We start from the raw sequence: 68071 nt of genomic DNA, 5'->3' as shown, positions 1-68071 counted from the left end.
TAGACTTATACATTAATGATTATGAATTTTGTTTATTTTGAACTCCCTTAAAAATACTATTCATGAGAGTTTGTATGGTTTTAAAAATTCAAATGATCATATACCCATCCTCAAAGCATAGAGGATGCGACTACGAGCGTTTGCATATTTTTTTCATATTTTTCGCACATGTAAATTAATTATTATATTTTTTTTTAATGTGTTAGGTATTTTTAAATTACTTGATATTTTTATTTTTAATGTGTTTTATGATTTTTAATCTCAATTTTTGCTTGTAATATCCTATAAAAATAAATAAATAAAACTTAAATTTTAAAATTTATATAGAATAATAATATAATAATAATTAATAAACAATATATAGATATTCATTATATCTATTGTATTTTATAGTACGTTTTTTTTAGTAGTTTAAAAAATTAAAATCATCAAAATAACTTTTTTCTGATCAGTCGAAACAGGTTACCTGCATGTCATTCTCGTGTAAACCTGTTAAGGACCCGTTATTAACGGGTTATTATCGTGTGACTCGATAATGACCCGAGTAATTATCGTGTTGATCTGAAACCTATTATTTTTGTGTCGAGCTAACGGATCGTGTAAGAAATTGTCAGATCTATGTACAGTTGAAGAAAGACAATAAATTAATATGATAAAATAGTAGACCATGCCCTTGCTAGCAGCTGAAATATTGCGCTGCAACTATAAGTCTATATTCCACGAAGAATAAAGATATTTACCTTAGATTTTCTTTCGCTAACCTGGATTGTGTACATTCCATTTCTAGCTCCTCTAGATCCTCGTATCCAAACGCCATCATTCATTGAGGTTGTTGGGATCTTATATTCTCATTGGCCCCTAATGCGTTAAGCTTTGTTCTTCTTGTCTCTTTGGTGTCTTGTTAGCTTTCGACAAGTACAGATCAACATTGTCTTAATTAGATATTGCGGTACGTAGCTAGGATTATGCAATTTTAATTTTACTCATTAAAATTCAATGTTCTCTTACCATCATATTACGATGAGTGAGAAACTATTGAGAATCACTCGATGATTCAAAGAGTCAACATATTTTATCCGTCTGAAAATTGAAAAACTAATTTCAAGATGTACAATTATTTTGGACCCAATCCCCTGCCTCCCCCGTCGCCTCTCACTTGTCACCAGTGATGGGGTAGAGGAGATGTTTGTTTGAGTAGTTTCTAGTTTGCCTTTAATTTTGGGTAAAATAGAGAATTAACGTTGTATTTTTGTTAATAGCAAGAACATTTATGTTAGGTGAAAATATAGAAAGCACCCAAAAGAATTTACCTTTTTTTTTTTTGACAAATGATAATGTGGAGCCAAAAATAATCGAGAAAATATGGAGGTGACATGTGGATTCTTAGTTAAAAAGATAAAATTACCCTCGAGGTAAACCGAAACTCCTACGCACAAGCAGCGGACAATCACGACTCAATCAAGGTCAAACGTGATCAAAATAGGTATTTATTCAAAACCTATTTCATCCATCCTCATCAAATCCTCCACACAAGGTAATCTTCAATTATTCATTCAAAATAGGATTAATTACCTAAATTAATTGATTAATTTCCTAATTAGTGATTAATTTTCTAATTGATTGCAAGATATTATTTTGACATAATACCTTGCAATTACACCCAAAAACCACCATAAGTGGCCGGACCCCTTTTCTCCATAATAGGGGCTGGCCATACTCCTATAAATAGCTCTCATTTCTCCCAAAAACCTAATTCCAACTCTCTTGCAAAAATTCTCCAAATTCTCTAAACATTTTTCCCTCAAATTCTAACTTTGCCATCGGAGGTTCATCGGTCAAAGCCCCCCCCCCCCCAAAAAAAAAAAATCATCGTTTGGGAGCGTGAGGCTCTTGGCCTTGACCTAAGATGTTAATTGTTTTGCAGGTGCATTTTCATCCAAGAAGAAGAAGGCAGAAATTTGCATCCACAAATTGGTGCTTTCATTGAGAGTTTGAGTCATACGCTCATAGAAAACTCTCGCATTCAAGATTTCTCATTTTATTGTTCATTTGTAGATTTTTTGTACGTTCTTATTCTTAAATAAAAATTCTTCGATAAAACATAAAAGAAAAGTACAATGGCAAGAGATTCTAAAACCTCGATGAACGGAAATTCCAACATTCAAGAATTAGGATCACGGTGATCCATAAGCCTCAACACGATGATAAGTGGAGTGGCAGCACCCCCACGGGGCACCACCATAGCAACCACCACGGCAGCCACCCTCGGTAAAGCCCACGACGCCACGACCGCTGCCCAAGCCGTGCCATTCAAGCCCACACGGGCCCAAGCCCAACGCAAGCACAATGTGTTGCTGACCCAAGCCCAAGCCCAACACCCACGTATGCCACACACCAAGCAACCCACTCCTATGGCCCGCCCGTTCCCATAGCCCTGCTTGCTCTCGTGACCTTTCAAGCAATTCCCATCGGTCCAAGACTGGTTCAATCATCCTAACTTCAGATTTCTAGACCGACAATTAACAGGGGCATTTTCACCATATTTCTCCGAGGATTTGACATTTCCCAACTCAAATCTCGCACCCGGAGTCTACCACACTTCCATTGCTCAAGGAGACGCATTCTTCCAACTATTCCAACGTAAATGGAGAACAATATTTGTCTCGACAAGCCCTAGAGTTGACGAGTACCCTCGCACAGCAGACGACCTCGATGAATCAGCTTTTGCAGAGCACTGAAATGCAATGTGTCGCATACGAGGTGTCCTGAAGTAGGATAAGGGCAAATGAAGAACCTCTCCAGCAACGTCCCGGCAAACAGCTACTTGACCAGCCACGAACCGAGCGTTCGGGGAGTGTACACTCCCGACTGGGCCCCCGAGATAGCGTATACTCCCGTCTTAGCGAGCGGAGGAACGTGCATTCTCGACTAGGCCTACGGATGAGCATACATTCACGGTTGGGGCCACACTTTAATAGTCAACATGAGTGACCTCCAGGCGAAGTGTTTATTCGTGGTTAAGCCCGTAAGAAGTATCCTCCAATTCACATCAAAGTAGGCAGCACGAAGGATGGAAAGAAGCAGTCACTCAGTCTGGCTCAAGTTCAACCAGCAGCCTGCGAAAAATTCCCTCACCTACAAAGAATGAACCACATGCACCGCAACTGCGAAATAGACGAGTCGAGGCACGTAAAAGAGAAGCCTAGACTAGCAGGTCAAGACCGAGAGCAGCCGACAGCTCCACTACGCCAACAAAGGCAGATTCAGGAAGAGGTAGAGAGATTCTTAAACGAGCTGTAACATCCCACATCGCCCAGGGGAGTGATCCTTATATGTATATTCCTATCCCTACCTAGCACGAGGCCTTTTGGGAGTTCACTGGCTTCGGGTTCCGTAGGAACTCCGAAGTTAAGCGAGAAGGGGGCTAGAGCAATCCCATGATGGGTGACCTACTGGGAAGTTGCTCGTGAGTTCCCAAAAACAAAACCGTGAGGGAATAGTAAGCCCAAAGCGGACAATATCGTGCTATGGTGGTGGAGCGGGCCCGGGAAGTGATTACCCCCGGGCCGGGATGTGACACGAGCGATTGCATGATTTCCAACGTAACGAAATCGCGGATGACGCGCTACGACGAGACATAATCAACATGAGTAGGTCACCCTTCATGGACAAGATCGAGCAGGCAGAGTCTACATGCAAGTTTAACATGCCACATTTCACATCTTTCAAATGAGACGGAGATCCGAAGAGGCATTTGAAGCACTATCGAAGCGCGATGGTCCTTTATCAGAACAACAATGCTCTTATGTGCAAGATATCCTCCACCATTTTACAAGGTGAGGCGTAAGATTAGTTCCACACCCTACTGCCACGATCCATCCAGAGTTTTGATGATCTTTCCTTGGTTTTCACCAAAGAATATTCATCCTACCGCTCGATCAAGAAGAAGCCTGACCACTTGTTCAATGTGAAGAATAACCCAAAAGAGTTGCTTCACGACTACGTAAAGAGGTTCAAAGCAGAAAAAGCAAAGATAGTCGGATGCGACGACTTGATAGCAAGTACAACCTTTCAACAAGGACTCCCAGCAGACCACCCACTGTTTAGGGAATTGATCATGAAAGAAGATCTAACTCTAGCAGACTCTTTCGCTCTGGCAGAAAAGCATGCTCTCTGGGATGAAGCTCGGTAGAAGGCCAAGCGTAGGGACCGGCCCGCAACCAAAGAAGGCCCAACGACCAAAAACTACTCTAAGTTCTCAATCCCGATCCACCAAATCCTTCGTGACATCAAGAACGAGCCATGGTTCAAGCTTCCGAAACAATCAAAGGAAGATACTTCTAAGTTGGATCACACCAAGTACTGCGTGTTCCACTGAGGTCCCGGTCACACAACCGACTACTACTACACTTGGAAGAACTACCTAAAAAAGCTCGTGAAAAAAGGCAAAGTCAATAAATATTTGGACAAGCCGGCTGTGCAGCCTAGAAGGAATGTAGATGCCAACTAAAAACCACCCAACAAGACAATTCGAATCAATGGCATCTTCGCTCAATCTAAGCACTTGAGGACCACCAATAATTCAAATAAGAGGAAGATCCAACAAGCTCTACTAGTCTCGCAAGTCTAAGCAGTCGACATCCAATCTGGGCCCATCATTGGCTTCACCAAGCAAGATGTCAACGCATTAGTAGTATCCGTCTAACTTGCCCATGCCATAGTCGATAGAATGATGGTGCACAATGGAAATGCAGTTAACCTACTTCAGCTCGCAGTAATTCAGAAGATGGGTTTGGAAAGCACAATCATATACTGAGTCGAGGTACTCACCAGATTCAACGGACATACCTCGACTGTCATTGGCTACATCACATTTGACGTGAAAGCACCGCTAGTTGTCTCAAAGCAGAAGTTCACAATAGTAAGCGTCCCGTCTCCTTACAATGGGATTCTAGGGCGAACTTGGCTAATAAAGTTGGATGCCGTCATTTCTATCAAGTATCAAAAAATTTGATTCCGCATCCCAGGAGGAGAAATCAGAGAAATCAAGTCTGACCAGGCCACATCTCGACTATGCACTGTGCAAGTATTGAAAGAATTAAAAAAGAATGCATTTACCCCCCCCCCATAGAGGCTACAGAGGTCCAAATGGACAATGAAGCTACCAAATAGCAATTACAGCAACCAGATCAAAAATATGGTGTCCAAACCAACGCGCCAAAAAATGAGATAGGATGGAAACCTAAAGAGGACGTCGAACACATCATTCTTGATCCCCAACTTGTTAGAAAATACTGCTAGTATCGGCTTACGTCTAAGCTCGAAAGAAAATGAAAAACTCATGGTTTTCCTTATGGAAAACCATGACATCTTCGCGTGGTCACTTTCTGACATACCCGACATCAACCCTAAGATAGCTTGCCACAAGTTGCACATTGACCCCATTGCCAAACTGGTGATCCAAAAAAGAAGGTATTTTGCACCCAAATGAGTGATGATTATCAAAGCAAAAATTAACAAGCTGTTAGAGGCCAGATTCATAGAAGAGGTAGCACACTCAGCATGGCTTGCCAACATCGTGCTAGTAAAGAAGAAAGAGAATAACAAATGAAGGGTTTACGTGGACTACACCGACCTCAACAAAGCATGCCCAAGTGATCCTTATCCACTTCCCTGAATCAATCTATTAGTATATTCAACTTCTGGGAACCAGCTGCTCAGTTTCTTGGACACGAACTCTAGCTACAACCAAATAGCCATATACAAGCCCGACAAGGAGAAAATCACGTTTATGATCGAGCAAGGCACCTACTACTACAAGGTCATGCCCTTTGGCCTCAAGCCACTTTCCAAAGATTAGTAAACATGATATTCAAGAAACAAGTTGGAGTAACCATGAAGGTCTATGTCAACGACTTCATGGTGAAGGGCAAGCAGCGATCAGATCATATCAGCAACTTGGCAAAAACTTTTGACATCCTTAGAAAGTACAAGATGAAGCTCAATCCTGCCAAATGCACATTTGAAGCTCAATCAGTCCACCGATCAATGCAAACCCTTTTTCAAGGTCATCAAGAGGGCACAACAAGACAAATGGGATGATGAGTCTGAAAAGGTTTTCCATGACCTGAAGAAATATCTTACATCACCTCTATTACTATCCAAGCCTGAAGCAGCAAAAGACTTATACATCTATTTCTACCCTCGTACAAGAAGAGTTTGGGGCCCAACTGCTGCTATTCTACACTTCTAAAGCTCTTCTCGATTTGAAAACTAGATACCCGAAGATCAAAAAATTAATTTTGGCACTATTGTTGCGGCTCGGAAGCTCAAACCATACTTTTAAGCTTGTACAGTCATCATCATGACTCAGTATCTTTTACGATCAATCCTATATGGCCCAGAAGCTTCTCAACGATTGATGAAATTGACGTTGGAACTTGGCCAATACGGTTTAGTTTTCCAACCCCGCACGGTGATAAAGGCCCCAAGCCTTGGCAGACTTCATAGTGGAATTCACGCCTAGCCTAGACGACGCAACAAAACGACCCAATGAAGCCCCGGAGGCAGCTGAGCACGCCCTCATCGTGCCTACTTTACCTGATGGGGACTTCTGGTATTTGTATGTCAACGGCGCATCCAACTACAAAGGCTTGGGAGCAGGCGTGGTCCTTGTCACCCAAGACAGTTTGATGTTCGAGCAGGAGATCACTCTAGGCTTCAAAGCATCCAACAACGAAGCGGAGTACGAGGCCCTACTAGCAGGCCTCCGAATGGCAAAAGACTTGGCGGTGAAAAAGCTCAGAATTCATTCCGATTCCCAGCTAATCACAAGCAGACTACTGGGGAGTACACAGCAAAACATCCAAGGATGGAGCAATACCTAGAGAAGGTACGCAAGCAACTTAAGGCATTTCAGACTAACACTCTCACTCAAGTTCCGCAGTGAAAAAATGACCAAATTGAAAATTTTCGTCCCTTTGACTAAGAACTGATTTAATTTGTTTCCTTGTTGTTGCTTTTTGTTTTCTTAATTAGTTTTTTTTACCCTAAAAATAAAATAAAAAATAAAAACCCAAAAAAAAAAAAAAAAAAAAAAGAGAAAATTTTGAAAATGTGAAAATCCAAAAAAATAGTCTTGTTTTATTTATTGTTTTGAATTAGATTTTTGTTAATTTCCCGACCCAATGATATAACTGGATTGAATTTGAACCATGGTGATCAAGAACTTAGTAAGCATGTGTTGTGTGAAATTCCTTATTCTCTTGTTAGCCTTGTACATGTTTAATCATCTTTGAAAAACCAAAAGCACATAGCCTAGTTGATGTGAAACTAAAGCATGATTTAAAGCTTCATATGTGAACATAGTGACCATATACAACCTACGTGAGTTTTTGAGCCTATTGAAAGTGTGTGCATTTTTCATACACTCATATTCTTTCATGTGTGATGAACTTATGTGACTTACATATCTAGAACTTGTGTAACGATCATTCGAAATGTTTGTCATTGATTGCATGAACTTGAAAAGGATAGAGGCATTAGGTTTATCACCATGGCCCAAATAAGCATGTTTCCTAAAGAAAAATGATATCATTAGATTGTCAATTTGAGCCGTATATGTTGACCCTTTTATTTCTTATCACCAGATATGTCTGCCCTTATACCTTAAACATTTTTCCTTACCCTTTCCAAGCTAGCTAGTGAGCAATGTGAGATTGTCTTATGAGAAATGTTTGTGAAGTACTTTGAAGGAGTTTGCCAAAAGAATAAGTGTGGGGGTATTTCATGTTTGTATTTAGTTATGTGCAAAATTGGTTCAAAAAAAAAAAATAAAGAAAGAAAAAAAAAATTGTATACAAAGCAAATAAAAAGTTAAGGGGTGTGATTGGAGGTATTAGTAGAGTGGTTGGAAAGCTTGAGTTCTTATAAATCTCAACAGGAGAATTGCTTGCAATGTAGCTTGGAACTTGTGTTTACCTATCCTTTCATTTCTATAACCCTCTCCCTAAGCCTCATTACAACCAACAAAAGTCCTCTTGATTTTAGTTTTGCAATTATGATTGTGGAGATGAGATCTTTATGCAAGCTTATGGTAGATCCTTCACATTTGATTCTTTGAGCGAAACACGTTAAACTAAACATATTTTTTTGGATTTTCACATTTTCAAAATTTTCTCTCTTTTTTTTTTTTTTTTGGGTTTTTATTTTTTATTTTATTTTATTTTATTTTTAGGGTAAAAAAAACTAATTAAGAAAACAAAAAGCAACAAGAAGGAAACAAATTAAATAAGTTCTTAGTCAAAGGGACGAAAATTTTCAATTTGGTCATTTTTTCAATCTTTACCCCCAAACTTAAACTGGACATTGTCCCCAATGTCATAAAACACAATAATGCATAAAATAAAAATAAAATAAAATAGTAAGAACAAAATAAAGCATTTGGACTGAAAACTTCCCCAATTTGCAATAAAATCAAGTGATGACCCCCAAACTTCAATTCTGCAATCAACTCCAATGGTAGACATAACCAAAGATTCCTACAAAGAAAAGAAATAATTCATCTTAGCACGCAAGAAAACTCAGAAAAAAAAACAAACGAAAAATTGAAAATGACATAAAAAGACAATGAATAGAAATATTGGGTTGCCTCCCAATAAGCGTTTGCTTTTACGTCCGCAGCCGGACGGTACTAAGAGTAATCATTCAAGGGAAGCTGGTTCTTGGAGGGGTATAATCTCCACATCATGCTCCGCAAAAGACTCGTAATATGGTTTGAGTCTATGTCCATTCACTTTGAACACGTTTCTGGTCTTTGCACTTTGGATTTCCACTGCACCATGAGGAAAAATATTAGTTATAACAAACGGACCAACCCATCGAGAACGAAGCTTACCTGAAAATAACCGAAGGCGAGAATTAAATAGAAGAACTTTCTGTCCAATGGCAAAGCTCTTCCTTGATCTCATCTTGTCATGAAATGCCTTTGATTTCTCCTTGTATATTCGACTAGACTCGTATGCATCATTCCGGATTTCATCTAACTCATTCAATTGAAGCTTCCTCTGTTGTCCAGCAACACTCATGTCCATGTTGTAGGCTTTGATCTCCCAATAAGCTTTGTGTTCTAATTCTACTAGAAGACGGCATGGTTTCCCATAAACTAATCGAAATGGGGACATTCCAATAGGAGTCTTATAAGCAGTCCTATAAGCCCACAATGCATCGTTCAAGCGCATGCTCCAATCCTTCCTACTAGGACTCACAGTTTTCTCCAAAATTTGTTTCACCTCACGGTTTGATACTTCTGCTTGACTACTAGTTTGCGGATGATAAGGTGTAGACACCTTATGTGTGACATTGTACTTACTAAGCAACGCTTCAAATGTTCTATTGCAAAAGTGACTCCCTCCATCGCTAATGATTGCTCTAGGTGTCCCAAATCTTGCAAAGATGTTAGTCTTAATAAAATCTGAAACAATTTTTGAATCATTAGTTTTGGTGGCTTTCGCTTCCACCCATTTAGAAACATAATCCACAGCCAATAAAATGTAAAGAAAAACCATTTGAAGATGGAAAAGGTCCCATGAAATCAATGCCCCACACATCAAAGATCTCAACAATCAAAATAGAGGTTTGTGGCATTTGATTTCTTGGGCCCAAGTTACCTGTTCGTTGACAACGATCACATGTTGCACAAAACTCGTACGCATCCTTAAACAAACTAGGCCAATAAAAACCACTCTCTAACACCTTAAGGGTTGTCCTCTTTGCTCCAAAATGGCCGCCACATGCATAAGAATGACAAAAGTTAGAATAGATTTAAACTCAGATTCAGGAACACACCTTCTAATCAATTGATCAGGACAATATTTCCACAAATAAGGATCATCCCACTCGTAGTATTTGGCGGTTTTGACAAGCTTATCTTTCTGAGCACGTGTAAAATCATCCGGAATCTTTTTGGTGACCTTGTAATTGATAATATCTGCATACTAAGGTCAGTAACCTTTAATGAAAACAATTGCTCATCCCGAAAACTCTCACGTAAAGGGATGAAACCTTCCTCTATGTTTGAGTGCACAAGTCTGCTAAGATGATTTGCTACAACATTCTCACTCCCTTTCTTATCCTTGATCTCCAAGTCAAACTCTTGAAGCAGAAGTATCCATCGAATGAGTCGCGGTTTTGCATCTTTTTTTGTGAGTAAATACTTCAAAGCTGCATGGTCAGAAAACACAATAACTTTAGTTCCAATCAGATAAGATCTAAATTTTTCTAAAGCAAATACAACAGCTAGAAGCTCCTTCTCTGTTGTTGAATAATTCAACTGTGCATTATTGAGTGTTTGTGATGCATAATAGATGGCATGTGGCACTTTGTTGACACGCTGTCCTATAACTGCACCGACAGCATAATCAGAAGCATCGCACATTAACTCAAAAGGTAAACTCCAATCTGGTGGCATGATCACAGGAGCCGTGGATAACAACTCCTTAAGTTTGTTGAATGCTACCATACACTCTTCATTCATATCAAATGTTGCATCCTTTTGAAGCAAACGACACAAGGGTCTAGAAATTATTGAGAAGTCCTTCATAAACCTACGATAGGAACCTGCATGTCCAAGAAAAGAACGAACCTCCCTGACAGTAGTAGGGAGAGGTAAAGAACTAACAAGTTCTACTTTAGATTTATCAACTTCAATTCCATTTTCAGATATGATATGCCCTAAAACTAATCCATGAGAAACCATGAAATGACATTTTTCCCAATTTAAGACCAGATTAGTTTCTTGACAACGTTTTAAAACTAGGGACAGATTATGTAGACATGTATCAAAAGAATCACCATAAACTGAAAAATCATCCATGAACACTTCAATTATTTTCTCAATCATATTAGAAAAGATACTTACCATACACCTTTGAAATGTGGCGGGGGCGTTGCAAAGTCCAAACAGCATCCTCCGGTATGCAAATGTGCCAAATGGACATGTGAAAGTCGTCTTTTCTTGATCCTCCGGCGCAACTGCAATTTGATTATATCCAGAATAGCCATCAAGAAAGTAATAATGAGAATGACCAGCTAACCTTTCTAACATTTGATCAATGAATGGAACTGGAAAGTGATCCTTGCATGTGGTGCTATTTATCTTCCGATAGTCTGTACAGACTCTCCAACTATTTTGTACATGTGTAGGCACTAGCTCACTAGCTTCATTCTTAACAAATGTGACTCCAGATCACTTCGGAACTACTTGAACAGGGCTCACCCACTTGCTGTCCGAGATAGGATATATGATGCCAACATCAAGAAGCTTGATAACCTCTTTCTTGACGACCTCCATCATGAGTGGGTTCAAACAGTGTTGAGCTTCCCTTGTAGGTTTTGCACCTTCCTCCAGCAAAATCCTATGCATACATGTAGCTGGATTTATACCTTTGATATCTGCAATGCTCCAAGCTATGGCAGTTTTGTGATCCTTCAGTACCCGAATCAGTTTCTCCCCTTCTTCTGTTGTGAGTTGTGATGATATAATGACCGGTAATGTTTCATCCTCTCCCAAAAATGCATACTTCAAATGTTCAGGAATCGGTTTAAGCTCCAATTTGGGTGCCTGAATCACAGAAGAATTTTTTCGTTAGAAGTAGGAAGAGAAATAAAATAGGAAGAAAACTTACCACGAATTGGTGAAAAAGACTCAAGGGCTGCCACTGTCTGGATTAATTCTTCTTCAATGTGCTCAGAATAATTAAGTTTTCCATGTGTAATGCTATGCACTAATGCCTTCTCTAAATTGTCTTGTCCTATAGCATCCTTGGCTGCTCAAAAACTTCTTTTCCACTCCTTAAAGTCACAACATTCATCTGCTCTGCATTTGGATTCACCACGGTTTGGCTAGGCAACCTTCCTGGTTGGTGTTGTTGCCCCATCAAACTCGCTAACTGACTCATTTGGCGCTCAAGGTTTTCAATTGCTTTGTCTGTTTTCTGTTGATGAGATTGAGTAGAGTTAGCTAAATAAGCAATTAAATCCTCAAGAGACTTACTTGGAGCTTGTTGTTGTTGAGGCTGAAATGGTGTCTGCAGTCTTGCTTGAAAGAAGCCAGGTAGACGGTTATAGTTGTTGGGAACAGATTGTTATCCGTTGTCTTGATTGTTCCACTTTAAGTGTGGATAATCGCGCCACCCTGCGTTATAGTTGTTGGAGTATGGATCATACTTTTGTCTTTGTTGCCCCTGAAACCCTCCTAACGCATTAGCTTGCTCAAGACCACCTTGATCCATTAACGAAGAGCACATATTTGTGGCATGTCCCATTATTGAACATACACAGCACACATGTTTTGGAGCCACCATAACCTGTTGCACAAGATTAGTCAAGTTAGCTAATTGTAATTCAATACTAGAGTTACCACTTACCTCGTTAACTTTCTTAAGAGGTAGCTCATCTCTCCCTCCAAATTGTCGTGTGTTGCCAGCAATGTTCTTTAATAATGCCTTAGCATTTGTTGGTGTCTTGTCCATGAATGCTCTTCCACTTGCTGCATCAAGCATTACACGATCAGTACCACACAATCCTTCATAAAAATATTGTATTAAAAGATGCTATGAAATTTGATGATTAGGACAAGATGCAACCAAATGTGTGAATCGCTCATAGTAATCTCCAAAGGGCTCTCCATGTTGTTGTTGTATTGCACATATGTCTTTCCTTATGCTTGCAGCTTTTGTGGCCGGAAAATATTGCTCCAAGAATGCTTGCTTCACCTGGTTCCATGTGTTTATTGATCCTGGAGGTAAATTATAAAGCCACCCCTTTGCCTTAGCTTCTAATGTAAATGGGAATGCCCTCAACTTGACTTGCTCCTCATCTACATTGGCTGGTCTCATTCCCGAGCATACCACATGAAACTCCATAAGATGCTTGTTGGCATCCTCTGTTGAGAAGCCATGGAACTTAGGCAAGTAGTGAATCATGCTGGACTTATGCTCAAATCCTCCTTCTGCATTTGGATATGTGATGCACAATGGTTGTTGATCCGTATTTGGCGTTGCCAACTCCCTCAAAGTACGGTTATCAGCCATGCCTTCTTGTGGTTCTTCCTCCTCTTCCAAACTCAAATGTGGTGGAGAAGATGGTGGTAAAGACACCGATGCACGCTTCTGCTTGATTGTTCCTCGAAGCTTTCGAAGTGTTCGTTCAACCTCAGGATCGTAGGAAGCTAGATCAATGCTCTTGGACCTTCGAGTATGCATATACTACAAAGAGTACCTGAAATAAAAACAAAAACACTAATTAGACAAGAAAAGAAAACAATAAAAAATAAGTAATTAGAAATAACAATCCCTAGCGACACGGTGCCAAAAATTTGATAGGATTAAAAGCACACCACAAAGAAGCACACAAATGTCCTATTGATTTTCCTTATTAACACTAAGATTTTTCAATTGTAGCATATGAAAATAAGGGTCTTTCCCGCAGAAGATTGTTTTATCTAACTACTTAAAATGTCACAAAAACTGGGCTGCTGTCACTACTAACCAGCCACCGAAAAATAATTATTAGACCGACTTACACTTATCTAAAGTCTACGAAATTTTATATGCAGATACTAGACACATAGAGCTACACTCACACAATTTTTTTGGATTTTTGGAGTTGATTTGATATTTAAATTAAATCGAACAAAAACAAAACAGAGACAGATTTTTGAGTAGTTCACAAATTAAGAAAAATGAGTTAGGGGAATTGCTATCCACCACCAAATAATCATGCAAACATGTTATGTTTCATTCAAATTCCTTCAATTTTTGGATGAAGACGCTCAAGTTGGCTCAATGTTAGAACCCAACCTATTACTCTTTCTTATGTAATATGTTAAGAGAATGGCGTTTTCAACTTAACTTAGTCCCTAACATGCAATCTAGAATGGTGTGTTCATAGATTTAACAAGTAGAAATCATTAAGAACGAAAAGAGTTTGAGTCATCACAAGGCATCGTAAGTACTGGCGTTGTCTTACTTATCCTAGAAATTGGTTCACATGTTAGTCGCAATTAACAAGTACTACTCTAGAACATATGTAGGTCCTCATTCGACAAGGGCAGACACACACATATTCATAGCATTAGAATCCTAGATATGCTTACTAAGTATGCATCCATAGAAAACACAAAAAGAATTCATCAATGAGACAAGTAGTGAACCAATTTTCATCTATTCGTAAAAGTAATTCAAACGAAATGTCATAACAAATTTGCAATCATATTCGGGGCTTCAAAACAGCCCCTAACTACTAAAAATTAATTACACATAATTCTCAAATTAAACCAAAAGAAAGACATGAGTTTGAGAAGATAAAACCGAGAGAAGAGAATGCCAAGATTTCCTCCTTCCTTTCCTTCCTTCCCCAACGCAGCAGCCTTGCCTTTTTCCCTTTCTTTGCTTCTTTTTTTTCTATCTTTTTTTTTCACACTTTTTCTCCCTTTTTGTTGCTGCAACTTGTAGGTCATTTCTTCTTTTCTGCTGCCACAATTTTTTCTCCATAACTCACCCCACTAACAGCCATTTAGTGATGACAATAAGTGGGAGGAAATGCTAAAACAATTGTAACTCTTTGGGCAGCCTTTATGCCCATTACTCTCACTTAATTTTTCATTTCCTCTGATATTTGAATAGGTGTTAGCTGGCTTGTTCTTGGCTGCATCAGTTTTGGCTGTTAGTTTTATGGGATTTATTGCTTTCAATGTTTTCTTATCAGTTACAAACTGCTCAGCCTCCTGGGAACCTTTCAGTGTTAGAATGACCATACCTTTTTCTAGAAAAATGATATTATCAATCCGCAAAATGCTCCAGAAAATAGACATCCGTAGCTTTCCAAGAATATAAGGCTCATTCTCTAATTCATTCTGAGCTGTCCGCAACTTGCTTCCAAAGTCAGCTGACCTGCACAGGCAGTTTTGACGAATTTATTACTTAAAATTCCACTTGTGTTATTTTTCTTTTCTTTACTTGACAAATCCTACAAAACACAAAAACGAAGTAAATAACTCAAAAATATAAGGAACTAACTAAGAAAAGACAAGTGAATTTGATATAAAATATATATAAATATAAGCTTATCACGCAGGCAAACAACGCCCATACAGACGCTCTAGTCGGCGTAGGCTCCACCATCGGCCACCAACTCAAACGCTCTATTCCGGTGAAGTTTCTATACAAGCCAAGCATTGAGACGGAGCTAGCAGCCGAAATGTCATAGGTTAGTATAACTCCCAACTGGCAAAGTTCTATTATAGACTACTTGGTCAATGGTACACTCCCTATGGAAAGGTTGGAGTCTAGAAAGCTCCAAATAAAGGCAGCACACTACTACATGTGGAATGGCATTCTCGTCCGAAGATCCTACACCGGACCACATCTCCGCTGTCTAACGCCTCCCGACGACCTAAAGATTCTAAGCTCAATCCACAAAGGCGTTTGTGGAAATCACTTCAGAGGCCGATCTTTAGAGCGGAAGGATCTTAATGCAGGCTACTACTGGCCTACCATGTATCAAGATGCTAAGGAATTAGTGCAAAAGTGTGACCGCTTCCAACGCTACAAGTCGGAACCAGCCCTGTCTGTCAACGAACTGCACCCATAAACGAGTCTTTGGTCATTCATGCAATGGCCAATTGACTTGGTATGGCCAATACCGCCTGTTACCGGGGGCAGATGCATGATGATCGTGGCAACCAATTACTTCACTAAATTGGTAGAAGCAGAGCCCATGACAACCACGAGTCAGACGAATATATAGCGCTTCATATAAAGGAACAACATTTGTTGATTTAGCATCCTTCCATTCATCGTCACCGACAACGGCCCGTAATTCGTGGGCAAAGATTTGGTGAAGTTTTTCCAAAAGTATGGCATCAAGCAACATATGTCCACGTTGAGATAACCTCAAGGCAATGGGCAGGCCGAAGCATCCAAGAAGACGATCCTCGATTGCCTCAAGAAATCCCTCACCGACAAGAAGGGAAAATGGCCAAACGAACTCCCCGGATGTCTATGGGCATATCGCACCACCAAAAGACAAGCAACCGGTGAGACTTCTCTTTCTTTGGCATTTGGCTCAAAAGCAATCATTCATCCCAATATCATCATGCCAAGTATCAGCACTCTACTGCCAAGCATTAAGCAAAATAGAAAAAAGATGGCCACAAGCTTAAATCTGGCAGAGGAGAAGCGTGAACAGACCATCACCCACATCGCAGCCTACCAGCAACAGCTCATCTCCAGCTACAACAAAAAGGCCAAGATCCGGTAGTTCCAACCCAGAGATCTAGTCCTAAGAAAAGCCTTCATCACTGCCCGTACGGAATGCTCCAAAAAGATGGATCCCATATGGGAGGGTCCGTGCAAGATCAACAGAGTAGGCGGCAAGGGTAATTACACCCTCGCCACCATGAATGACAAAGGGATCAAAAAGCAGTGGAACGCCTACAATCTAAGGAAGTACCATGTGTGACCTCCCACTACATCCAAGCCCAAAGAACTCAAGCAGCTTAACAGGCACCACCTCGCGAGCCAAGGATTATCCAGTTGTTATGCAGTCTCTGCTGCCCTAGTATAACTAGATGCAGGATGGCTTGCACCAGGATTCCTAGAAGTAGCCACAGTGGTCTTTTTCAAGTCTTAGCTAACTGAAGGATTTTGGGTCCCTTGGCCTAATTCGGGGGGAACCGGGCCCTGGAGACGGAAGGGGCACATTACGCAGTACACCCTATAAACGGATGCCCTGGAACCCTAAAGCTGTTTCCAAATGCACTAAGGTAACCTACGATTTCTGAAAGACTGCCTACGGCTTGCCCTTCGAGCAATAAGCCGCGTTAAACTTATACAACTGCACATTTCCGTGAGAGGTTAAACAAGTTAACACCCATATACGAAGCTTCATCCACTGCCGACATGTTACACAGTCAATGGGCCTCATTTCTGCCAAAGTGCAGACGACCTACACCAAGTCCTAAAGTGTTATGATACTTGCTACATTATCTACAGAATTGGAGAAAGCCAAGGTTAACAGCCTAATGGTCACATAAACTAGTCTGCTTCTGTAAGTAAGGCGTCCGGCTGCCGACCCTATTGCTAACAACTTTGTGAAGTTCTACACCAACACCTACGGCTGCATAGGCTATGCATGCATGTCTGCTTATAAAAAAGTAACACACTTGCCACTGGTCTATAAAGTCTAAAGGTTAGGGCACGAACAAAAGAATCGAAGATGGAGAAAAGCGAAGGAAACAAGTTTATTAAATTTTCTAGCAAAATTGATAAACGACTAGTAAAGACCGAAGGAGTTCAAGAAAAGCAAAAAAGCAACAAGGAAAATAAAGAAAATCCTAAAGACTACTCTTCAATAGCTTGAACACTCCACGGCTACTGGATGGCCACACCTTTAGCAGCCGCAGCACCCTTGGCAATGACATCATCAGGCGTTTCACCCTCGATTGCTCCAACTTAAACATTAGCCTCTCCAACCACTTCACCGATAAAAGCCTCAAAAGTAAAGGCAAGCAAGTTTTCAAGAGAAATAGATAAGGGCTTGAAGTCTTTACCAATAAAGTCAAAGTCAGATGGTCTCCCAAATAGATGGTCTACATAACCTAGCTTGTAGAAATCAACTTGACTCTAAGTAAGCAAAGCCTCGAACCCAGGCTTCTCGCTCTTCAACTGCCCATTCTCCTTGAGCCGACCAGCACGGACACACTGCAACTCTTTAACTTCCTTCTTCTGATTGTCGTTGATCTTCAAGGCACCTTAGTTCCAACACTTGAGGCTCAAGCCTATCAATGACCTTCTTGAAGTGGATCACTTGGTTTTAAGCAGCGATCAGTTCTTCATTCTTTGCGTAAGTAGAAACTCAAAGATGGCACGTCCAAGATCTTGAATCTGAGGTATGTAACACCCAATCTCCTTCTCTACACTTTCATACTTTACTTTGATCGCGTCAAGCCTAGTCTTCAAATCCACGATCTCTTGGTGAGCAGTCTCAAGCTGCTGAGAAGTGGGGGCAGAGATATTAGACCCCTTCAAAGCAGCAAGCTCAGATTCTAACTTCTTGACTTTCTCGGTCGAAGAGTAAGTTTCGGCTGCCACAGTTCTTGCCACCTCCTTGGCAGCCTTGGTATCCTCTTGATCAAGGAACATAGACTCGGCTACTAGAATCACCGTTTTCTACATCATAGCCAACAGAGCAGTCCTCATATACTCGGTCGCATGCTTCGCAAAGGAACTTGGGCCAACAACCCTTTTGACGTCATCAACAAATTTGGCACACATTAATGTCCTCAATCAAATCTGGTCTTAAGAGCGCACAAATCTCAACAGGTTCCCCGGAAACAGATTTGATGGATTTCTCTCCAAGCCCCATTACACGACTCATGACTGCTACCATCCTTGACATGCTTCACATACACTCTCGACTAAATAGCGTACCTATATGCCTCAAGGAAGTCTCTAAACAAGTCATCGGATCTAATTTTGAAGTGAGCAGCCTTGAAGTAGCCAACCTTGCTTAAAGACCCGCCTTGACGATATAATGGTGGCACACCATCATCATTCTTGTGGCTCGAGGAAAGACATGCTTGAAGAAATTCTACCAAGACACAAAGAAAATTTGTTAGACGGCTGCTTGCAAAAAACAAAAAAAAAAAATTGGGAATACAGCGCAACAGGCCCCATGGCCTAATTAGTGCCCTCGGCCTTTCTCTCTTCTCCCTCAGGCACAGGCCCGAGCCCAACCAAAAAAAAAAAAAAAAAAAAAAAGAACAAATTTGGAAGTCTTCGATCCAATCAAGCGGGCTAAGCCTAGCGGCCTGCTACTCTCTTTCTCTCCTCTCATGCACGGGCCCGAGCCGAGCAAAAAAAAAAAAAAAAGCATCAGGCCTCATGGCCCAAAAGACAACAGCCATGGAGAACCCAGCCTGCGCTGGCCCCATCTTTCCATATGACCTATACACAAAGGCCCAGACCATGGCGCCCCAGCACCCAAGCCTGCCAACCGCATGTCGAACCAAGGCCCGTGCCACCAACCCTCGGCCTAAGCCGAGCCACCATAGTACCAAGGCCACCCTACAACAACAACTGTACCGTGGCTCTTCAACCACTTTCTCACAGATCCTTGACCCCCGTTGAGCCAAATTTCAAGCCCCGAGGCTCCCAGAAATTAAGAAGACAAGGAAAATTAATTTTTCTTACCTTGGAGCGGCAAGAAGACAAAGGAAACAATGAAAGACAGTCCTTTGCACGGTCAAGTGTAAAAGATTGCTATGGGAGGGGGAACAAATATCTTCTAGCCTTATCTCTCTTGTAAGGTAGAATGAATTTCTCTCCAAAGTTGATTTAATAATCTACTTAAGGTAGACTTAAATAGCCTATGGGAGAAATTTATTTCTCTTTCCTAGAATGATCTAATTTCCTATTAAAAAGGGAATCGACATCAAAATAGGAAACAATCCTATGTTTCCTAAAGCAAGAAGATCTTTACACTTGCTGCCCTTTCCTACGAGCAACCCAATAGGTGTGGGGGTATTTGTGGAGCCAAAAATAATCGAGAAAAATATGGAGGCGACACGTGGATTCTTGGATGAAAAAGACAAAATTACCCTTGAGGTACAGCGGAACTCCTACACGCAATCAGAGGACAATCACGACTCAATCAAGGTCAAAAGTGATCAAAATAGATATTTATTCAAAATCTATTTCATCCATCCTCATCAAATCGTCCCCACAAGGTAACCTTCAATTATTCATTCAAAATAGGATTAATTACCTAAATTAATTAATTAATTATCTAAATAATTTCCTAATTGATTGGAAGATATTATTTTGACATAATATCTTGCAATTACACCCAAAAACCACCATAAGTGGCCGGACCCCTTTTCTCCATATAGGGGCTGGCCACACCCCTATAAATAGCTCCCATTTCTCCCAAAAACCTAATTCCAACTCTCTTGCAAAAATTCTCTAAATTCTCTAAATACTTTTCCCTCGAATTCTAACTTTGGCATCGGAGGTTTTGACCCCCTCCCCCCCCCCCCAAAAATCATCATGGGCGCGTGAGGCTCTTGGCTTTGACCTAAGGTGTAAGAAGGCGAAAATTTGCATTCACATATAACATTGTGGGTTAAATTTTTAGTTGTTAGAGAACAAAGAATCAGTGGAGACTGAACCCGCAACATGGTAAATAGGCATCAATGCTTTCCATGACCGGGGTAAAGCGTCATCAACACCCAAAAGAATTTACTTACTGTGCTGTTACTGACACTGCAAACTTTTCCTACATTTATACAATTATGAACGTGTAAAAAGGCTTTTTGGGAGTACCAATAATATCTTCATTTACTTATTCGCTTATTACATAATGTTGGTTCAGTTGTACAGATTAACAATATGCTAATTGGCAACTAACTGAAAAAGAACAACTACCTACATATCAACTACCCCCAACTCCCTGTCTTATTATTCAACTATTAATTTAGTTGTGATTACTAAAATTGGCATGCTACTAGGTAGCAAAAGAGCATGAGGATAGATTAGGGTACAAAAATTAACATAAACATATCTTTTGGCCTCCAAAGGAGAAGATATATAATGTTGGGGATTTTGAGATTTTCTGCTCGCTCCATATTATATTTGTCTGTATGAGGAACTCCTAAACTTTTCCAGGAGTTCACTATATATGTATGATCCAGAAGCAAGCTTGCTACATTTACATGACAGAAATTTGACATGTATATAATAAAGGATACCAAGCCACTTGTTAGTGAATTTATTCCCATGGTTTTTGCTTAAGGTTCTAAAAGACATTAGGCGCTAGTCGAGCGACAGGTTGAGGCCTAGCGGCTAGGCGGATTTAAGTAAATCTATTGTATTTCGTGTAATTAAGTGTCTGTTTATACTTAAAATATATATAATTTCATCATAAACTAGAAAATAGAATGACATATATATTATGAAGTATTGGAACATAATGAAAACATGAGGAGCAAACATATAATGTGTGTTTATTTAAGTGTTCAATAAGTCTCTTACAATTTATTGGAAACAATAAAATGCAAAAGGAAAGTTATAAATTTTCTATCTAAGTGAGTTGCAACCTAGGCAGGTGTCTAGGCGGGTCTGGGCGGGCTAGTTGGGTGTCTAGACGGTCTAGGCGGGCGCCTTAGTAGGTCTAGGCACCCCTTCTTAATTTTCAAACGCCTAGGCATTAATCAGGACGATGGCCAGCCGCCTAGCCGATTAATATTCTAGTCTATTTTGATTTAGTGATTGAGTTAGCAGCATATATAAATACAAGCAACAATATTCTGAATAAATAAACATTCTCAAATCATTATTAATGCATACAATTATATGCTGTAGAATGTAATTCTAACATGAGAACTTGACAAAATATATTACTATGAATTGTTCCATTCTAATATCATTGAGGTCTTTTGTGATAACACCCAACAATTGTTGAGTTGTGCAATTAATTAGTTAGGTTATGACAATTAATATCGGTGAGATTAATGATGTACCGTTGGTCCGACTCTGAAATCTTGACATTATTCAATATATCTATTAACTATCATAGAAAAATATGTATCAAGACTAATTCAGATTGAATACCAATTTTCACAATGTTTGAAGGAAAAATACCAAATTTAAGGAAAATCACAAATTGTGGTCAAATACACTTATAATTAAGGATATTAACGCTTACACTTTTTGTCCCCATTGCACCCACATGTCACCGATGCCAATGCTAGAGTTTGTAGTTGGGAGCGTCGGAAATTTCAAGTCATTGGTCAACAATGACTTAAAAAAACAATATCTGTAATTTTTTTTTATCTTAAATTAAGTTTTGATGTGTGAGTTTATTATATTGGGTAAATTACAAAAAATTACCTTAATTATTGGTGTTACGACACTTTCATACCTTATCTTTTAAAATTGACAATTTCATACCTCATCTTACGAATTTGTGTCAATGTCAGACCTCCGTCAGTTTTCTATTAAGTTTGACCGTTAAGTTGTGAGCTAGCAGGTGTGGGAACCACATCCTTACCCAACTAAATTAAAAAATTAATTAAATACTAATAAATATATTTCAACAAAAAACTAATAAATATAGAAAATCATTTTTAAAAATTATTAAGAAAATGTGGGACCCACCCCCATCCCCTACCTTTTCCCGTCCCACCTTTGTACCTTTGAAGATCTTCGACCCAAACAGAGGCCCAAGACTCCCCTCCTCCGACACCCCATCTAAACCCCCACCCACTCCTCTTCCGATCCCTGCCAATCCCAAGACTCCGACCACCACCGCTCCCCGCCATCCTCAATCGCATCCCACCTCTGATGCTGACGTCATCCACATCCTCAACTATTCCAGCTGGTTCTCACCTAACCACATCCACCACTACGAGGTCCGATTCCTCCCCGAGTTCTTTGATTCTCAATCCCCTTCGAAAAACCCTAGCCTCTACAAGCACTACCGCAACACTATCGTCGCCAAATCTAGGGCCATCAACCCTTCTTGGAAGCACACCTTCATGGAGGCCCGCAAGTCTCTAGTTGGCGACATCGGCTCCGTTCAGAGGGTTTTTTATTTCCTCAAGACGTGGGGTTTGATCAATTACATTCATTCCCCGCTCAACAAACCCCTCAAAGTGGGAGGACAACAGCAAGGCCACCGGTGCTTCTTCTAATGAAGGCGATGAATCCCTCGCCTACGGTGCCAAGGAAAGCCCCAAGAAGATGACCTGCAATAACTGCAAGTCTGTTTGCAGCATTGCCTCAACTATGGAGATTTGAAATTGCCCCAAGAAGAGGACCTAAAATTGAGGTTTTCGGTTTAAAATTGGCATGGAGATTTGAAATTTAGGGTTAAGGCTTGGGGGGATTGGGGTTTTCTGTTTGAAATTGGGGAATTAGGGTTTGGGTTTGGGTCGAAGAAGGGAAAGGGTTCTGAAACAGAAAGAGGGACAAAGGTAGGGGACGGGATGAGTGCGAGTGGGGAAAGGGATGGAGGAGGGAGACCGCATCCCAGAGAGAGGAGAGAAAGAAGAGAGAGAGAGGGTGGTGGAGGAAGGTTGGGGGGATGGGGAAGGGTTTGGTGGCTATCGAAAAGAAGAAGAAAAAGGGTTGGTGCGAGTGGATGAAAGGGAAGGCCGGATCCCTTAGGCCATTTTTTATTTCTTTTTTAGTTTTTAAATTTTTGAATATTTAATTATTAAAAATATATTGTATTATTTTTTAATCCAGTTGGATTAGTGAGTGGATCCTGTCTTTGGCCACGTCAGCATTTAATAGAAAAACTAACGGAGGTCTGACATTGGCATAAATTCGTAAGATGAGGTATAACATTGTCAATTTTAAAAGATGAGGTATCAAAGTGTCGTGACACCAATAGTTAAGGTAGTTTTTTGTCATTTGCCCTATTTTTTTTTTTTTTTTTACATGTATACACAATAAGATTAGACAACTTATGAAAAATTCATCACTTAACATGTTTTTTTTAAGGAAACTGTTAGACAATGACATTGAGCCTTAAAAATTTAATTGGTCGGTCGCCACAAAAGTTAAAGGTTTTAAAGATGTCTATGTAGAAGGTGACCCCAAGCTTATTATTGATTATGTTTTGAACAAGCGCATAACACATTGGCGCTTGAAGACTATTATTGAGGACATCAGGTGGCTTGAACGATATTTTTCTTCTATAACTTGGGCTCATATCTTTCGAGAGGCAAATTTTCATATTGATGTCATTTGTAGTGTTGGGCACTCCATTCAGAATACCGATATTTGGGATAGGTCTTTACCTACTAGTTCTAAAAATGCTTTACTCTTTAATTGTACTGTAAATGGTTGTACTCGTAATTTCCCTCATTGAATAAATTTTTCTTAAAAAAAAAAAAAAAAAAACCTTGCGTCACTTATAGCGAAACTTTCTTAAAGTCCAATACCCAATAAACAAAACAGAAAGAAAAGAAAAAGAAACTCTATGCCACATTAATAATACAATGAATGTTAAGATCCGAAGAATCCTTTTTTTTTGTCACTACTTGTTCCAGCTCTCATCGTGGGAGGCTTGTTATTCTCTTATTATTATTCAATGAGAATATTTGTGTACGTACTAGTGAATACTTATCTTTTGTTTTCACCTATTGAGAATTAACTCATAATTAACTCGTGTTTTATTTGTTTAAAAATAATGAATATATCATTAATTTTTCTTGGGCTTTAAAAAATAGAAAAATTTAATAAAACACTTCTGGTATTATTTACTTTTAATGAAAAATCATATTTATGCATTTCTCTGGTACTATTTACTATACCTTTAAAGAGAATCTTTCATTAAAAGAGAAGTTTTTTTTAACTTTTTATTAATTTTTCTTAAAAAATAAGGAACACACTAACATTTTTTTATTCGCTCAAATCAGGAAGTGATTACGTAAAATACTCACCAATCAGTGCCTATGTCTTATCCTGTTCTGCGGAAAGCTCCTCATAGATCTTCAAAGATCCAAGGCTGTGGTGACCAAATCTAAGCAGTGGAGACCGAATCTTCAAAGATCCAAAGCGATGGAGACCGGATCTTCAAAGATCCAAAGCGGTACTGATTGCAACCATGCGAAATACATATCAGAGCCACCGCATAATTTGATGTCCGTCTCTTGAGGCGAAGATGAAACCTACTGAGTATCAGTTTAAAATGTAGCAATCCCTCTAGCCATGAAGCTCCATACACATCAAGTTCAACCCAAAAGAACTTCCATATCTTGTGATTTCTGACTATTCTAGGGTCATTCAATTGCCATTTCATTTTTAGTTTTTAGTTTTTTTTTTAAAAAAATGAAAACTTAAAGACAAATTTTGATTTTGATTTTCAGTTTTCAACTTTCAATTTTTTTTTTTAAACTAAAACGGAGAATGAAATGGGTATCAAACAACGCTAGATTAGGTTCTCTCTTAATCCGCCGACTCCCTCTGACTTGTCCTCTCACTTCCCTCGATTCTGTTTGATTTTAGGTACTAATCCCATTCACTTTTACAATTAATCAATTGGGTAATCTTTAAATTTAGCATTTTGATGGTGAAGACTGAAGAGTAACCACCGTCAACCCTAGAACTCCGACTTTCTGGAGCACTCCTCGAGGAAGGAGAATAAGCCGTTTTCGGTGCCGATTGTGAAGCTGAGGTGGGCGGCAACTAAAACCGTGACGACCTGAGCACCTTCCGACACGAATTCATAAACTTTTTAGAGATGTCCGAGCCTAGGGCATCGAGCTCAAAGCCAAAAAAAAGAGGAGCTTGGTGTCGGGGCATTCTTCTTTGGGCACTTGGAGCTTGGCGATGCAAGGGGCGAGGGAGGCACCAACGCGGTCTGGGTGGGAGGCGGAACCGGGGAGATGGAGGTGTCAGGGGGGGAGGAAGAGGAGCTGGATCCTGTCGAGGAAGTGAGAGATGAGGATGTGGATGGCGGAGATGACGATGGCGAAGAGGGTGGAGTGGGAGTGGACGAATTTTAGGGAGATGTGGAGTTTGTGGGTTGTGGGAGGGGTAGAAGAGGGCAATTATGAAGTGTTCGATTCGAGGATTACATTAATAAATAATTTTAATGAGTAAAACAGTTTACTCGTTAAATAATGGGCATTTGAGCCCAATCATTTCACCCACAAACTTAACAGGTTAGGACGTTTAAGTAACTCAAACCAGCCAAACTCAACTGTTTGCCACCTCTAATTTCAACCTAGTCAAATAACTGAAAGCATGTGACAATGTACTTGGTTTAAGATCATCACTCAACTGTCTGTATCTCAAATCGCAACATGGGACCAAAGTGCTACTTAAATTAAATACTAAAATGCAATCCACATCAAATGTTGAAGTATCATTTTCGAGTTGTTATTTTCCCGGCAGAGGACGGCAAGAACTACACCACGTGACGAAAGAAAGGCAGTACTACTCGCTCGGAGGGCTGTCGACGGCAGCAACAATTACCGCTGCTTCCTTCGCTGCAACAAAACCACTCCCCTGCCGACTTGGCATCCACGTAGCAGCATCTCACGTACCCCATTCGGCCAACTACTTTGGGGATTCACGCCACGCGCCTCCGGCGAGTCCTTCATTGAAACTCTCTTTATCAGTTTTCTAGTTCTCATTTCTGAAAAAAAAAAAAAAAAACAAAAGGAGGTCAGATCTTGTATGGGTTTTCTGCGGTTTTTATTATTCAACCCGTGTTAGGTTTATAATAATAAAGTTAAGAAGTGCAAAATTTACTAGTGTCTATTGACAAATCCCACAACCTCCAGGGGTAGCAAACGCTAGCAAATCCATATACATCATTCACTTGCATTAAGACACAATATATCAATTTAAATAGTTGCATAATTTAAATGATGTATCATCAATAAAAAATAAACACGTTAACCAATACGTAAGTAATAATTCAATCATTAACTTCCACATCATTTAGTTTACAAAGTTTAGTCTGCAAATTTAATCTCTCTAACATTACCCATTTATAATTCTCAACCGGGTATGTTTCAATCTGCTGGCCTAAACAAAAAAATAATGCTAGATAGGCTAAATTTGTAAATTAAATTATGTGTATAAAAAAAATAAGCACGTTAATTAACCATTTAACTAATAATCCAATTCTAATAATCAACTATCATGTTATTTAGTTTACAAAATTTAATCTCTTTGACATTATTTCTAAACAAAAATTGTGTAGAAAACCAATGTTGTAAAGTGCGAGTGGAACATGGCATTCCTCCCCAAAATTTCGACCTAAAAAATTAAAATCCCACATAAATGTATAAATATCTTCCCTCTTTACCCGATTGCCTACTCCTACTACCACTTAACCCTCCCAAAAACTCCTCTCTGCACACAGAAGAAAACTGAGAAGGAAGAAAGGGCCTTGAGCTGGAGAAAACCAAATCCTTTCCTTAACCTTCACGCCTCCATTACACAACCCCACTCCTCCTCCTCTCTCTCTCTGTCTCTCTCTCTCTCTCTCTCTCTCTCTCACTTCTAATTATAACCCTTGTTTTTTTTTTTTTCTGCATTTCCTATTCTGTTTTCTATGCATTAATGTTCCTCATCAGTCGCTCAGAAACCCCACGCTCCTGATACGCTTTGTGTTGAATCTTCTCTCTAAAATCTCCAAACCCTTCTTCCCAGTTGCCTAAAAGCACAAATCTTTCCCTCCCCCACCACCCTCTTTAAATTCATTCCCACCTCACCATGATTTTCCTCAGGAAAACAGAGTGAAAGAAACACCAACCTTAACAGTTCCATTAGAAACAGAGCAAGTAAAAAGGAACCCTCAAAGGTTTCTCTCTCTCTCTCTCGCCCTCATTCGCTTCCCCTGTCTAAATCTTACACTTTCTTTCAACTTTCTTGGGATTTTCCGACATGGGTTCGTCCAAAAAGCCCCAACAAGAAAACCAAGAATCCAATTCCAGGATTCTTCAAGGCCCTATCATTGTAGGCGCAGGACCATCTGGTCTCGCAGCAGCAGCTTGCCTCTCTAACAATGGCGTCCCTTCTCTGATTCTCGAGAAATCCGACTGCATAGCTTCTCTATGGCAGCAGAAAACTTACGACCGTCTCAAACTCCACCTCCCCAAGCAATTCTGCGAGCTTCCTCTCATGGGGTTCCCTGAAGATTTCCCAAGGTACCCTACAAAATCCCAGTTCATTTCATACATGGAGTCCTACGCCTCCCACTTCTCAATCAAACCAAAGTTCAACCAGGCCGTCCAGACCGCAGAATTCAATTCCGTTTCTGGGTTTTGGAGAGTGAAGACTCAGGATTATGAGTACATTTCCAAGTGGCTGATTGTTGCCACAGGAGAGAATGCTGAGCCGGTTGTACCGGAGATTGTTGGGATGGATAAGTTTCAAGGCCCTGTTCTTCACACCAGCCTGTACAAGTCTGGCTCTGATTTCAAAAGCCAAAGGGTTTTGGTTGTTGGGTGTGGAAATTCTGGCATGGAAGTCAGCCTTGACCTCTGTAGATACAATGCCATCCCTCATATGGTTGTTAGAAACACTGTAAGCCTCTCTCTCTCTCTCTCTCTCTCTCTCTCTCTCTATACACATATAATATTATATATAATCTTGATTATTTTCAAATTTTGGTTTCTGGGTTTTGTTAATCTATGTGATTAAATTAAGGGTTTTTGGTTTTACAGGTTCATGTTTTGCCAAGAGAGATGTTTGGGTTCTCAACATTTGGGATCGCAATGGCACTTCTTAAATGGCTGCCTTTGAAGCTTGTGGACAGTGTCGTATTGCTAGTAGCCAGTTTCATCCTAGGCAACACAGACCAATTAGGGCTTAAGAGGCCTAAAACTGGCCCAATTGAGCTCAAGAATGTCACTGGTAAAACCCCAGTTCTTGATGTTGGAGCATTGTCACAAATTAAATCTGACAAAATAAAGGTACTTAGAAACTTACCCTTTTTTTTTAATTTTTTAATTTTTAATTTTGAATTAGGGTTTTGGCTAAATTGTTAGTTTTTGTTTTGCAGGTGATGGAAGGGGTGAAGGAGATAACAAGAAATGGAGCAAGATTTATAAATGGACAGGAGAAGGAGTTTGATTCTATAATCTTAGCAACTGGGTACAAAAGCAATGTGCCTACTTGGCTCAAGGTAACCATCACCAGCTTGCTCTTTTTTAGTTTTTACTTCTAACTTATTATGCACTCACCTGTCACTCTCTCTTGGATACATTCACTAACTATAGGCCACATAGTTCCACATACCTACAAACCCCTTCTTTTCTCCATGCAAAAAAGAATAAAACAATTTGAGAGTTTTCTTGTTTCTAACCCCCAAAAGAATACTTGGTCTTTTTGTTTGGACTCTTCCACGAGAAATTCCAAAGTGTCGTAGGATGTATATACTAGTTACGCTATGAGGAGTAGAAGTAGTAATACACGGGTGTATATATTTAGTGACATGGTATAATCTCTACATTAGTGTCACTGGATGTATACACTCGTTACACTACGAGAAGTAATGACTCAAGTTTCAGTGACACTTCATAATCTCTTCTCTTCTCCACCTAGAATTCATTTCATATTATATTTTTTTGTACATATGCAAGCTAAATACCTTGTGGGGTTTCATGTATGATGGTTACTATTCAGCAAATATATTTACATTTTTATTTGATTTTTTGGTATATTAGGGTTGTGACTTTTTCACCAAGATGGGATGCCAAAAACATCCTTTCCCAACTGCTGGAAAGGAAGTGATGGTCTCTACACAGTTGGCTTCACAAGAAGAGGGCTTCTTGGAACGGCTTCTGATGCTGTTGCGATAGCCAAGGATATTACTCAGCTTTGGAAGACAAACAAAGATTGCAGGAATAATTACTGTAATTCCCATGTTATCCTACTGAAATAATCTCCACAAATTTGAATTGTATAAAAAAAAAAAGGAAAAAAAAAATAGGAGAGTTGTTATATCGTTCTCTAAGTTAATGTATTTACAGGGGATAATGATTTTAATTTCACCTTAGCAATGCTTTGCACTTCAATTTTTTCTCTTTTGGGTTTGTATATGTAACAATTTTGCTGGGGGCTTTGACTTCGTTTCCGTCTCGTGTATGTTCCTTAGCTTTGTAGTTTGTACAAACAATTTCAGAAATAGAATGTATTTCTATCTCCGTTATTCATGAGAAGTTTCAATTAATTATACGCGAATTTTCATTATTCAAGTAAATTCTCATCTTCCAAACAGTTATGGTTACGTTTTACTTCTGCATGGAATTTTCATCGTTCAAGTGATTCTCATCTTAAATGAATGCAGGCCAATCATTATTTTAACTTGATGATTGCCAAGTTTAACCAAGAAAAAAGGTTGGATTACTACTTTCCGGGCCAACAAAATATAGTATGAAATTGTTATATCTGCATGGAAATTTAAGGTCCCTAACGCCTTCACTAAGAAAATGATTCAGAAGGTCTGAATTTATTATAAGTTGAAATGCTACTTATATTTTAAACAATGAAATGAAACAAATATATTTGAATCAAGGATCAAACAAGGCTGAAACATGAAGGGAAACAATATGAAACTGAATAAAGGGGCTCAATATTCATGCAACTCAAAGGTTTAAAACGATGGAAGCAAAGCAAAGTTTAAGTGTCTAATCTAACTTAAATCACCAATTCCTACTTGTTGCAATAGATTGATTAAACAACTTTAGTTTTAATTTATTTTTCGCTGAGATGATCTTTACAGAGTAATTCATAATATAATAGTTCTAATCATAAGCACAAAATTCTAGATTCGAATAGAAAGAATTATGAGTAGGAATTTTTACTCATCCTTGAATAATCAAAGCATTATTCTATTATGGGCTAAAATATTTTGGATTTATTTTTTAGACGTTTGCATCTACCACTTTAAACAAGATGTGCAACTCTTCTATCACTCTAGTGTTTCTCTGAATTTAACTGTCTACAACAGAAACATTTAATAAAGTTGATGTACACAGTATACATAAACACAAGAATGTGGAATGAGCGTCTATAGGCGTTTGCTCTGGTAATGCATTTCTAGTTCACCAAAAAAAAACTCAAACATTCAGCTCATTAGAAATTACATTTTTAATTCTATTAAAAACACATAGAATTTCTAATGGAGTATCACTTGTCATGGACTTTTGAGTTCTAAATTTCTATTAACATACAAGTTATGTTACTAGTCTATGCATCTTTGAGTTTTAAATTTCTACTAACATACAAGTTATATGCTACATGTCTGTTATATTTGAATGTTTATTGTTTGGTTAACTATATTGTAGTTGTTTAATTAGAAATAGGTACATTTTATGTTAATGAAGGAAAATGATACACACGCACACGCACCTACTTTTTTAGCTGTTTTTTTTTTTTTTGTCTCACACACACACACTCTTGTTTAATCTTATTTGTTGTTTCTGTTTGATTTATTTAATCTTATAGTCATGAATAAAGAGGAGTGAATGAAAAGCTAAAAAATTTTGTATACAAATCACCTTTCTAAATAAATTTATATTATCTGGTTTCGTTTATGAAGGTGCAATTAATTTCTTCATATTTTCTAATATATCCTCTTTGATTGATTTTTTTTTTTTTAAATTAATAAGACTTTCAACTTGAGTGCTACTATGTTAAGACTTTTTAATATATCCTCTTCACTCACTTTATATTAATTTATCATGTATATTTTAGTTATAAGGTGGGTGAAAATTTATGACAAGTAGAGGGGCTTGGCATCAGTCTTCCAACTTAATCCATAAGGTGAATCTTTCCAATCGATTTTGAAATCCTTAGATATCACCAAACAAATAGCTAGTTGATGATTGATAATTTTTTAGAATTAAAAGCGATAGTATTACTACACAGTAAAAAAAGGAAAGTGTTTAAACCTGAAATGCAGTGGCTAGCTAGTGGATTGAAAAAAAAAATCCACCCGGCATATTTTGAAACTAATTGGTAAAAGAATTTTAACCAAATAACTAATGATCCATTTTGGGGTTTTGAATATTAATGCAGGTCAAATTGATCCATTTACATATGCTGAACTGATTAAGTGGTTGTCCATTGATTAATGAGGGACATATCCATCTTACAAAAATGAAGTCAGACTTGTGGTCAAAGAGAGGCTGAAATGTCTTTGTGAGTCTTTTCGGGCTGCAGAAACGATGGATAATCGTGGTTTACCATCAGTTGTCTTATTTTTTAGGAAAAAAGATAAAAAAAAATATCTTACAAACATGTAGTGGAATGCATTCCACTCTCTGTTCACTTACACTTCCACAATTCTCATTCACGTTTTCTCATATTTATATCTCCTTTGTCCATTCTTGGCAGTCCCCAAACGTGTAGTGTAGGTTTGGTGAATGAATGAATGAGCTCGCTCGCTCGATCCTCTCTTTCACCAAACAAAAAATTACCCTTGTACTTTTACATATCTCTTTCTCAAGTTTTAGGGTTTTGGAGGACAAATTTATGGGTGTCGCTTTAATGGGTATGTAGCATTCAGTGCTTTCTAATTATTAAATTTGAAATTTTATTTTTAATTTCAATTATTCATTTTTAGTACCGCTCATTCAAATTACAAATTATATACCCACTCCGTACCATAAAAAAATTACAAATTATATACCCACTTTGGCAAAATTTGATAAAATGAGTGTGGACATAATACTTACCCAATACAATCTTAGAATGCTGAATTTTGTATGTTGTATTTTGACTACTCAAAGATGAGTGAGAAGTTATATTCAAAAATTTTCATGACTGATTCACATAACTTCATGTTAATCATACTATACATCACTCTATAAAGATCATATCCGCAAAAAAAAAAAAAAAATCAATTAAAATTAAGATCATTTAGTTAATCAACAGTAGTAAACAAATAGACAGTTCGTAATGCTTTATTGAATTCGTCTATTTGTTTTTTATATAGTTCATTGCCTAATTTGTATTTATTTTTTACATAGATGATTATTACATAATAACTTATAATGTGAGCAATTTCGATCATAAGCACCAAATTTTACGACTCGGACACAAAAAAATTTTGAGTAAAAATTTCTAGTCACCTTTCAGAAGTCAAGTATAATCGTAAATACTTCTCAAAAAAAAAAAAAAAAGAATGTGTGATTGTAAATAAATTTGGTAAAAAGAAGAGTTCCACGTGCATGACCTTTCAGTTGGTCATTCAATGCAAAATTCGAAGATTTCAAAAAACTTTTCGTTTCCTTGCAGAAATTTCTGCAGCTATTTTTATTTTTGATTACACCAAAAAATACTGCAGCTATTTTCTTGCTTCCTGTGCTGCCAGCTTTCCATCACAGTCCCATCGTCAAATGAGCTCCTCGGTCTTCCAAGCTAGAATTCCATTTCTATCTGCAATTTACAGGAGCGGTACCTGTTGCATAAATTCAATTAAAATTCTAATATTTGTACAACAGTATCAAGATTTCTTGTTTTGTTTCTAAGAAAAGGTTTACGTGCGAGCAGTCTAGGAGGAGCAAATAACATTCAGACTTGCTCTTTTGATAATTTTCCTTACCTTAATATCTGCCTTGCATTCATGATATATGTGATGATCATGACAGTCCTATGGCATATATTGGGAGCTAGGATACTAGGATAGAGAGAGTTAAGACTATTTATATTTTTAAATTAATATTGAAGTATTTCATTTATATTTCTATGCATTTTATTAACAATGTTATATTCTTTTATGCGCCTTAATTCAGTTTTTTCATCAAATTATAGTCTCCATGTCCATATATGTTGGACTAATAACATTCCTCAATTTGAAAATTCCCTTTCACATATTTTTTTTGTCATGAGAATGTTAGTTAAATCTCAACTTTTCATTTTGCTAAAATATTTGGAGGTGAGATTTTTTTCTTATTGAATTTGCTCGTCAACAATGATAATCAGACATCGTGCATTTTTAAAGGGATATTCAACAATCCTGACATGTTTATACAGTGTTAAGTCTCACATTATGTATTAATATTCTTACACATTTCATAACATGAGATTAACATGTCATGTGGTTTATTAGATAGTCAAACACATTACAATGGAAGGAATCGTCCTAATTCATTTTCCCACCCTCCCACTCTCCTTCTCGAGAGATATATACACATAATATTTTGGTGAAGATGAGGTCAGGCAAGTTTTAGTAGAAGATCTTAGGCACAGCAGTTTGCATCAATAAATATGAGGACACACAGCAGGTAAAAGGTCTGTGTAGGTAATTAGGTCGATGAGATAAACCAATATGCAATTTCACAATCTCACAATCTCTCTCTCACGTAATTCTCAGGACCTGATAATTGAGACAATGATGGGGCTCTGACCCCTCCTCCCATATCCACGATTGACAGCTCTCCTTCCATTTCCATCCATCTCTTTCTTTCTCTCTCTCTCTCTCTCTCTCTCTCTCTGATGCAAATTGCCATGCATGCAGGCGTGACCATTTCCCCAATTATACATATGACAAAATTAGCAAATATATATACTCAAGGATTTTAACCCTTCAAAAGTCAGTAAAAAAAAAAAATGAAATAATCAATATTTAAAAGTTAAAAGCTTCAGTATTTGATATATTATGTAGCACTATATTTTTGCGGAAATAATTCAAAGCACCATAACATTTTTGCTAAATAAGATGAGATTTATGAAATCGAAGTTAATATTCTCTCTCTGCCGCCATATATAAGACAATGCATGGTGATGAAAGACAAAGATAGATATAGATGGGGGTCACTGGGTAGAAAAAGTCCAAGGAGAGAAAAGCTAGCTAGCTCCAACCGGGGGTGTGTATTGAATTCGAAATCCACTTCACACGCTTCCATGCACGCGTTACGGTGCCAGGAACTTACGCCATGCTTACCTCTTGTTCTCCCTCTCTTCTGTACTAGTACTGACCCATTCTGCAGAGAGATCACAGAGAAAGGACTGAGAGGCAAATTGCATGGTTGATTGAACACACACTCTCTCCTCTTTTCTCTCTCTCTCTCTCTCTCTCTCTCTCTCTCTCTCTCTGAGAATCTGATCTCTTGTTAGATTCATTTCTTACCATGCACCTTGCATTCCACCTGATGCCAAGAGATCCCCACCCCACCACCCCTGTTTGGCCTTTCTATTCCTCTGGAAAAAAGCTAAGAATTTATTGTCTCTACACATGACAATTTTTGCAAATTGCAAAAAACTGTTTCTCGAATAAAATTGTGCTACGGTTAGTTACTCATGTGTGTAAATGAGTTCTGATATTTTATATGAAAGGAACATATATATGAAAGTTATCATGTATTAACCATTAAATTCATCCATACAAGCATAAGCGAATGATCTAACTAATTAATTACCTTGAGATTTCAATTCTATAACTAAACTCTAATGTTGGTTCATTGGTAATTTTGAGGTTTGGATTGCTTATATAACACAAACTTACCTCCATGAGTAGTTATATACGCTTAAACATACAATCACGTCAGAAATGGTCAAATCAAGCAAAACAACAATGGAAATTACTCGTTGCCGGTCGTTAAACCTAGAACCTAACAATGTAAAAGGCCGGGTAACTGATCCCCACTACTCCAGACGTCTTCCAGAGAGAAAGTCCTGCATATGTATATAAGAGTATGGCTTCGTTTGGTATCTAGGATGAGATAATGCTTTGGATAATTTACTATATTGGAAGTAAATGTGAATGATTTTTTTATTTGATGAAATTAAACATGAAAGAAATCTATTCATTCTCACCCTACTATTTTGAGGAGAATTTGAATGAATAAGTTTTCTTGATACGTATGTAATTCATCTTTTACCTTAAAGTTGAACTCAATTTCTTAATTTCTTCATGTTAACATAAGTTTTCTTAATATATGTACTTGTATGTAAGAGCAATACATATGCGTACCACATGCAAATGTAATATAAGCACTTCGTACTGGGGTATATACTATATATATGTAAGATAACATTATCTATACACTTATTTTTACTTCTCACACATCTTTTTAAATTTTCGGTTGTTAGATCAAATAAATTGAAGAAGAACAATAATAAAAAAAAAAGAAATTAACAAAGATATGTGAGAGTTAAAAATGAATGAGTGAATAACATCATCCTCTATTTATAGGTAGGTATATTCAGCAGGCGCTGAGGGATGGGGAAGTTAGGGTTGTGGCATAAATAATACGACTGAGACTCAGCAGAGTTAGATGCAGGCCGTATCTATGAAATTATAGGTTGGCATGACATGGCATGCAAATGTACTGAATCACAAACTGGTGGTTGTGCATGCATGCCATCCCCCGTAGCTTATCCCCATGCGTTAAGTTTCCACTGTATACGTAAGCACAAAGACAAGCTATAAGCTATAGAGCTTCAAATACGTTCAATTTCTGCCATGCCAGTTCTCACTTAATATCTACACACATAGAAATATTATATATGAATAATGCTAAGGGGATTAAATTTATAGACAAAATTTGTAAACTAAAAACATGAAAGTTGATGATTGGATTATTACTTAAGTGTTGATAAGCATGCTCATTTCCTATTGGTGACACATCATTTAGTTTGTAAGTTTTGTCTATAAATTTAGTCTCCTTGGCATTACCCTTTATATATATATATGGCTCAGGATTGAGTGACATATTTTTTGATATATTTTTTACGGTTGCATAATGTGTTTTAACAATCCACTGTTTTAGGTATTTCCTCAAAGATCATTTTATCAAACAATGTGTCAAAATGTGTGTCCTGAATCCTAACTATAGGGTAATGCTAGGAAGACTAAATTTGGAGATAAAATTTGCAAACTAAATTATGTGTCACCAATATAAATGAGCACGTTATCAACGCTTAAGTAATAAACCAATCATCAACTTCCATGTTCTTTAGGGTTATTTTATTAAAGGGACGGGAAGAGTTTAAAAGTTTTACAATACTTTATGAGAGGGGAAAGTTTTGAGACGCATGAAAGAAATCCAACACTCTATCTACTAGGGTATTAGACAACATAAAAAATAAATTACTATAAATATTCATATATATAATAAACCAATTTTTAGACCAAATTTGCAAATTATGGGATGTATAATAAATAGGAAATAAGCACAGTAATCAACACTTAAGTCATAATTCAATCATTAATGACCAGGTCATGTAATTTACAAAGGGTAATGCTAAGGATACCAAAGTTCCAAACCAAATTTTGTAAGCCAAATAATGTGGATATTGATAATTGGATTGTTACTTAAGTATTGATTAACGTACTTATTTCCTATTAACAACACATTATTTGTTTTAAAATTCTAATTTAAAATTTTAGTCTTCTTATTATTACTCTACATGTATACACACACAATACAAAACAAAGGATTTGAATCCCATCCGAATCCAAATTGTGGGGATCCGTACATCTTAGTGACTCATTCATCATGAGGTCATAAATCATTTGATTCTTTTTATTTAAAATTAAACATAAATAGTACCTAATGAAAACTGACAGCACGATATATGATAAACGGCTAAGAAGATCCCCACAAAGTGGATCTAGAGAGGATCCTCTTCTCAAAACAAAAAGGTCCCAAGTTGCCAAGATCAGAGAGAAATTCTTTGGTTATGGATCCTATCCGGATCCAAATTGTGGGGATCTTAAGGATTCTCACATCTTAATTATTCATTGTGCATGTCGTCATAAATCATTTTTTTTTATTTTTAATTAAATATAAATAGTACCTGACGAAAACTGAACACACAATGTACGATGAATAATTAGGATATGAAGATCTCTAGGATTCTGACAAAGCGAATCAGGAGGTGATCCTCTTCCAAATTCTCTTACGCATTTGATAGATTGGGTCCCACTTGATCTCAGTGGCATGTTGCTTTTGCAGCAGCTTAGCTCAAGCTGACACACATATATATACAAGAACAGAGTAGGCGCTCTACAGGAATATATAATTGCACATCGTAACGTTGGAAGAGAAGGACCTCTCGATGACCAACCTTCTTGCCTTCTTCCCAGTCATACCCTAATAACTCGCTCTCTTTTAACTACTTGAAATATCTATATCATATTTTTGATAAATTCTCTTTCATGTTACATATGCTACGAGTATTGAATGATTTAGCCTAGTTTGAATTATTATTTTTATTTAGTTCTATAAATTCACGTCATCTGATATTCGTAACATTTAATATTATATATAACACCGAAATTCAACCTCATACTTCAACTTTTTATCATATTGACATATGGTTAACTGTTAATTACTTTATTTTTTTTTCTTGGTGAACCATTGTTTGTTACTTTATGAATGTCAGTACTCTGATTTTTTTTTTTTTTCCCTTTTTCCTTTATTCTTGTTTTGCCGACAGTCAAAGGAATGGTATGGGGTAAGAGACAATGTCCAATGGCTTACCTTAATTCTTTTTGTTTAAGCTATATAATTTATGTGAATGGTTTGTGTCAATATTGGTATCGGGTAGTACTTATTCACATCTTGTAACATGAGGATAGTGTATATCACGTGACGATATTCTATTACTATATAGTAATGTTTTTAAATTGTTAATATGCTATGATTTACATACCTAGTTTTTTTATTTTTGTCAAACATACCTAGTTCGTTATGTCAAGTTAGTTGGGTTCATTATTTCAAGCTTAGAGCTTTTTATTTATTTTTGACTAAGAGTCGGGGAAACAAATCAAACACAAAACTGATTAAAACAAACCCTTAATATGAGTTTAAACATTCAAGTTGTAAACTGTAAAAGGCAGAAGGTTTTGTGTAGTTGTAATTATTGTACTTGTTCAATTTGTATTAGGGTTGTTTGACACATCATCTGTAAACGACTGGTCGTCTCTTGGACATATGCAAGCGACAAAAATTGGCCAAATTTCAAAAGAAAACAGCTCAATCAATAGGACCAACCAGCAAGGTCGGTTGAAGGCCCAGTTATCCCAAACTCAAGAAATTTTTAGTTGCGACGAGAATACTAGTGGTACACCACGTATTTTTATATAAGTCGTGAAAAATTTTATCTTTTCAGTTATTAACTTTATAACACACATATCTCACCATTTATATAATGACATGTAGTATATCATCCGGTGTGACGATCGCATTCAAAAATCTCTCTCCAAACTCAATGATGACCCAAATTTGTCTGTACCTTGTTGTCACCCTTTGGCACTTTTTGAGTTTTTACTTTTTTGGCTCTTGCCCTTGATCTCCAAAAGTGAAAAATCCCAAAAAACATAATATTAGAAAAGCCATTCATTACAAATAAAAAAATTCACAAAAATATGTCAACAAGAATTGGAGAAGAAACTCAATGTCTATAGACTTGCCCTTGTCATGTTTTACTTGATTTTTTATTATAGGTTAAAAAAATTGAGAACTGAAAGAAAGGTTTGAATTCATAGACAAAAGTAAAGCTTGGTGACTTGCAAGAAAAGACTAGCAAACAAGCGAAAAAACAAGAGCTCCTATTAATGTGAAACTAAGCTTAGCTTGAACAAAATTGTACAAAGTTAAGTACTATTAACTTCGTACAACACAAAATAAATTTGAACATGATGTACAAAAATATTAAAAATACACACATGTATTACTTCTATCAAACTATCACATAAATTTTTAAAAAAAAATATCACAACAAAATAAACTAATGAAGAAATTACCTTCAAATTTCTTCTTCGACAATAATCGTATACAACAACCCAATAGAAAACAAAATTAATTTTGTTAGTTCGAATTCAAAATTAAAAATATAAATGGCAAAATCAAAATAACAGTTATCGCTTACGAGATAAAGAGGGATAGAGAAAGGGAGAGGAGTTGTATATGGAAAAATATAGGGGATAAAGATGGACAAATTTGAATTAAGAGTGAGAGAAGATAGAGAGGGAGAGAGAAAGGGTGATGGAGATGGAGAGAAAGATGGGGAGGAAGAGAGAGGAACAAAGATGAAGAGGGAGATGGAGGAAGAGGAGTTTAGAAATTGTAAAGCAATTTCTGAAATCTGCCTCTCATGGCTGGGGAAGATATTAAAATGACGAAGGTTTTGAGCGACAAAGCCTTCCTCGCCCAATATAGGTTATCATCGCCCAAATCCAAACGAAACCCTAATTGCTCATGGACCTTAGGCAATGAAGTATTCGTCGCGTAAGACCCATTTGTACAACAAAACATCATTCATCGCGTAGGTGCCTTTGTTCGACAACATAACTCCCATCACGTAATATGCCTTTGTGCGACGACATGATCTTCGTTGCGCTCATTTTTTTTTTTTTTCATAAATTTTATTGATTCAATTTTTATTATCAAATTCAGTAAATAAGATATTCAAAACATTCTTATATATATTTAAAGTAAATATTTAATTTGAATACAAGTTAAGCAAATATTTAAGTTTGGTTATATTAGCACCCTACAAAATGTTGAATGCACCTCACATTAAAATTTACTATTAATGACTTATTTACCTTACTATGCAATGACAATTTTGACCTTATTAGGTTTAAAAAAAAATACAAAATTTCTAAATACACCCCAAATCACTTTTAACATATTATTTATCTTCTTCAACTATCAAAACCCCTCGCATCCTCCATTGTTGAATAAAATCCTAACCAATGAAACTACAAACACGTTGATTGAGAAAAATTATTTTTGACGAATGGAACACGAAATCGGTGTTTTGAAAGCTTCACATGAGGTAAAACTTCGTATTTTTCATTGTTTAGTGATTTTGACGACATCAATAATTATTTAATCTTGCTTTTGCTGTGTTATTTATGCTTCTATGTTCGTATTCATCTTTTAGCGATCACAGAGATTACATTAAGAATTAAACACCTAAAATTACAACCTAATATTAAAAATAGATGACATGGGTTTTAATGGTGGAATTGAAAACAAACCCACATATGCTTAAATCCCATGCTGCATCTTTTGTCAAAATTCCAGTCGGCATTTTTTGTCCAAATAAGAAGCTTTATTGATTAGTTGCATAAGACTAACAAAGCATAAGACTACGCCTCCCTTTACCGATTAAAGTATTAGACTAATATTGATATTGAGTTGTATGATGATACTTAGCAAATAATTGAGATGTATGATTCTTAGTAAATAAACGAGGATTTGATACAAATTTTTGGTGTATTTAAACAGGATAATATACAAGGCAATACCTTTACAGGGGACACTGAGGTTGCAACAACAAGCGTCGTCAATTACACAAACACATTTAAAACTGACGAGGTAACTATTTTTAGTATATTATTAAACCCTTACAAATGGTTAGACTTTGTTTCTTGTATTCTATACTTTTATTGGTCCTTCAATTGGTTAGATTTCGAAAGTCTTTAATCTATCAAGGATTCTATAATAGGGAATAGCATATGGGTTGGAAACTTAGCATGTCTACAAGCATTTTATTAGTGGCAAATGACAATGATCTTGTATGTACAGGTGTTTGTGCCAGACGTTCACGAACCTCTACCTTAACAGCTTGGATGCTTTCTGCCATCTTTTTAGCAACTACACTCACACTTGGACCCTTAGGAAGCTTGACGAGGTCCACTACATGCTTGGGGACAGTAGTATACACTAGGGAGAAAGGAGACTTGCCAGTCACGCTGTGAACAGCACTATTGTGGGTAAAATATGCACAAGAAAATGGAAACAACATGGTAGCTTTGAAATCATTATTATTGTTATTGAAAAATGTTCAAATGAACCTAAACATTTTTCAAATCATTCAATTTGAAATCATTTAGCAAACTAACGTTCAGATGGTTTGAAATCATTCGGCAAAATTAAAAATGAGCGTTATAATATTTGAGAAATGTGGGGTGTATAAAAAATATGGGGTGTATGTAGAAAATGTAAGGTGTATATTGAGAATGTGCAGTGTGACGGTATTATAGAGAAGGAAGTGGGGTGTATTAAGATAATTTTTAATTGAAAAAGCAAATGTGAGGTGTATTAAGTATGTAAGGTTTAATCAATAATTTGTAGGGTGTTAAGCATCTATAAAAGTTAAATAAAATATTATAATTCGAATACAAGTAAGGAAATATTTACAATATTCATAATAAATCATGTTACTATTAGTATCATCAATATTAAATTTCATATGCGCAAAAATATTAAAATATTAATAATCATAATACCTATTATATAAAAAATAATTATTAAATTATTAATTGACACTTACTAATAGGTCATTCAACAAAGACTTCGTCATCTCCTCCGGCACTTTTTCCTAGGACGACCACTCCATAGGACATTTGTTCCTGACCAACGACCCTATGTCATGCACAAGAATGTAGTGTGCCTTCCTCTCCAATTCTGTTTGCCACATGAAATCATAGTTGATGTGCCTCTGCTGATCATTCATCACAACATTGTCGGATGCGGAATTGGACAAAAATGATATCTACAAATTTATAATTTCCATAAATTCACAAACCCACAAAATTTGAGACACAATTAAACATTCAAAAACTAATTTTCATAACCGAAAAAGAATTTGTTCTTAATTGGGAGAAATAGGAACTTACTGTGGAAATCTTCGATCGTCGACGGTGAGAGTACGAAAAAGAAAACAAGATTTGGGATATGGGATAGCGAAAGTGTTGGAGTTTGGGGGAGAAAAAAGATATTTGGAATTGGGGAAGAAGATGAGGAAGATAGGAAGTGAGGAGAGAAGGGTACGGATTTGAGACTTTAATGAACTTTGTGAACCCTTGCACGATGAAGCCTTCGTCATCTAAAGTTTCTTCATCGTCGTATTTTATTTTTGCCATTATTTTCTAACCGACCATTTCAGAGACTTCGTCGCATAATTCTTCTAGGGCGACAATATTTCATTTAACATGCAAAAATTGGCGTCAAATCCTCATTTTACCCACAAATTTGTTTAGAGTTTGCTTGATGAATCGGTTAGGTCATTGAGCAAACATCTGTTGCGTGGGAAAACTCTTTGCCACGTAAAGTTCTTTTTTTACCTTTTTTTTTTTTTTTTTTTTTTTTTTGCCGTGAACATTTGGTGCGACCAAACCCAATTTTTATTGCACAAAGTGTATTCATTTTTTTTGAGAATACAAATAAATGACTGGTGGTGTTGAGAATGAATATTAGAATTATTTCATTTCATTAGAATTGTTATGATTCTTGATTTTTTTTATTTCCTCATTTACTAACTAAGGTTTTAAAATAAGCTAAGCGCTAGTCGGGCAGCGAGCTGGGGTCTGGCGCCTAGGTTGATTAGGCGGAGTTAAATAAATCTATTATATTTTGTGTAAATAAGTATCTGTTTATACTTAAAATATATATAATTTCATTATAAACTACAAAATAGAATGACTTATATATTAGGAAGTATTGGAACATAATGAAAACTTAGAAACAAACATATACGGTGTATTCATTTAAGTTTTCAACAAGTCTCTTATAATTTATTAAAAAAAATAAAGTGCAAAAAGAAAATTATTTATTTTCTGTCTTAGTAGTTGCAACTTAGTTGGGTTTGGGTGGGCTAGATGGGTGCCTAGGATGTCTAGGTGGGCGCCTCAACAAGTGTAAGTGCCCTTTTTTAATTTTCAAACGCCTAGGCATTAATTGGGGCAGTGGCCAGCCACCTAACGCCTAGGCGGTGCTAGGCGGGGATTTTTAGAACAGTGTTACTAACACATATGAAATAAATAAATAAACAATAAGCTCATTTGCTCACTTGCAAATAACGTATCTTCATCATAACAAATTTCGTAATTGGAACTGTTCGATGTCTCAATTTTCATTTGAAGATCAACCCTATAAAAAATCATTCGAAATAGAGATTGGTTAGTCCTCCAAATTTATCAAATAAATGGACTATTCATATTTTATATGTTACCTGGCAATGGTAAAGCCAGGACTTGTCGGGGGAAAAAGGCAAAATTTAAAGGAGTAAGAGGTCCCATAAACATGTAGAATTAGATGTAATGTAGGTTAGAAAGGTCAATGACTTGAAATAATTTTAAATATTGAAGACTTTTTGGGGCCTTTGGAGGATTTTATATTATATTTTAGGCTATAATAAAACAAGGGAATTGTTATTAACACTATAAAATTCTTATTCTACACTTCAAACTTTCTATATTTAGAAAGAAAAATATATTTGTGAGGAGTGTAGAATGAGATTTTTAGAGTGCCAATAACACTTCCCTAAAACAATTCAAGGTACAATGAGTAATACTTTTTTTTGCCATTATCAAAAAACAAAAAAGGTAGTTGTTATCGACATTCTACAAAAGTCATCAAGCATTTCTTCATGTTCTCGCTTATGTATTCATAAATAAGAAGTGCATGATGTCATTTTTGAATTGCTAATATTATTTTTCAATTAAAAAAAAGCCATTTTATACCTGTGTTGGAAGTTTTATAAGAAACATGGTGGGCCATTACAGCTATTTGATATGGCCCCTAACACAACCTATAACAATAAAGCCTAACGTGTAATCCAACTCTGTAAACAAAATAAAAACCCAAAATGCAGTTGTATCACGAAACTTCATCATAGGCTTGTGGGTGTCCTAATGGAGAAGAAAGAAGCAGCTCCACACAGATAAACAAAACACAAAACGCCAAACAAAAAAAGATGAAAAAGCAAAGAGAGAGAGAGAGAGAGAGAGAGAGAGAGAGACTCCATGCAAGTTCAGAAGAATCAGAGGTGCAAATTCTCACTCTTAGGATCGATTTCCAACAACCAGAGGTGCAACACGACCTTGTTATGCCTTTGTGGCTTCTTCACTTTTACCTAGCACCTACACCATTGATTTATTTGATATATTTGAATGAGTAAACGATCCCAAATTCTTTGCAGGAATAATGTTCAATGAATATTAGGACATTGAATGGTTCATGAAGATACGTTATTTGCAGGTAGGAGAATAATTTCATCCCCAAGTGAGGAGAATGCAAGTATTATTCTAAATAAAATATGTTTCTCACACATTCAATATGTAATCCAATACTTGAAAATAACAAATTAAATTAATTAGGGTAGTATAACTCCCTTCTCATTCCTTTTATTTCTTATTCCTAACTTTCCCGAATCACGAATTCCCTCATCTTATTCTTGTATTTGTCTTTTCTAGTAATAGAAATTAAAATTTGTTCATTAATCCAATAAGGGCACGTTTGTTTGGCCTTGCTAAGTTTCGTTAGACTGGATTGATTTAGTTAGGATTACTAGTTCGTATTTGGTGCAAGCAGAGACTGACTTTAATGGGACTAAGTCAGACTCGTGTAGACTAGATGCTTTGCTAGGTGGTCTTAACGAGACCTCACAAAATGAGAGATTTGTTAATCCCGTCTCCAACACCTTCTTCACTTCGCCTAAGACTCGTCCAGTTTGCTTCACACCGTCCTCTTAGCCGTCCAATAAATAGATGATCAACGACAGACTTGTATCGCCGATGGTCTCCATCGAAAACCAAATCACCAAAAGACGAGCGTTGTTGCAAGTGCAAGACGAGCGCTGCTATCAGGACGACGATCTCACACTGCATAATCTAATCACTGGAGTCGCCAAGGGATACTACCATCAAGTACACTCACATACCGATTAGTGCCTCGATCTCGGGCTCTAACAACACAATTGAGATCTGAGATTTTTTTAGAGAGAAGAGAATGAGGAAGGTGGAGATGCTTAACGACGTGAAAAGGGTGAAGAGGATGATCTTGTTTTGGACCGAAAAATCTGCGTTTTGCAAGAAAATTCATTTTGAAGGATCCGCATTCTGCAGGAAAAAGAGGGAGAAAAGGAGAAAATGGTGGGAGCCAAAGACGGAGAAAAGGAGAGAAGTTTTTGTGTGGAGGTAGAGTTTTATAGAAAAAAAGAAAAAAAGGTGAATTAATAATAAAATATTAGTAGATATGCATGAAATAATATAATATTATATTCTGTCAATTATCCTGCTTTTGTGTTCAACATTGTACAAAATGTTTCACTAAGTCAGTGTGACATCCCACATCGCCCAGGGGAGTGATCCTTAAATGTATATTCCCATCCCTACCTAGCACGATGCCTTTTGGGAGCTCACTGGCTTCGGGTTCTATAGGAACTCCGAAGTTAAGTAAGTAGCGCGTGAGAGCACTCCCAGGATGGGTGACCCATTGTGAAGTTCTCGTGTGAGTTTCCAGAAACAAAACCGTGAGGGAATGGGGCCTAAAGCGGACAATATCGTGCTATGGTGGTGGAGCGGGCCCGGGAAGTGGTCCCCCCGGGCCAGGATGTGACAATTTGGTATCAAAGACTAACCCTGGTCGTGGTGTGCCGACGAGGACGTCGGGCCCCTAAGGGGGGTGGATTGTGACATCCCACATCGTCCAGGGGAGTGATCCTTAAATGTATATTCTCATCCCTACCTAGCACGAGGCCTTTTGGGAGCTCACTGGCTTCGGGTTCCGTAGGAACTCCGAAGTTAAGCGAGAAGGGGGCTAGAGCAATCCCATGATGGGTGACCCATCGAGAAGTTCTCGTGTGAGTTCCCAGAAACAAAACCGTGAGGGAATGGGGCCCAAAGCGGACAATATCGTGCTATGGTGGTGGAGCGGGCTCGGGAAGTGGTCCCCCCGGGCCGGGATGTGACAGTCAGTCTATTCTAAGCCATTCAAACTTAGTCATGAAGCTAATCAAGTCCATGATAGTATTATACGACAAACGCACCATAATATCCTTTGTTATAAGGTGAGCAATTTAGACATTAGACATTGGAATGAATGTTTTTTCAAATGATGTGAAAAATCAACTTCCAAGTGATGTGAAAAATCAACCTTGTAATTAGTTTGTTTGAGCTATAAGCCCCATTTTCAACAAAAAAAAAAAAATCCTTGTAATTCCTCTCTTCACAATACCATGTATAGCATTAACTTTTTAAGCCTCAATTGTATTTTTAAAGCCTCTAAGAATTTGCTAAAGTAACTTTTTGTCTTATGTAGTAATATAAACGTAATGAAACATAAGCAATGGTCATTTATAATTATTTTTTTATGCCTTTACGTGACTTATAAAATTAGCTATAACAATATTGTATCCCATGAAAAAGATAAAAACAAAACGCTACTACAAGTGGAATGAGATGAGACGAGTTGGTCTTTTGCTGTACTTGTAGCAAAAGTCCATGTGCTTACCCTTTTCTTTCTGCCTTAGATTTGATTCTGAAACGTCAAATTTGAACATAGTCTGAGTCAAAAAGCTCATCTGATCTAATGCGTGAAGCCCTTAAAAAGTAATGGCCATATCAAATTATCAAAATGATTGAATGTCTTGTAGATTTAAAAGCTACCTTGCAATTTCATCCAAAAGCCCTTTTGCATTCTGTTTGCCCTACTTTTATATTTGCAAGTAGGTAGAAACTAAACTTTGCAAAGTCCATGCTGATATTTTTGAAGTGTTAATATCTACTCTTTTTCTTTAATAGTTTTACTAAGGCCCGTTTGAGGTTGTCTTTGAAAGGACTAAAAACGCTTTATAACTACCAAAAACACTCTTGTATATGTTTAGTTGAAATACTTAAAATGAGTACAAAAACCTTTTTTTTTTTTTTTTTTTCTAGTAAAAGGTACCTACGAACAAAATTGCTTCCTACGAAAACTGAAACGTGCCCAAAATGTGATAATACATTAATTGGAAGAGATTTATGTTTTTTTGTTTGATGGGCTGGTGAAGGAGTTGTCAAGTATTCAACTGGTACTTCATGTGTCATAATACAAGTGGAGGAAAAGATATTTTATTCTACGTTTCTCCACATATATTATGACATGTGAAGTACCCATTTGAATACGAACACTTTTAAAAATTTTGTTGTTGAAGAGAGCTCTTCAATCATGAAATACGATACAAGATAGACAAGATTGGAAATTGTAAGGTTGTTTGGGAACTTGGAATCTAGGATTACCCATTTGGATGATCTTAACCTACCCTAATCTTCAATTATATGCAATATATTCTAACGTCATCATTTTTGAGGTCAAAAATATTTCATAGTTTAATATATAATCAAGTTAGAGTTAGGCAAGCCACCAAACATGAGATGAGTATAGAGAATCTGTAAAGTGTAGAAGAATCAAAATGATCAAAGTTTAGGGTTTTAATTAAAATAAGAAAACTTTAGTATACATTTTTAAGAAAATCCCATTCTTTAAGGACTTATTAATATTAATGTTATAACATGTATGTATTTTGTTAATATCATCATATTAAATGTTAATCACTCGTTTGGAAGTGTTTTGAAAATGACTAAAATCACTTTTGGTAAAAATATTTTTGATACAAATTCTTGGTAAAAATCCAAGTGGATTATGGAGTACATTTGAAAATAAATGTATTGACTTTTGGTACGCTTAGATTCTAAATGTACCAAAAAACAAAATGTACATAAATCCAAATGTACTATAAAATAAAATGTACAAATATTATAGATAAACAAACGTACCAATATAGTCAAACGTACCTCTAATAAAATTGTAGAAAAAATGTTTAATCAAATTCTTAAAAAGAACAAATGTTTAATCAACGAAATTGAAAAACAAGGTGCCTATATTAAAATGTCCCTATATGAAAACTATTATCACACAACTATTTTTACATTTCACATATCCCTCTCAATTTCAGATCGTGAATCCATTGAATTCAAGAATATAAATTGACAAAAATTAACAAGATTTTATAAGGGTAAAAAGAGATGTGTGAATAACATTACCATATGAAAATTGCACATTACTCATGGTTACCTATAGAAAATTACACTTTGACCACATAACATTTATCTTTTTTTTTTTTGTTGTTAATCTCAGTTTACAATTTCCAACCGTCGATTGAATGAATTCAAGAATATAAATGGACAAATATTAACAAGGGTGTGCAGGAACAAAAAGATGTGTGTGAAGAATACTACTATAAAAGTTGCAAATTACTTCTGGTTACCTATAATAAAATTACAATTTGACCACATAATTTTTATTATTCTTTTTTTTGTTAATCTTAATTTCCTACCTGAAGTTTCTTAATTTTCAACATTTTATATATAAAGTTTTTTTTGTCTTAGTCTGATACTTAAAGTCATAATTTTGGAAAACTTACATACATATGTTAAGCTAAAACAGCCGCTAATCCCTGACGTGGTGCCCACGTGAACAATGATTAGACGTTACGTGTCAATTTAAGCCTACATGAACATTAAAAAAAAATTAAAAATTTGTTCCACCTTAGGAACCTCCATCACTGCCGCATCTCCCCATCCTTCTCTTTCAATTCAACCGACACTGGGTAGGTCTCCACTGATAAAAATAAAAATAAAAAATAAAAAAAATAAAAAAAACAAACAAATACTTCAATTTTCATAGAAATCCAAAACAAAAATTACAAAAAAAATTGAAGGAATCGAACTTACAGGCATATGCTTTTTCGAGGGTTTCGAGCTGAAATAGGGTCTTCATCTGGCGCTTGGGCTTACTTGGCCCCTCACTAATTGTCAAATTATATAGGGTAAGGTACAAAAAACTACCTTAATTATTGATGTCATTACACTTTCATACATCATTTTTTTAAAATGCCAATGTCATACCTCATCTTACGAATTTGTGCCAATGTCATACCTCCGTCAGTTTTTCTGTTAAAATTTCTGTTAAGTGCTGACGTGGCTAGATACTGGGGCCACTCACTAATCCAACTGGATTAAAATATAATTAAATATATTTTTTAATAATTAAAAATTAAAAAATTAATTTTTTTTAATTTTATATAAAATTGTGGATCCACCATCTCTCTCCTCTCTCTCGCCTCTTTTCTCTCTCTTGAACACCCACCTGCATCCCCAAAACCTTCCCACCCTTCCCACATATCCCCCCCCAACCTTCCTCCCCCTCACCCATCTTCTATGCGCAACCTCTCCCTCCAAAAAATCTCCCATCTAGAGCCCCTCGACCTCTCCGTTTCCCACCTCTACTTCACCACTCTCTCGCCCCGCCGCCCCTCTCTCTTAATCACCTGCCTCGCCATCAACCACAACCTCTTCTACGCCGCATCGGGCCACGAGAAATGCCTTTGGATCTCCACTGCGTCGAGTCGGTCAAGGATCATGAAGACGTCGTGAATGCGTTGGCAGTGTCGAACGACATGACGTTATATACTGACAGGACGTTATATACTGGGTTGACGGATTGTCGGATCTGGGTGTGGTCCAAACCGTTCGGGGAAGACGGAGGAGACGGGAGCGGGGTGAGATCTGGGTTGGGTGGTTCTGGTTTTGAGTTTGGGGAAGACATGGAGCGAGGGGAAGAAAGGGGAAGAAAGGGTAGGGGGAGGAAGGTTGGGGGGGACGGGTGGGAAGGGTTTGAGGGATGTAGGTACGTGTCCAGAGAGAGAGAAGAGAGAGGCGAGAGAGAGAGGGTGGTGGAGCAAGGTTGGGGGGGACGGGTGGGAATGGGTCAGGTCGGAAGGGGTTTGGCCTGTTTGGGGGATGGAGAGAAGAGAGAGGGGCGAGAGAGATGGGGGAGTGAGAGATTTAATATAATTTTTTTAAAATTTTAAAAATTTAATTATTAAAATATATATTTAATTATATTTTAATCTAGTTAGATTAGTGAGTGGTTCCCGTATCTAGCCACGTCAGCACTTAACAGAAAAATTAACAGAAAAACTGACGGAGGTATGATATTGACACAAATTCGTAAGATGAGGTATGACATTGTCATTTTAAAAAAATGAGGTATGAAAGTATCGTGATACCAATAATTAAGGTAATTTTTTGTATTTTACCAAATTATATATTACTCCCTTCGACTCTCGCGGAGCAATCTTCCCGTTGAACCCGGCATACACCAAGAACACAACAAAGAGTGCGTGGTAAATCACCAATCCAAGTATCAAACACGGCAGTGAGCTCAATCCGGTGCCAATTCACCACAAGAATCCACACAAGTACCCCAATTACCAAAAACACGAAAATCAGAAGCAAAATTTTGTAAGCTAAAGGGAGAACGTCGCTGCAGGTCGAGCTGAGAGTGTAGGCGACGAACCAGTACCCGTTGAAGAAAATTGGGAAAACGATGAAGAAGGGGAGGAAGACATAGACGACTTGCTTGGGTCCATGTCAAATCTTTGACCAGAGAGGACGAGTAAGCAGAGAAAGTTTGTCCGACCCAGTTGGGAAGACGGGTCAAAATTTCGTTTTTGACGCATGAGGATGAGTCGGAGTCGTAGGCGAAGGAGGAAATGGCAGAGTAGTTTTGGTTGCAGGGGACGACTGCGAGGATTCCGGTGGCGAAGGTAGCCAGGACGAAGAGGAGGAAGAGGATTAGAAAGAGGAGGTCTTGAAATGGCGGGGGCCGTAGTTGTAGGAGATATGGAGGTACTGGTCAGGTCGGAATCGGATACCGGTGGGTCGGTGTAAGATGGACGAGGGGACGGCGGCGGTGCGTGTCTTCGATTGGGGTTTTGGATCATGATTTTTGTTCTGATTTTCTCCTTCCGACGCCTCCTCCATTGAAATCGAGAGCAAGATCTGGGATTTGCGGGCAGTCGAAAACGGAGGGGAATAGAATATTTTTTTATTAATTATTAATTATTTTAAAATTTTAATACTCATGGAGTCATATTAATACTGACGCAACGTGAATTCTACGTCATAGTTAACGATTGTTTTAACAGATATTTTAAAATATATATGAAATTGTTTCAGAATTATAAATTTCAAGTAAAAAACTTAAGAATTGTTATTAACATTTCAAAAATTATATTCTATATTTTTCACAAGTATATTTTTTTTTCTAATTATAAAAAATTTAAAATGTCAAATAAGGTTTTAAGAATACTAATAACAATTTTTAAAAACTTAATGTATTAAATATTGAAAACCAAAAACTTCAGCTGATAAATTGAAATTAACTCTTTTTTTTTTTATATTTGATAAACGCATTACTTTAAGACAATATGAAAGGGCAATTCAGTCATTACAACAAAAAGCTTTGCACGATCTCGGTGGTACTAGGTTGAAAATTTGACAGGGTTTGAGGGGTGATTAAGTAAATTCAATCGGGGAAAACCATTGTGATATCTGCAACGGCAGCTGAAGCTCCACCAACAGTCCAACTCCAACTTCAACACTTTCAGAAAAATTCCTAGTCACCTGAGAAGAAAGAGAAAAAATAAAAACAAGAAAAAAGAAATACAACAACCACATTAAAGATAAACTCCCAAAAGGAAAAAGGGTTTGAAGGTATCCCTATCATCTTTCCCTTTCTATATTAATTTATAAATCTGACATCAGCTGAAAATTATATTTGCAATTTTTTTTTCTCTGTATTATTCGTTTGGTAAAATTATAGCTCTTACTGCACATTCCTTTTTGTATTTATGAACTTCCATGTTTTGTACCAATAATTTATTACTTTTCTCTTCTGGGTTTGATTTGCTTCAGAGCTGAAAAGTAGCAGAAGGAGTTGCCATTTGCGAATCTGGCATTATTATTCAGTGTTTGGGTGATATTTTGCTTTTCAACAGCATGTCTCAGACCAACTGGGAAGCTGATAAAATGTAAGTTTTGGGCTGTAAATTGTAAAGTTCTTCATTTTCTGCCCTAGTTCCCTATCTGGGTTTCTATCTTTTTCTATTTTACTGGCCTCGTTGTTTTCTGGGTCGATTCAGGTTCTGGGTTTCTGGGATTTTCTGGGGTTTGTTAGTTTTTGCAGAGCTTGGATTAAAGTTGGGTTCTTTATCCTGCTTTCTTTTGTTTTGTATGTTAATTTCAATTAGTGTGTGGATTCTAGGGTTTGTTTGTTATAACGGGTATGAATTTGGGCCATCTTTTACTTCACTTTTTACAGCGGAACTTGGGTTTCTGGACTGAGCCTTGTCTATTACATCCCTTAGCTCTCTATAATTTCTGTTATTCTTAGTAATATTTGGGTTTTTGTTAACTAAAATATAGTCTTTCACTGTTTTTCTCTGTGAAGTTTCGATTTTTCTCCTTCGACTTGTGTGACTGATAATGTTTGTGATTAACAGGCTGGATGTGTATATCCATGATTATTTAGTGAAGAGGGATTTAAAAGCTTCTGCACAAGCTTTCCAAGCTGAAGGAAAAGTATCCTCAGATCCGGTTGGTAAGCACAGAAATTTTGACCTAAGGGGTACAAAAACCTTGTAATGGAAATTATATTTCTTACTACTTTTTAAATGAGTTTTTTTTTCCTTTGCTGAACTTGCATTTTGATTTTTCTTTTGGCTATAAGTTCCATTCTCGTTATTTATTAATGTTTTTGAGAAATGGGTTTACAGCTATTGATGCACCAGGAGGTTTCCTATTTGAATGGTGGTCGGTTTTCTGGGATATATTCATTGCTAGGACTAATGAGAAGCATTCAGAGGTTGCTGCATCGTACATTGAGGTTAGTTTGAGAATGCTTTATCATGTATTAGCTTGGTATATACTGTAGGCCATATATCATTTGCAATGAGAGTTTTAAGAGAGAAGAAAAGGGTGTGTTTTGTGTAGCTGATAGTTCCCAGCTTTAAATAGAATAGTTAATGTTGAGCTTGTTTCATGCTTTATGTTTTCTTCACAAGCCACTTTAAATGGAATGCACTTCTACTCTCATGTCAGGGGAGTCTCTTTCTTATTTTTTTTCACAGAACTAAATGGAGATCCTATGTTGGAGTAGATTTTGAGATTTTGAGATTTTTATTCTTGCTTTTTCTTTCTTTAGTTTATATGTGAAGTGTTATATCCTCAGTTACACCATTCTCCGAATCTACTGCAGTCGATCCCTTTCATGTTTTACTCTGACTCTTCTTTGGATAAAAGTTTACTCCGATTCTTGTGACTATTGTTTATATAATAACATTCAGTTTTCACCCTGGATTTCTGATCTATGTTGTTTTCCTTTATAGTTTGAATCACTGAAAAAGTTGTATAGACTTATTTGCTTCTGATTTTCCATCTGCTTTATGTTCTATCATATATTGATCAAGACATCTTATTCCTTCGTTATAATTTTCGCAAACAATTATTAAAACTCAAAGGTTCTAGATATGCTACAATGTACAAGTATTCAGCCCTTCACCAAACTTTATGTTCACATTTTGTTTGATGGTCGTAAGGCTTAAACCCCTGATGGTTGTATGTGAACTGAAAATATGCTGGCCTGTACAATTTCAGATGAGTGTTAGAACTTTTGATTGTTTTGCATTCTTGAGTCACAAGAACTTTGTATCTTTCAACCACTTTTTCAAATTTCTAATTGCTTTATTGGTTGTTTTGTTGAGCTTATAATTACAGTATTGGCCTGGAGAAGGGTGCTTTTTCTTTTTGTTTTGGTGCGTTTTCACTGAACTTCATGTGTAGGCCAAGGTGAATATCTGTTGGTCTTCCACACTAATGACATGACATCGGTAGAGCCTCTCAATTTGACTGTAATGCCTAAGTTGGATGAACACGCTTAACCTCACGCTTAATAGTAACTAATAAGCACGATCTTTTTCAGTGGAGGCATCAAATAGTCGTGAGGAATACTGTTTGTTTGTCTACTATAGCTACGTGTATATTTCTACAAAAGTTACTTATAGTGAATTAGCCATGTTAATTTGATGTCTTTGTGGTTCCTGTGATATGGATCGATAATCACAAGCTTTACAAGGGTATTTCTTATAGTTCTTATAAACAAGGTAGTGCCTTTTGGAAGCTCGTGACATATTCAAACTGCAGACTCAGTTGATTAAAGCAAGGGAGCAGCAACAGCAGCAGCAGCAACAACAACAACAACAGCAACATTCCCAGCAACCGCAAAACTCACAACAACAGCAGCAGCAGCTGCAAATGCAGCAACTCATGTTTCAAAGGCAACAACAGCAGCAGCAGCAGCAACAACAACAACAGCAGCAGCAGCAGCAGCAACAGCAACAGCAGCAACCACAGCAGCAACAGCAACAGCAACAGCAACCGCCACAGCCGCATCAGAGAAGAGATGGGGCACATCTCCACAATGGACCTACAAATGGGCTTGTTGGAAATGATCCTCTCATGCGACAAAATCCTGGAACAGCGAATGCCATGGCTACAAAGATGTATGAGGAAAGATTAAAACTTCCTCTTCAGAGAGATTCTATGGATGATGCATCTATGAAGGTAGGTGAATTATCCTTGTTATTTTGAATAAAATGACCTTAACAGTTTTCTGACCATATTAGGAACAATCTGCAGCAGAGATTTGGTGAGAATGTGGGCCAGATTTTGGATCCAAATCATACTTCAATATTGAAGTCAGCCGCAGCAACCGGCCAGCCTTCAGGGTGCGTTTCTCTAAGACTATATTTTTCAACTATTCTTATTTGCTTGTTTAGCCTCTGGATACATTGAGAAATGATGTGGACTTGTTTATGCTAAGCAATTTATCTTCTAATCTACTAAATGCACAGAAATTTAGGGTTCGCAGAAAACAGTTTCATATCGATGATAGGAAAATTGGGATTGCTCTGATATTGTATTTTTAGGATTTAGAGTAAAGTGCGACCCTGGTCACCCTGCATATATCTCGGAAAACTGTAAAATGTTAGTTCGTATGCTGTGCCCGCATAACTGCTCATTCATTCAGGGTCTTGGATGCGGAAGCTGTTACTTAATCCTGTTATCAACATTATATATAAAACAGTGAGCTCTTTTTTGCAGGCAAGTTTTGCATGGTACAGCGGGTGGGATGACTCAACAAGGCCAAGCTCGAAATCAGCAATTGCCAGGGTCTACACCGGTATGCTTAGTTTTATGTGGAATTCCATTATATGTCTTTTGAATCATGTTTATCTGTTCTGACTTGTATATGGAATCAGGACATAAAGACTGAAATCAATCCAGTATTGAATCCCAGAGCTGCATGTCCTGAGGGATCATTGATAGGAATTCCTGGTATTCTTGTTTTGTCTGTTTCGATGTTTGATTGACCATGTCTCACTCTTTTGAAATATTGTTTGCATATTGGTCTGCTTCTATTTTGATATTGGAAGCCTGCTATTCCAAAGTAATTTGTGAGTTAGGAACTTAGTAATTATAGAGGTAAAATTTTTGTAGGTTTTGATGGTATTTTATAATGATGCTTGTACCTTACATGTAAGATTCTTTGATTTCAGGATCAAATCAGGGTGGAAACAATTTGACTTTAAAAGGATGGCCGCTCACTGTAAGTTTTTGATGGCTGGATACTTTTTTCGTTTCGTAGCCTTTGTTAGAGAATTCTTATGTCTATTTGGACCATTTCTTTTCTTGAGTTTCTGATCTTTTATTAAAACAATGGTAGTAGTTGTGCTAAATGAATCAAAATTACATTGTTTCTGAATTTGGAAACTCTATTAGTTTGTTTGTTGTCTGTCTCTGAACTTTAGAATCTCGAAGTGACCAATGTTCGTTTAAAATTAAAATCTCTTATCATTTGTTTCATTGCATTTCTGAATTTTGGAGTATCACTCATCAATACTCTACAACTGTTTTTCTCCTTGTAAGGGTTTGGAGCAGCTTCGCTCTGGACTTCTTCAGCAACAGAAACCTTTCATACAAGCTCCCCAGCCCTTTCATCAGCTTCAGATGTTGACACCACAACACCAGCAACTTATGCTTGCTCAGCAAAATATGACATCACCGTCTGCTGCCAGTGATGAAAGTAGACGACTAAGAATGCTAATGAATCGCAGTCTTGGGAAGGATAGCCTATCAAATTCTGTTGGTGACGTGGTACCAAATATGGGATCACCTCTTCAAGCTGGTGGCCCTATTTTGCCTCGTGGAGACACAGATATGCTGATTAAGGTGCTCCAATCTCTGTCCATTTCACTTGTAGTTGTAGTTGTTAATCTCTTTTCATTTCACTTGTAGTTGTTATGGTGGCAGTGTTTACCCCCTCTGTACTTCCACATATTATCAAACAGTTCATTCTCTTTGGCTTCTGAGACTGTTTGTTTGTTTGTAGGTAAAAATGGCTCAACTACAGCAGCAACAAAACAGCAATCCCCAACAGCAGCAGCAACAGCTTCAACAGCTTCAACAGCTTCAACAGCATGGTCTTTCTAATCAGCAGTCGCAAAATTCAAATCTCAATCCCCATCAGCAAGATAAAATGGGGGGTGCTGGCAGCATCACTATGGATGGTAGCATGTCAAACTCTTTTCGAGGAAATGATCAGGTCTGTCCTTTTTTGGTTATTTCTTGTGAACTTTTCTTGGTCAATTAACTCAGGCTTGTAATGCTTATAAAATTACTCTATAACTAAGCTCGTTTTGGAATGTTCATATAAACAAAACTAAGACAGTTATGTCTGAAAAACATGTACTTGCTCTAAAATCAACCTTGTAGAGTAGTTATTTTTCAACTTTTTATTTACATGTTCTTTAGAATTCTTGTGAAGCTCCTGATACAGTTTTGCCTATGCAATTTAAGGTTTCAAAAAACCAGGCAGGAAGAAAGAGAAAGCAGCCAGTGTCATCTTCAGGGCCTGCCAATAGCACGGGTACAGCAAACACAGCTGGGCCTTCCCCGAGTTCAGCCCCTTCAACTCCCTCGACTCACACTCCTGGAGATGTAATCTCAATGCCTGCCTTGCCCCATAGTGGTAGCTCCTCCAAGCCTCTGATGATGTTTGGCACTGATGGTACTGGTACTCTTACTTCACCAGCACATCAGTTGGTGAGTGACTTCTTCATCTTCTTGTATTGAAAGGAATTGGCAATTCCTTGCACGGATTCTCATTGGGATTCCATTTTGGCAGTGGGATGATAAAGATCTTGAATTGCAGGCTGATATGGACCGATTTGTAGAGGATGGGTCTCTTGATGATAATGTCGAGTCTTTTTTATCCCCTGATGATGTGGATCATAGAGATGCTGTTGGTCGATGTATGGATGTCAGCAAAGGTGCGGTGGATGCCATGTTGTTGAATAAATTCTTCGTTTTACATTTCCTGAACGTAGTATCTACCAGTATGGTGCAAGTCATAGGTATGTTAGGTAGATATATACATTCATAAAAACCAGGATGGTGCAAGTCATAGGTATTGAATTACAAGTCTCAATCAATGATCTTTGTCTTTTTACTTTTATTAATTTTTATCTCACATATATTAACTACCACGTGTTTTTGGTAATTGTGTTGTCCACAAACTCACAAACATTGTCAATACTCGTTCTTCTTATCTTCGTAAACATTCAATAGAGAGAATGTAGATGTAACTTATCATAGGAAGTAAATAGCATACAGTCAACTAATCAAAGATTTTTCAACCTGTTTTTCTGCAACCTTACTATTCAATTACATCTTTTTGGCTGTGTACTTGGTTTCAGGGAATTGCATTTGTAAGTGTTATTTGGTTCATCATAGTTATTTATTTTTTATTTATTTTCTTTTGAAATAATTAAAATACGTAAACCTGGTTATTTGTAGATATTATTGTTTACTTTGAGAGCTCAGAATTTGAATTTGACTGCAGGGTTCGCATTTACAGAAGTAAACTCTACTAAAGCAAGCGCAAGCAAGGTTACAAGCTGTCACTTCTCATCAGATGGAAAGTTTCTTGCTAGTGGGGGCCATGATAAGAAGGTGAGGGAATGAATGTTTAAATTGCTAATAACTTCTGGGGGAGGATTAAGAACTGCTGCTACATATTGGCTAATTGATTCTTCCAGAACATTTACATGTGAAATCTTTTGTTTAGTTTAATTTTTAAAAGCTTTAATGTTTATTTTTTTTTGTGATGCTTGTTCTTATTTAGCGTGTTCTTGATATGTGTATTATGCAGGCTGTTTTATGGTACACAGATACACTAAAGCCAAAAAGTACGCTAGAAGAACATTCAGCTTTGATAACTGATGTTCGTTTTAGTCCGAGCATGCCACGTCTTGCAACGTCTTCATTCGACAAGACTGTCAGGGTCTGGGATGCGGACAATGTTAGTTGAAAATTCTTCTGTCCTATTCATCTACTTAGCTTCTACTCTGATTTTAACCTATTGATTCGTGATTTGAAGACTGAGTAGTCAAACTAAGTATAATACTTGTAGTTTGATTTCTATCATATATTCTGTAATCTTTGCCGTTATAAGTTTATATATATGCTGTAATAATCCTTTTCATTGCTCGGGTGCCGAGTTGGTCGCTCTATTCTTAAAAGGATGATTTATCTTTTTGTTTTTCTTCCCTGTGACAAGCTGTGGATGTGCTGTATTAAGCCTTCTCTATGTTTTTAATCTGCAGCCTGATTATTCTCTCCGTACCTTTATGGGACATTCGGCCTCTGTTATGTCATTAGATTTCCACCCAAATAAAGATGACCTCATCTGTTCTTGTGACAGTGATGGTCAGATACGCTACTGGAGTATTAACAATGGCAGCTGCTCGAGCGTGTTCAAGGTAGAATCTTTTCTTCTGGGATGCAGGAAGTTGATGGGGGTGGGGTAGTGGTGGTTTTCATATTATTTATGTTTTGTTAAATTCTTGTATGCTTGAATGTATTAGGGTGGTACAGCACAAATGAGATTTCAACCCCGTCTTGGAAGATTGCTTGCTGCAGCCGCTGAGAATGTTGTGTCTATACTGGATGTCGAGACTCAGGCTTGTCGACATTCATTACAGGTCAGTCTAACATTTTCTCCCACCAATTTTTTTCATAATTGTGATTGAAATTGTTTATGTTATTTTTATATGCATTGTCAACTGCATTAATTGGAATTTGGATTTGAATGCAGGGGCATACTAAGCCTATCCATTCTGTGTGTTGGGATCCTTCTGGCGAGTTCCTTGCATCTGTCAGCGAGGACTCTGTAAGAGTTTGGACACTTGGAGCTGGAGGTGAAGGGGAATGCGTTCATGAGTTGAGCTGCAACGGAAATAAATTTCATTCATGCGTTTTCCATCCTACATATACTTCACTGCTGGTCATTGGCTGTTATCAGGCAAGTCAATTCTGCATTATCATGCTTATGTAATGTTCGTTACATCTTTTCCTGGAAATCACTATTCTCTTAAACCGTTAGGATGTGCGTTCCCATTTTACCTCCTGGAAAAAAGATCCTTTACTGATAATTTTAGCTGAGAAAATATTTACAGTCACTGGAGTTATGGAACATGACGGAGAACAAGACGATGACTCTATCAGCACACGAAGGACTTATTGCTGCGTTGTCTGTGTCAACTGGTACTGGTTTGGTTGCTTCGGCTAGTCACGACAAGTATGTCAAGCTCTGGAAATGAAATGGTCGTTACTCTGATTAACTGAACTTCACAGAGTAGGATTAGGTTCTGCCAGTATTGGTCCAACGCTTGTAGTTTGTCTCTTGGTTGCTGGATTCATCGTCTTTTGCTTTTAATGGATCTCCAACTGCCTTCACATGACCCCCGGAAACTGACCTTGTAATATTATTGTTGTATTTGTACGCTTATTACTACAGTTAAAACTTGGAGATCTCTTACATGCTTCATGGAGCTCTTTGTAACGTTTTTCGAACAGTAAAATAGAAAATTTTATCATTCTCATTGTGTTTCAATCTTAAAAGGGTTTATCATAAAATGATTCTTGAAATTGACCCACACCATTAAGATGATCTTTGAAATTGAAAATCTATCAAAGTAGTCCTCGAAAATATGTGTTACAAATCAATGTCATTTTTTAACAATTCTGTTAAAAATTTTGGTATGTGTTGATGTGACACATAAATGTGCTTAGAAGTCTTTTTCAATGTTTTATTTTTTTTATTATTTTTTTTTAATCACAAATGGTCTTTGAAATTGACTCACATCATTAAGATGATCCCTAAAATTGAAAATCAATTAATGTAGTTCTAGAAATAGGTGATTCTGATCAATATGATTATTTTGTCACAATTCTATCAAAAATTCTGTTATGTTCTGATTTGACGCATTCATGGGTCCCACAAGTTTAGTTAATCTGATCGCAACCCACACTCCTCTACCTTCATCTATGGCAGCCTTTGTCATCTATTCTTTGAAAAAAAAAAAAAAAAAAAACTCAAGGTATTCATCTTTACATTCTTCGACACCCTTCATCAAATTGGACCAAAATTGAGACTACCTTTGGTGACGGCTTGGATTGGCGACGACTTCTGTGACATCTCTGTTAACATTGGGCAATCGACATCCTCACAACCTTAATCTTGAAGAGCTTGTTAGGTGTTTCCTTGGTTATCTTGGTGACGCTAAGAACTGCAAGATCTGTCAAATTTTTAATTAATTAAGAATTTATTAAACCTACATCGGCACATAACAAATTTTATGACATAATTGTGATAGAAGGACCATGTTGATTTGCGACATATATTGTCAATGACTACGTTGATCAATTTTGAATTTCAAGAACCATTTGTGATAAAAACCCATAAATCTTTTATGTGCTACATCAACATATAACTTAGTTTTGACAGAAAGGCCACATTGATTTATAACACCTATTTTCACGAACCGCATTGATCGATTTTCAATTTCAAGAATTATCTTGATGATGTGGATCAATTTCAGGAACTATTTGTATGAAAAAGACTTATAAAGCCCATTTATGTTCCACATATGGGCTTAAGATCGAATGAAAACAAGTGACATAATTAAAGGGTGGAGCTATCCACACATCTCATTTTACCTCCCACACACCCTTCTCAATTTATGGCCGCTTGATCGAATGAATTGAAAAAGATCCAAGAACATAATTAATAAGGGACGTGTGAGAGGTAAATATAGGTGTGTTGATAGCACCACCCTACTTAAATGGGGGTGTGTACGTAGAGAAAAAGGGAAAGACTATCATGTCTCGTGTCATTTTGGTTTAGCCGAGTCTCTTTGAGATGATAATTCTTTTGTCATCAAGATCCAGTTTCGTAGTTCGAATGTAGAACACAAGGGTTTACATGCTTGAAACGAAGAAATTATTTGGTGTAACGGTAATTTCACGTGGGATGTTGGTAATTGTAACTTCATCGCTAGTTACAGATAAAACTGAAACAAGTTTGGATGGTTTCTGTAAAGTTCAACATAGACAACCGCAATTTATTTCCACATTTTTTCAGGATAATTTTGGAATATTATAGATCAAAAGTTTTGATTGAGTGAATTTAACTAGAAATTGAGCCGCGCAAGTGGTGAAGTGTCCTGGTGATTAGAATTTTTTTTCTTTAATTCACTGCGTTTTGTGTTTAAACTCTTTTTCCCTTCTTTAGTTTAGATCATAAATATTGCTTATAATTAAAATTAAATAAAAAATTTTAGTCTCAACAAAAGCACCCTTATTAAGCATTTAAAAATGGAAAGGATCCTCTCCGGATCCCTTTCACCTAATTCTCCTCATCAAACAATTTAGGCCCTTGAAATTTGATATAACGGTTAAAGTTATTATAGCTTTTAAAGTAGACCCATAATTTTAACCGTTGAATCAAATTTCAAAAGCTCAAATTATTTGATGAGGATGATTAGTTGAAAGGAATTTGAAGAGGATCCTTTCCTTGAAAAATAATGTCGTGGACTTTGGCGTCAACTCCACCAGCAAACATGAAATTATTAGAAAGTGGAAAGATGATAAAGGAAAAGAGTTGAGAAGAGAGGAGAAATATTTTTCTCCAAAGAGAACATCCACAACTCCTTAAGCCTCTGATGATGTATGGTGCTGATGCTACTCTTTCACTAGCAGTTCAGTTGGTGAGTAATCTTTTCATCTCTTGGTATCACAAGGAATTGATAATTTTGGTAATGGGATGATAAAATGTTCGATTGCAGACGCATATGGATCAATTTGCAGACGATGCAGAAAATGCAGAAGATGATGAACTTCTTGATGATGCACAATCTACGGGTACATTAGTGACTTTGTCATTTAGTTGTCCTTGAAATGTGGGGTATAATTTTTTTTTTTTTTTTTTAAGTTCTTTTTTCCTTCTGTGGACCCGTTTGATAACAATTTTTTATTTTTTATTTTTTGCGCTAGCGATAGAGGATGTATGCGGTAGCAAAATGGATGCATGAAACTAAAAACTCGAATTGAAAACAATTTAAAATTGTTTTAAGAGTTTTTAGTTTTCATTTTTGTGTACCGTTCCATATACATTTCTTCCACATTCCAACCGACCATGCATCCTTCCTCCACTGTTCTTCGTCTCCTTTCTCCCAAGTATTCCCTCTCTATCTCTGACAAAGAGAACTGAAAGCTAAAAACTGAAAAATGAAATGGTTACTAAATGGACTCCAAATGAAACATGGATAGTTTTCTTGAGACTTAGCTAGGGTTCACATTTACGGAAATAAACTATGCTAGAGCAAGTGCAACTGCAAGCAAGGTTGTGAGTTGCCACATCTCATCAGATGGTAAAGTTCTTGCTAGTGGTGGTGGCTTTGATAATAGGGTAAAGTACAAAAAACTATCTCAACTATTGGTGTCACGACACTTTCATACCTCATCTTTTAAAATTGACAATGTCATACCTCATCTTACGAATTTGTGCCAATGTAATACCTTCCATTAGCTTGGCCGTTTATTTCTCAGTTAAATACTGATGTGGCTTGATCCGGAACCCATTTTTTATTAAAAAATTATTAAAAACTATAAAAAATCTTTTAATAATTGTGATTGAAATTGATTATGTTATTTTTATGTGCATTCTCAACTGTTTAAATTGGAATTCGGGTTTGAATGCAGGGGCATACTAAGCCTATCCATTCTGTGTGTTGGGATCCTTCTGGCGAGTTCCTTGCATCTGTCAGCGAGGACTCTGTAAGAGTTTGGACACTTGGAGCTGGAGGTGAAGGGGAATGCGTTCATGAGTTGAGCTGCAACGGAAATAAATTTCATTCATGCTTTTTCCATCCTACATATACTTCACTGCTGGTCATTGGCTGTTATCGGGCAAGTCAATTCTGCATTATTATGCTTGTGTAAAGTTCGTTACATCTTTTCCTGGAAATCACTATTCTCTTAAACAGATGTGCGATCCCATTTTACTTCCTGGAAAAATGATCCTTTACCGATAATTTCGGCCGAGAAAATATTTACAGTCACTGGAGTTATGGAACATGACGGGGAACAACACGATCTGTTAACAAAGGAAGCGAGTTGCTCTGTGCTAAAGGGGGATGGTGAGTCGAAATTCTTGGCCCTATTTTAAGGTTATGAGAAAAACCATCATGAAAATTAACATGGCATTCATATATGTAATCCTCATTTTATCAATACTTAAATATATCCAGTTGAGCATGATCAGTTTCACAATTATCTCAGTAGTAATCGCATCATAACAATTCCTTCCTATAAAAAACTTTTATGCCAACTGATAGTTTGTTCAGAAGTTTCCCTTATTTTAACACTTATAATATTTATGATCCATTTGACATTCCTGCAACAATGTGCGGGCTAAATGTGTTGCATATCAAGAGTTCCTGCCATATGGCTCAACAAATGAGACAAATACATGATGGTGTATCTGTATATTTGTGTGATCTGTCTTCTATTATTGTAAGCAATGTGTTGCTATTGTATTAAAATGGTACATCTGCTATTTGGATAATATGTAACAGAACAAAATTATGTTACAAATCTGGGCTGACAACACTATACAGAAATCTTACCTTAAATGTCTCAAAAGTCACTTCAATTATTTACCCTACTCAACTTAAGTTTAGTTCCCTTTTTTTCTCAAATTAGTTTTATGGCATGATTGTTTGATCCTTTACTGAATAGTTGTTAAGAAATGGTGATTAAAACGCGACTCATATTTTTTGAAATTTTTTTGTTCTGCAGAAATATGCGGCGCATGATAGGTGAGAATTCTTCTTTATTGTGAACATTAAGGTAAATCCTATCTTTCATTTTTTTTCTATTATTCTTTGCATTGTTCTTTCTTGGGTTTTCTGTGAGATTTATTGGAATGGTGGTTGTTTAGTGGTTTTCTGATTGCTAATAAAAGAATTTTGGGTAACGTGGTGGTTTAGGGGATAGCTATAGTCCTTGACTGGTTTCAAATTAAAACTATTTTAGTTTAAACTTTGTAACCGAAGGCAGAGGCAAATTTAGATTTTTGCCTTCCTTTTTCTCTCCCGGTCTCGAAAAAGCATGTAATAGAGACACCTCTTTTTTATAATCTTTGGAAGTATTTGGTGGTCGATTGGGCGATCTTATTAGTGTATCCATTGGAGGTTGTTTGGATTCATATTTCTACTTTTTATTTTTTATTTTTTATTTTTTAAATATGTCTAGAAATCATAAAGATGCTTCTGAAGAATGATTAGTAATGATTTCCAAAATTTCATTGTAATGCTTTTTTAACGGTGTCAAAGAGCTAAAACTAAAAGAAGGGTTCTTTTTGAGTTCTGTTTTTGTTTGTGTTTTTGGATTGCTCTTCTGGTTGAAAAAGGATGAACATTCTTTGTTATTATCTTGCTCATTTAATTATCTATTTCTATAAAATCTCATACTCATGAATATTGTCATCAAGGTGGATAGCATGAAATGTTAATGCATTTTCCTCTGCCAGTTTATCAATTTGAATTCCACTTTATTTGTGGTTTATTAATTGAAATATGTACCGCGAAATTCATTATTTTGAGTATACACTTACTTGGCATTTGTAAGCTTTTGATTACTTATGAAAGTTTATATATTTTATGCATGTTTATAAACTTATGACATGGAATTAGTTTCTTTTTAGTTGGGTTAAAATGATATTGATTGTGGTGTTATAAAGCTCCTTTTTATAGTTAGGTTAAAATTATGAGTGAGGAGGAGAAGAGAAAAGAAAATTGTGAGTGACGAATAGTTGCTTGCCCTGCAGGATACATATTTTGCCATCTTAACTACAAGGGCAAATAGGCGTTCAAAAAAAAAAAAAAAAAAAAAAACGAAGGGCAAATATGTGTGAACTGAATGTTGCTTCTGTTTCTTCTGTTTCTTATGGAAACAGAACTTTTTTGGCAACCATGTCTTTGTGATCAAGAACGTTCAATTTCTTCCTATGTGATCGAGAACTTTTTTCGCAACGTTAAGTTGAATGTATATAAAAGCCAAGCTGCTTATCTTATCGACCTCATTCACTCACGTGTCCCTCTGTTCATTCATGATTGTGTTGAATTTATTCAAGTTAAATGTGTCTTATTTATGCAATTATGCTTGAAACAGTTGGTTCTCGTTGCAATGCGCAGGCTTGTTTTCTAGTAAATCCTAGTACTTTACTCCAAAATTAGACCTGGCATTCATGTTGTGTTTTTCGTGTTCGTATCGTTTTCGTGACATATCCAATATCTTAACAGGTCGTGTTGTGTAACACCTGTTAAAATAAACGAGCAATATGAACCAACCCGAAATCGACCTGTTAATATTATTAGGTACTATGACCTGATCCGTTACCCATTGAAGATTTTATTTTGTATTTTTTGTAGAAAACCTCGACGCTAAATAGCAAAGATACAAGAAAAAGAGGAGGGGCATGAAACCTAACCCCTCTAAAGCCAAACCTAAAGGTCTAAATCTACAAAACAGAAACAAGGAACATCACAAGGTTAAGAAAAAATAAAACTAAAATGCGAGACAAACTTGAATGCAGAGATGCACATTAATTTGAGAAGCGGAAACCAGGAAAGCCAATATAGTATTAAAATAAAGTGGCCACGAACAACCATTGAAGGGGAATCATGCCATATCAAAGTTAGAGAAGATAAACCCATGTTAGCAAAATTGTCTGCAATTACATTTCCTTTGCGATATATGTGAGAGGCATAGAAAGTCATATTTCAAATGCGGTCCAAACAGATATACCATTGCGTACGAAGATGCCAAGGAGGATGAAAATTAGTCGATTGGAGAGCAGAAATAACATTAGAAGAGTCAATTTCCAGCCAAAGACAATGTCAACCCCAATGATATGCAAACTATACACCAATAATAACTGCTGATAATTCTGCATAAAAAGAGTTGGGATGACCAATTCCTTGGCAGAAACCACCAAGAAACTGACCATGGCAATCCTGAAGAACTCCTCCACAAGTAGCAGGACCATGATTTCCTTTAGACAAACCATCTGTATTAAGTTTAATCCAAGGAAATCGAGGAGAAGACCAAATCATAGGAAAAATAGTTGGCGCCTTGCAAGGGATAGGTTGGATTCCCAGAGAAGAAATGATACTAGCATCAAAACCCTGAGAATAACCAGGAATAAACTTCCCACCATGAACGATCCTAGAATTGATAAACATGCAAAGAAGACGAAAATATATTAGGCGACCCTAAAAAATAAAATTATTTCGAGCTTTCCAAATAGCTTAAATAGTAGAAAGAGCTCCAAAAATCTAGAGATTGTGCAACTGTTGGGAAAAAGGCTTCTGTGTGTAAGCATCCCAAAAAGCAGCTAGGGTATCTGAGAAAGGCAAAGAGGTACCAAATTGACTTGCTAACCACCTCCAAAGCTACTTAGATATCCGGCACCCAAAGAAAAAAATGAAAAGTAGATTCCTCAGAACTATGACATAAGCAACAAATGGATGCCAGAGAGATACCACATCGTTGTAGTGCACCTTCGGTAAGAAGTTTGTCATGGAAAAGCTGCCAAGCCAAAATAGACAGTTGAGGCGGAATAAAATGTCACCAAATAACCTTAGCTCAAGCACAATCGTTATGTTTTTTCCGAATAAGATGATAGCCAGAAGAAAAGAAAATTTTCCCAGTCGACGAAGGCTCCCATATCAGTTTGTCATTCTCTACAATTAAAGGCAAATGTAAACAAAGAATCTATTAGACCACATAAAGGAAAAAGGCCACCTTTGAGCTTTAATAGCATTTGAAACCCGAGGAAGAATTGTAGGTGAAATGACCAAAGATAATGAAGGGCCAATAATCGGTCCATCCAACCATTTGTGGAACAAAAAAGAGACTAACTTTCCATCACCAATTAATCCAACAACTATTATTATTTAGAATAGGCAAAGCACACTTCTAACCATGCCATACAGAAGACAATAAATAAATATCTTGTTTTTTGTAAGGCGTAAGATGAAAATGCTGACGAGGGAAAAAAACTCCAATAAAAAGAAGATTGTAAAGCATCCCAGCCAAAACTAAGTAAAGCTGTAAAGTTCAAAGAAGCCAAATCACGAAGACCAAGCCCACCTTCATGCTTAGGTCCACACACTATACTCTAATCAACAGTGACTAACTTTTGGGAAGCCAAGTCCCCTGACCAAATAAAATTTTGTTCACAAGCAAAAGGATGCTTTAAAAGGCAAGTTGGCCATTGATAAACTGAGAAGCTATGAAGAAATGAGCTTTGATAAACAGATTGCATCAATTGGAGCCTTCTAGTCATTAAGAGAAGTTTAACTTTCCAACCTGAAAGACGAGCTTTAGCCTTATCTACCAAAGCTTGAAAATGAATTCTCCTTGACTTACTGCAAAAAAAGGG

At 36.9% G+C, this 68071-nt stretch overlaps 2 protein-coding genes and 1 pseudogene across 6 annotated transcripts; 2 read left to right on the top strand and 1 right to left on the bottom strand.

Annotated features, from left to right (window-relative positions):
* Positions 1 to 8702: 8702 nt before the first annotated feature.
* Positions 8703 to 11485, bottom strand: LOC108868292 (annotated as a pseudogene).
* Positions 11486 to 26893: 15408 nt separating this feature from the next.
* Positions 26894 to 29735, top strand: LOC103962018 (probable indole-3-pyruvate monooxygenase YUCCA4). The gene is given in 5 exon segments (XM_009374682.3): positions 26894 to 28112; positions 28253 to 28501; positions 28591 to 28713; positions 29255 to 29273; positions 29276 to 29735. Coding segments are annotated over 5 exon segments (1230 nt in total). The 5' UTR covers positions 26894 to 27470; the 3' UTR covers positions 29473 to 29735.
* A 21924-nt stretch (positions 29736 to 51659) lies between these two features.
* Positions 51660 to 60158, top strand: LOC103962017 (transcriptional corepressor LEUNIG). Of its 5 annotated transcripts, none has more exons than XM_009374680.3 (19): positions 51660 to 51876; positions 52078 to 52193; positions 52665 to 52762; positions 52938 to 53047; positions 54364 to 54722; positions 54846 to 54947; positions 55324 to 55402; positions 55482 to 55557; positions 55779 to 55828; positions 56149 to 56451; positions 56612 to 56824; positions 57079 to 57324; positions 57407 to 57551; positions 58124 to 58233; positions 58433 to 58582; positions 58887 to 59042; positions 59148 to 59264; positions 59378 to 59584; positions 59739 to 60158. In XM_009374680.3, exons 2-19 carry the CDS (start codon positions 52162 to 52164, stop codon positions 59880 to 59882), a joined length of 2697 nt encoding a protein of 898 aa, XP_009372955.2. In that variant the 5' UTR covers positions 51660 to 51876; positions 52078 to 52161; the 3' UTR covers positions 59883 to 60158. The 5 variants fall into 5 exon arrangements, with proteins under 5 accessions (XP_009372955.2, XP_009372951.2, XP_009372954.2 ...); XM_009374676.3 differs by having other exon boundaries at positions 54364 to 54783; positions 54862 to 54947; XM_009374679.3 differs by having other exon boundaries at positions 51661 to 51876; positions 54364 to 54783; positions 54862 to 54947; positions 57434 to 57551.
* Positions 60159 to 68071: the final 7913 nt, after the last annotated feature.

This window comes from the organism of the source record quoted next, unplaced genomic scaffold, assembly GCF_019419815.1.
Source record: "Pyrus x bretschneideri cultivar Hongxiangsu unplaced genomic scaffold, Pyrus_bretschneideri_v1 Contig15, whole genome shotgun sequence".
NCBI lineage: Eukaryota > Viridiplantae > Streptophyta > Magnoliopsida > Rosales > Rosaceae > Pyrus > Pyrus x bretschneideri.
Note: the sequence above shows the minus strand (reverse complement) of the source record. Positions and strands in the feature narration are given on the sequence as shown.

What these genes read in the sequence shown, in the direction of transcription:
- LOC103962017 (XM_009374675.3), top strand. Translation starts at nt 52,162, where the DNA reads ATGTCTCAGACCAACTGGGAAGCTGATAAAAT. An exon ending in TTGCTGCATCGTACATTGAG is followed by an intron (nt 53,048 to 54,363) that starts GTTAGTTTGAGA and finishes TTCAAACTGCAG; the next exon opens with ACTCAGTTGATTAAAGCAAG. An exon ending in CTTTTCGAGGAAATGATCAG is followed by an intron (nt 56,825 to 57,078) that starts GTCTGTCCTTTT and finishes ATGCAATTTAAG; the next exon opens with GTTTCAAAAAACCAGGCAGG.